Genomic DNA, 72,089 nt, shown 5'->3' on the forward strand with positions numbered 1-72,089 from the left:
CAAGCAGGAGGAAATGTGGAGAGAAGCTTAACTTCCTATGGCAGTGATAATACTTCTGTTAGGCTGGAAGAGATTAGTCCTACGTATCATCTGGAAACATAGAAAATGACTGGTGAGGGCAGGAGAGCATTGTGGTAAACAAACCAGAGAAGGTCTTCACATAACATTAAAGAATGGCAAGAACCTGCATTCAAACGAGCTAACTGTTGCCTTGCTTATTTTTGGTAGATGATGGAATAATTTTAATGAAAATTCTGTTTGTTGATTATGAAATGATACATTAAGTAATTGACCAATAATGCGTCACAGTACTTTAAAATGTCAGTCACTTAAATGTTGGGATAGCTGTGCCCACTTCTTAAGAGACGTGATCCACAAAGACCACCAAGAAAGGTTCAAGAGCAGACTGAAAATATTCTCAACTGATGTGCAACAATCATTAGGCAACAAGGGCGGTTTGTGCTCCTCTTACCTCATCAGTCTGGAAAGTCTAAAATTCATCACAGATGCATTTACTTGGTGACAGCCTACTCTCTTGAAAACTTGTTGCTACTTCTTTGGGTTTCATTCCCTTTTTTTAATAACCAGTATTATTTATGAAGCAAACTGGGCTATAGACTTTTATAGCAGAAACATGAATATTCCAAGGAGGATCATATTGAAACTACTTTAGAGTTGATGGCAGTTTGCTGAACTTGAAATATTCAAGGTCTCTATACTATATTGCATTACTGAATGTGATATGATGAGAACCCCAGACATCAGTTACTTCCTAGTTTACCCAGTGTACTTCTGTTCACAAACTTAGTGACCTTCACTTCTAATTTAGTCAGATGTTTTGCACCTAGTGTTCCAAATGAAGAACTCTTCCAAAGGCTGATTGTTCTATAGATGGCAGAACTTTTCATGCTCATGCTATTTTTATTTTCAGATATTAAATGAGACTATTTAGTTTCATTTCAATAATGGACTTTAGTGTAAATAGCTCATGTTTTTCCTTTGGATAAATTCTAAAATCGAAAGACACATAAATGCAAAATTTCCTGTTTATATCCATTTCAGAAGACATACTTGAACAGACACTAAAATAGCATTACAAAATGTTACTGAGAATGAACTTGTTAACTTTTAGCTTTTCAAATTAAAATTAGATCATGATGTGAATAGAGTCTTTTCTTTCCACATAAAGAAAATGGAATCAATGACTACTAAAAATGAAAAAAAAAGAAAAAAAGAAAAAAGAAAAAAAAAGAAAAAAAAAAAGAAAAAAAAACAAAAAAGGAATCTATCATAGGGCCTTCTAGATATGCATATAGATAGATGCATATCATCTATCATTGCCCTACCCACCCAGAATTGTCTTCACAGTCTGTTTTAAAAACTATGTTTCAGTACAAAGCTCAAAAGAAAAAAATGCAATACATGCTGTTAGAAGATGGGACAAAATTGCTTACTGACATGTCATACACAGGAGATAAGATCAATATTTTCCCAGTTATTCTTCTCCATGAATGCATAACTTGACATATGCTCAATGGAGCATACTTTCCTGTTTTTGAAAAGATGCATATAATTTCTATTTTTATATATATCCCATATATATGTGCTTTTTCTTTCAGATTTCTCACCTCTTCTTTTTGTGACTGTCCATTGTGGTTTCTTATGTTACAATATCTATATGGTTTTGTGACCTTGTGTTCTTTGTGGAAGAATATGTGCTACTCAGAAACTTCTAAGGAAGCCACTTACAGTTCTTTGTTGCAGATACTTTATGTTTTCTTCCATTCAAAGCGAAATCTAACTTAGCATGGACACCAGGAATCAGTTGATATCCATATCTTTTCCTGTTATTTTGATTTTTCTGGGGAAAGGTGCTGAATTTAACTTGTCCTCTTATAAGTTTAGAAGCTGCACTGTTGAACAAGAAGTTAGAGTCAGTCTCATTTAAGCAATAAATAGACATTCTTGAAATGGTTCAAGTATATTGTTGTGGTTTAACCCTGTCCAGCTTCTCACTAACTCTTTCCACATTAAGATAGGGGAGAGAATAAAAAGTGTAAAATTGAGAAAACCTAAAGGTTGAGATAAAGGCAGTTTAACAGGGAAAGAAAAAGACATGCACACAAACAAAGCAAAATATGGAGTTCATTCACTACTTCCCATAGGCTGGCAGGTGTTCATCCATCCCCAGGAAAGCGGGGCTCCATCACACATAATGGTTGCTCTGGAAGGCAAATGTGATCTCTCCTAATGTGTCCCCACCCTTCTTCTTTTTCCAGGTTTATACTGCTGAACACAGGGTGTGGAATACCCCTTTGGTCAGTTGATGTCATCTGTCCTAGCTGTGTCCCTTTCCAACTTCTTGTGCATCTCCAGCCTACTCACTGTTGGGGTAATATTATAGAAATAACTCTCTATTTAAATATTGCCATTATTTTGTCAAGAAGTGGAAAAACATGTGTAATTAAAACAAACAAACAAACAAACAAACCTTCAAAAAATAAACGAAAAAAATTCCCCAAAACCAACCCAAAAAGCTCCAACAAAAACCCATGAACAGCAAAAAGTAAAAAAGATTATTTATAAATGGTCATTTATTCAAAGATTTCATGAAGTAATTAAAGATAATAAATGTGACCAAAAGGATCTAGATTCAATCCTGGATTATTTGCAAACAAAAATGAAGCTCTTTTTTATAATATAATCTGAGCTGTTGCTGCCATCCTTAAACCATATTTACAATATAATTTGAAGCAAAATATTTTACAAGCCTAGTATAAGTATGTTACAAACTGCATTTTCTGCCTGAAATAGTCTATGTCTGAATGGTAACAAGTTTATTATTTCAATGACTAAGAACCTAATAGTTTCTCTTAGTTAAACTGGTGATTATTTTTTGAGATAGACCATTGTAGACCTACTGCCTTTTCAGTTTGTGCTGTCTCACAATTCAATTTGAAGTTATATCAAGGAAGTAGAAGTAAACTCAAAAAATAGAGAGCTATGCAACTCATTGCCTTTTCCAGACTTGACCACCTGATGTGACTTCTACGCATTTTATGGATCGCTTATTTATAGGTAACTCTGCAGATAACTCATGCCAGCTGTCAACCTTTGAAGAATATTAAGCAAAACTGCATGTTCTCATAGTTTCAAGGAGAAAAATGTGCAACGAGAGACAGCAAAATGCTTTCACTTTTCATCACATCATGCCTAAATGAAGACAGAAGTTATTTGAGGTGATGCAGCATGTGTCTACAAGGACAAAAGTGAGAGCCTTCATCAGGTTCTGTGTTATTACAACTGGACTGCTTCTGATACTTAAGCAAGACTAAATTTCTCTATTTTAGAGACCTATGCATACGTCTTTCTTACCATAGCTTATAGATAACTGTATCTCACATCTGTGTTCTCTATAAACAAAGAACAGTTAAACTCTTCCTCTATATAGATATACGCTGTCATTTTCTACTCCCAAAACTAAAATAAATGTATTCCTCAAAGCAATGTGAAATTATGAGCAAAAGTAATCAGAAATTGCAGTATGCTTTATATAAGATGTTTCTCCACAGTTGCAGTGTGTATCCATGCTCTCTGTAGGAGTATCTATGGCTAATAATGAGGTCATGCAGCAGCTCTGCAATCAACTTGACACATGAAGTCTTTCTTCTCTGCCCAGGTCTTATTTTCAGAAAAGAATCCAAACACCATAACTTTATTTGATACCTTTTTTTATCCAAAAATTTCATCAATTGAAAAAGTTACTGAAAGGGGCTGAGGCCAAAATTTCATACACCTCAGGCTATGTCTGCACAAATGTAGATGCAGGAGTACTGTGTTCTAGATCTGAGATCAAGTACCATAAACCTCCTATCCTATTTCTGTCTCCAGTGCAGCCCAGGCAGCATTAACATGGGTTATCTAATATACATTTCTTTCCCTTCTGCCTACATAACAAATTGTCGATAAATCTGCTGGACAGTCCCTTTAAAGTACAAGATATATCACACAAACAGATGGTTGCTAAATAAATAGCTTAGTAAAATAAGACTTAGAGTCAGAACAGTCTTTTCAAACAGGAGTGAAAGCGACAAGAAAAGTATCTTCCTTCACTGCCTACACACTGATCTCAGAGGGAGGAAAGACTGCTGCAGTGGAAGTGTTTTATCTCCCTATTTTAACCTACTGAAAGTGAAAACCTGCATGGTCACTACTATTTCCTGAACCGACTTGAATATCCAGAAATCATCATCAGAGGATGTTTCTGCTCTGGTTGACCATTTGAATCTTGAACTGTAAAGAGTGTTAAAATGAACGCTGTGTATTTTATTTCAAGACTTGAATCTTGAATACCATTTTTGTCAATTGGTTTTTGGGAAATTGATTTTGGCACTAGAGCAATATTCCATGCAAGTGAATTAAAACACAAAGTCAAAACCATTTTTGAGATTTCTGAAAGATGCTGAAGCTGTCCAGGACCTATAGTTACAAAGCCAAAGTTTTTTCCCATAAAACTTCTTATGAAAACAAAGTTTAAAAAAAAATCCATAATTTCTATACAAAAAATAATGAGTTTTCACGTATTTTATTTGGTGTACCAAAATGAGTATTGCCAGAAATTACAGTGTGTCCTGGTTTAGGAATGGTGTTCCCCAATTTAGTGTTCCCACTGAAACACACTAAACCATATGCTGCTCACTTAATTCCCTCTCCCCCTGTGGCAGGATGCACAGAAGAATTGGAGGCACAAAGGGTAAAGCTTACGTGTTGAAATCAGAACAATTTACTGGAAATGGCAATGAAATAGAGAAGAGGAAACTGAGAGGAGACCTCATCGCAGTCTACAATTTCCTTGTGGGGGGAAGAGGAGGGGCGGACACTGATCTCTGTGGTGACCTGTGACAGGATCTGACTGAATGACCTGAAGCTGCGTCAGAGGAGGTTTAAGTTGGATATTAGAAAGGGTTCTTCACTCAGAGGGTGGTTGGGCACTGGGATGGAGTCCCCAGAGAAGTGATCACAGCGCCAAGCCTGTCTGTGTTCAAGAAGCATTTGGATGATACTCTCGGGCACAGTGTGACTCTTGGGGATAGTCCTGTGCAGGGCCAGGAGTTGGACTTGATGATCCTTGTGGGTCCCTTCCAACTCAACATATTCTATTATTCTATGAATGGTAACAGCAACAATATTAATAAAGGAGTGTAGAAGAAAGGCTCACCATGTGGAAGGTGGTAATACACAAACCGCCACCACATGGAAGAGAATCCCTTCCCCCTGCCCCTGTCAGTGATGTGAGGGTGTATAGAGCAACCCCTGCTTCTGGCTACTGCAAAAATTAGCCCTGTCCTGGCTGGAACCTGGACACAATGTTGCCCTGAATCTTGTGAATCCAGCATTCTTCTTGAAGACCAACATTCTGGATGCTTCAAATGTGCAGACTATCTATTTCTGTGTTCTTAATCCTTATGAGATTAAAAAAAAAAATAGTGAGAAAAGTGAAAAAAAAAGTTAAGCTAGAAGCTAGAAGGAAAAATTCAAATGCAAAACTGTATTTGCAAATTATCCCTACTTTATCATTAATGGTTTATTATCAATTTTAACTTACAAGTAAGAATTATTTCTGATAATAGCTAGGAACAAAATAGACATGACAGAAACATTAATTTCATAAAGCAGGACATGTTTGTTTGTTTTTTTTAATTTATTTTATTGAAATGTTGTTCTTTCTTTTTCCTATACATTTTTCACTAAAAGTGTACTTCCCTAGCTGCCTGAAGTATCGAGAAAAGATAATAAAATACATCATCTGAAACAAACCTGTCACTTCTAGTTGAAAATATATTATCAGTTTCTGTAACACTTTTTGTTATTAAAAATAAATATTTTCCACGTCTCCCTGGTACATCTTTGTAAACTATTCTCAGTAAATCTTAATTCAGCACATTGCTGTTTACAAAGAATAAAGGAACAAATATATATATATACACACAACCTTGATATTTTGTTTAACAATTTATCTTACAGAAAAAGAGAACAAGAAAACTCCACTTTGCCAATTAGCTTCTCACAAACGTTTTCACTATATCTAGCTTGATTATTCAAGAGTAATAAATTATTTTTTATACCTCCCTGACTTATTTATTTCTGAATTCATGATCTCATTCCAAGATGGTAATAAGAGGACCTCTTGGGGAGTGGTGGGTTTTTTTGGCACCTATGAATTTTAGGAAAGTTTTCTGCTTAAGCAGGTACACAAGGACCTTTGTCGGTGTAATACTCATAGGGAATAATACCTTTCCTCTGTAAAGGTTCTTGGGGAATAAAAAGTTCCATTTGTTTCCAAAAACAAACAGAAACAACAGGTTTGTCCACAGCTTTCCCAGTCATGCACTTGAATGTCAAGTTATTATGGTGTGTCCTCAAGCTGTAAGCTAGCAGCAGCCAGTTGTTAATGTATTCTATGCTGCCATGTATTGACAAATGTTTTTTAATTGTCTCCTAGAGAATACAGGATTGTGTTTCCCCATCTATTTGTAAGTGTGCATATTCTCAATAATGACAAGGACCTGTCGCTTTTCATACAATGGTTGATAAATTCTTTTTAGTAAAAAATAAACATTTCTTTAAATGCTATAAATTTACATTAAACAGCAGAAGACCTTGGCCTATTATTCCTGAGGAATCTGAATTTACTTTGTATTCTTAAGAAGTAATCTGATGTTTAAGTGTACAAAGTAAATAGTTCCTCATAGGAGTTATACGGGCCTGATGTTGTTCTCAATGAGTTGAATTATAAACCTTGGAATAACTAAGGAAAATTATTAAAGTGAGGTTTCTCAGTGCTGTGAAGGCTATGGTATTTTTTGTGAAAATTGAAATCATACTGGTCTGTGAACTCTTATTTTAGCAAAATTGAAACTACCTTGAAGACAGTAAAAAGAAAAAGGTGTCTGGTAACTGTGGTTTCCCTTCAGAAAATCATTTTCTTTACTATTTTGTTCCTGTTGTCATTTCTGTTATTACTGCAATAAATTCATTAGGGAATAAAATGTAGTTCTTAATTTCAAAAAGAGAATTTTATCTTGTCCAATTATTTGGAGAGCTTGTTGAGCTTCTTGGGCTTTAATGATCCAAGAATGTAATTTTAGGACAGAGGTGGAAATCAGAAAATTAGAGCTCAATGAACTGTTTCAGAAAAACATGAGCTGATCTGAATAAGCCACAATTAATTCAGCTGAACAAAACTGAGGTGTCATTAATTTAGGTGTTCTGGTTTATACTCCTGAAATATTCATGCCACATGCTAGCTAATAAACAGTCAGTCTCATCTCTCAGCTACACAATGGCACCACAGGCTGCAGGATGGGTGGCATGGCTGTTTCCTCAGCTGCCGCAGCTCACAGTTTCACATCTTAAGCTAATGTGAAATAGGTGCAAGTGCAAGCTGATATTCACAGTTGTCATTTGTGTCTGCTCCAGTGGATGTTTCAAGTTTTTGGCTAAGATGGACAGCAGTCTGTTACAGAAGGTGGTCAGATGCGGAAATCTACTTCTTAGAAAGCCCTTGCAGGGATTGTCTGAGGTTGTGACTGGAAAACTTTAATGCAAGAACATGACATTTACATTATCACATCACAAGATCACCCAAGGAAGCTTTATTATCCTAAAAGCAGCCTGTTTATTTAGGGACGAAAACTGCTCCGGAAAATCAACACAGGCAGAATACTGTTGGTACCTCTGCTGAGCAAGCAGCGAGTCTCCTCTGTATGTAGTTCAGTCTCCAATTAGAACAGGAATCTGAAGATAATGTAATTGAGGTGTTTATTTACTTGTGAAATATATTGTAATCCCATCAACCCAAACTAGAAGCAATCAATAAATATTTAAAGATAATTATGTTAGTTTTGAAGTAAACTTAAAGCAAACTAAGGGTCAAAATTAAATGTATTTCATAGATTAGTACCCCTTTCATTCTTGCTCTTGTCTGCAGAAGTCAATGAAGCTAAGACAATCCCAGGGAGGCATAAAACTGGAATAGTTTATTTGGACTCAGAAGTTCATTTCTAAAGGGTTCAGGGTTTACAAATTTAAGAGGGGGTTTACATATTCCTGGTATTAAAATGGAGGGGTTTCACAAGGATGAGGTAAGGGAAAAACCTAGCTTAACACATTTTTGGGGTCTTAGGAATTACCTCATGGGAAAAACCCTACTTTATCTTGGGGATTTCACAGGGGGGATTAGGTATTGGGCAAGGGATACAGAGTATACGTGTGCAAAAGGAGGGAACACAATGGGTTTTATGCAGAGATCTGATGAGATTAGGATGTGGATTCTCTGGTTTGGGCAGGACATGTGATAACATCATGTAAGGAGTTTCTTTACATCCTGCTGAAGAAGGCAGGAAGAGTCCACAGATATGAGGTCAGTGAAAAGGGGCTTTTCAACTTTTGTTCCCCATGGCCTTCTGCAGAGACCATTCAAATTTCTTTCTGCAAATATCATATTTTGGAACCCAACACTTGTCTCTATATAGGTTTTACAACATGAAACTAACAAAGCCTATGTAACTAGTGACTTTATTTTAACAGTTGCTCATTCCATTTCAATCTGACATTTTGAAAATTGCAACAAGAGAAATACTCACAAATTGTCAGAAAATAGTGTAGAAAATACCTGTAGTGTAGAGGCAAAAGGATTAACCTTAACACCATGTTTGGGAGACTCCTTCATAAAATATGCTGATGTAAAATTCAACTTAAAAAGTAAATTTTAAATAGCTCATATTCAGTATGTAGAGCTGCCACTAAGAGGAGAGACCTTCAGCCTCATGCATTCACAAAGAAAGTCTCCAATGTTGCTGGAATGATACTGGAGCCTATGTTGTGTTCTTACATAGAGGTGCATCTTCTGCCATTTTGATATGTGTGGCTTCATGCCTATGGTATTACAGCATATTATCCTTCTTAAGTGGAGGTCCAAATGACCATTCAATAAAAAGGAATTTTCAGTAAATGGTGAATGTCTTCTTGGGATACTTGATTGTGATAGGAATGTAATTCCCAATTAACAAGAACGCAAACCCATCTCCATTAGCCATGACCCTTTAATTGAATTCATCCTTCAGAAGACCATTAGAGCAAGTATTAACCAGTAAAAAGTGATCCACATACAAGAGTCCTATCCTATTTGCCAAACACGGTACAGTATGTAATAAGTACCACTGATTCTGTGTTTCTAGAAACACATTTACTGAGATTAATTCATGCATCTCCCATGAGTTGAATACGCAAAAATTATCATTTATCATAGATTCATAACTTAAAACAATGCATTAAAATTTGGATATTAAAAAAAGAGATCATGTATATTCATGCTTCCATTGAATCAGCTTCCTAAGGAACATGTACATAAATATAGAGAAAAAATTGTATATAAAACATAGTTGTCCTCTTGACAGATGGTAAGTACAGATTTAATGTTTCTGCATTCTTAGGCTTATTTCTCATTCCAAACTGCATCGGAATAGCCTGTAAATGAAGAATAGTCTTTGGCCTTTGCAAAAGGTTTTTCTGTATCTATTGAAGCTCTAAGATGCACAGTTCAGCAGCAGCTACTGGGAAAGATGTTATGCTTTGCTCATACTTTTTGCTCATACTCATTGCTCCTTTTTGCCTGAGGAGTACAGATGCCTCTCAGACTGATGTCAACAGAATGGCTTTCAAGTTAATTGAAAAGTATAGTCAATCTACTTGGGATTTCTGTCACAGAGAAAAGGGAAGAATTGCATTTAACCAAGCCTTTGTAGTGTTTATGCATGATGTGTTCTAAGTGTCTTGTCAAGCCCTAGATGAAAAGTAAACAGAAAGGTAAACAAAAAGGAATTCAGTACAAATGGTGCAAAAACATTCTGATTAAAAGCTTTACCTTCAGGACCTTGGCAATGCATTGCTGAGATAAAGCCTTTTAGGGCTCCAGTTTAGCAAATTCAGGCATGCTTAGTTGACCTTGATGAAATTATTGTCATCCTCAGACACTTCTCTAGGTTGTTAGCTAAACAAACCCCAGTGAAGTCACTCATGGGATTCAAAAGTCTTACTGATCTGCATCAGTCTGAAAAAGTCATGCATGTTAGCATTTTAGGGTAACTTGGGACTGCTAATGTATGATTGCTGAGTTATTTTTTTCATATGCAATAAATATTTTGAATTGCAACAAGCAGGTCATCTGATGTGTAATTGTAGAGGTACAGTGTACCTCTGTCTAAAATCGTCTTATGAATAAGTATCCTTTCATGCTTCTTGGAAGATTACATGCTGTAGCTAGATGACCTAGAATGCAAATCTTCTGTTCTCTCTTTACCCTTTGTGTCTCCTAACTTACATAATCAAAATGATCAGTGTCTGTAGAGAAGCAAGATTCAGGATGGGAACAGTTCCAGGCATGGAGAAAAGCATACAGCAATTGGCAGGACTTTCATATGGACTTTACTGTTATTATGTGGTTTCATTGTATTCACACTACACAGTGCACAACTGCACATGCTCAGGCTTGTCATGAGTTTACCTGCTGCCTGCTTCCCCCACTCCTCCCCCTTTTGCCAGTGTCCCATTCTGGTTTGTCCCCCTGCTTGTCTCCGCCCTATGTTCTGGCCCTTTGGGCTCCCAAGCTGATAAAAAAGAGTGTGTGCACGCTTGAATAAAGAACTCTGCTTGCATCCTTCCTCGTGTCCTGTCCCTTCTTCGGACTGCGACAAGTGTCATACTAAATATTTTAGTTTGAAATATTTATTGTACAGTCTTCAAATTTTAAGATTTTTTTTTTCTTCTACTAAAGCATACTGTGAAAAACTTAATTTTACTGGATCAGATCAGAACTTATTTTCCTGAACTGCAATCAAAACTTCTTCTTTAGCTCTATATGTATTTACTTTTAATTCCTGTGTATCTCTTTTATAAGCAGAAATTGGGCTTTTTATGGATATGAACAGTCAGATTTCACCTCATTTACACCTGTGTGATTTAGCTCACTAAATCAGAATCTGTAAACAGGTAATTGAAATGGTCTTTGTGACAGCAACCAGTTTTACACATTTTTTAATGAGAGGCATATATGCAAAGAATTTAGCTTTTTCCTTTACTGTTATTAACAAAAGTATTTATTTCTTCCATAAAATTTTGAATACCCAGTGCATAATTGACTTGCCTTATCCTTCCCAGTCTGTTGCAGTGGATGCACTATTTCTGAATCCTAAGTGAAAAATAATTTTAGTTTAAGCATTTCTGAACAGTGCTATGTGAAATTTGTAAGATTTTTGCATTTGCCAACACACATTAGTATGAGAGGAAAAATTTGCTTAAATTACAAATATAACTATGATGATGTGCAAATATTATAAATAAAATAATGCATACAGGTCACAGATATATGACAACAGGAATATGCATGTACAATGATGAATGAAAAAAACTGACTCATGTATTTGTCCTCCCAAAACATGGTGGGTGACATCTACTATCCACATTTTATTTGAACTTGACAGCTGCAATAGAAAGTGTAGATCACTGCTGTTATCTTTCTAAGGGAAAAAAAGATTGTGTTCTGGCTGGCTTATACACTACAGTCAAGGCAACAAAGCAATGGGCTATGACATAGATCGATAGAGAACATTTTCTTGCACTCACCAATTGTCCTACAGTGCATAAAGCTTTATGCAAAACAGAGGTATTTATAAAATAATAAGTTTTAAAATACTGCTTTTGTGTACCTGTAAATAGTTTTATTTTTAATAAAATAAAATTATCATTTAAATAAAAATGAAACCAAGAATTGAGGTGATATTTCTTATTTTGTGCTGTTATTCACAACAGCTAGAGCAATTGGAAGTGCACTGTTTTGCTTTCATCAAATTGAGAAGTGGTACTGTCAAGGTAAAACATATATCATCCCATAGCAGAATTTTTACACATAACTCCTTAAGAAGTAGGTTTTAGACATTTTACTAACAATTTAGTCTTCTTAGAATGCTTTCAAAATCTGTGAGTAAGAATTTTATAAAAATAAAGCCTTAGAGACTGTTATAAAGCTTCCTTCATGTGCATGAGCAATGATAAATCAAAATAAAGAAGAAAAGTAAAGTAACTGTAAAGTAACCATTTAGATCTATATAAGTGTAAGTTTTTAAAATAAAACTAGCATACATCCTGTATGAGCTAAATGACAAACAGTGTTAATGTCATTAGGATTGCATAATGCATATGGTGTGTGGAATTCATACAGCTCTCAATGATACCTATTTTCAAAATATTATTCACCATCTCCAAATAAAGGATACTTCTGTCAGACAGAGATTATATCCATAGGTGCATAATATCACATATGTAAAAGACTTCATAGATTGCAGTCCTTACATATTGAGAGTAGTTAGCAGAACTCTAGCATGTTGCTCTTTAATCCACAAGGCTTAGATGCTTCTTGTAGTGCCTGAGTGAATGTGGCTTAAACACAATTGTAATGTTGAGTTTATTAAAAAAGTTTATACGGACATCACCATTCTTTGTGCCTTCATGGCAGCTTGAGTTGTCAATAGAAAACAAGTTCATGAGCAAGGCCAATTTCAAAACAGCTAGGAAAACTGCTACAGTCAAGGGAAGGAGAAACAGCAAGATGATGAATTTCACAGAATATTCTGAGTTGGAAGGGACCCACAGGGATCATCAAGTCCAACTCTTAAGTGAATGGCCCATACAGGGATTGAACGCACAACCTTGGTGTTATTAGCACCATGCTAAACCAACTGAGCTAATCTCAGGGAATTATGATGTACAATGATTCAAAATCTGTATTTGACCACATGTTCTTAGGAGAACGTGGGGTATTTCAGTTGGATTTCCTGTGCAACTGAGGAAAAAATCATAGTATTTGCATTCTCATAGTCAAATTTGAAAGGATAAATGAAAAAAAGCAACAGTGACATTTAATTTAAAAGATGCAAAGATATTACTGCAAAGGCAATTTATGTGCATGACTCCAGCATGTTAGAAACTTTGCTCTGTCAGAACTGGGATTATAAGAAAAAAAATGACACTTTCTAAATTATTTGATATAGGAGTGAAAGATAAAAAAGCAGTCAAATTCTGACAAGAAAAAGTGCTGATGAAGGAAAAGCTGATTCCTTAGAATCTAGAGGTTCTCTGTATATATGATACTGATAAGGTAGACAGGAATTTAATCTTTTCATTATTTTAACAATGAAATCAAGGATTGTCAAACTGAATTTCTGTGGAGGAAAGTTTCACTAGTGTGCATGTGCATGTGCGCGTGCACGTGTGTATTATTCCCCTGCTACCATGGTTAAGATTATAGTCAGTCAGTTTCCATTGGATTTGTTAGAAATACAGTTCTCGAAAACAACTAGTTTTCCAAAAATTCCTAGAAAAGTTTCTGTAAATTTATGAGTTGACAGAAAATCAAGTTGTTTATTCCAGTGTTCATGGACGTAGCTGCTTTGGAAATATATTTTTTTAAAATATATTGAATTGTATCTTCAACACTAAATCAACTTGGTAGAGATGTTTATAGGCATTGTATATAAAATTTGAAATCTAGACCCTGGTATGAGAAAGTGTAAATCACGTGAGCTACTCTGGTAGGGACTGAACTAAGTTTCTCAGTCTTGAGAAACTTAGGAGATACTAAGAACAGAGATGAACTTCACTTAGAAACCATGACTTCAGCTATCCTGGGCAAAATGAAGTGTCACAGGAAGGTTGTAGGATAGCAGAGAAAATTAATTAAGGTAGTTGCTCTGGACTAGTATTGTTCAGATAGTGAACAATGTCTACAATGTTTTGAAATTTATACCAATTTATTTTTACCAATAAATATAGCTTAATCCCTTTTCTAACGTGGTTAAGTTTTCCATGGTTACCGAGGTGATCAGCTCTGATGCAGGTGCATTCCACAAGCAGAGTATCACAATATACAGGGTGTGTTTCCTGAGTGGGCAGGAACCAGCAGTAATGGTGGGTGCCTCCCACACCAACAAAGGTCAGCCCTAGGGAGCATGAGCAACAAGGAGCACCATGACCAGGGCAGAAAAACAGGCCATGGCATGTCAGCCAAAGTGTGGTGCAGCAGTTTGGGTGGGAGGGTGTGCAGGGATGGCACCTTTTCAAAGGAGAGATATTCCACCAGCTGAGTGGAGCCACTTGAAGTCTCAGCAACCAGGCACCATTCTGTGATCATCTGCACAGCTCAAGGGCACTTATCCTACCTGACCCTCAAAGCAGAATGCTGCACACTTGTCTGAAAGCCAAGGCTCCCGCTCCGAATGGGGAGTCAGTACCATCTACACTGGCGGTGGCCAATTCCTGCACCCAGAAGGAACTGCAAAAGGGAGAGGCTGCAGTGCAGACCTCAGACTACAGGAAGTGCCAAGACATTTCTCCTGGGGCAGGGACAAGCAGCAGACCTGCCTGCAAAAGATGTGCCCAGGTGGCTGAGATGCAGGAGGTGTTGAGAAGAGTGCAGCATCAAGGAGGCTGAGGAGCTGGATAGCTGGTTCCAAGTGCGGTCTACAGTGGACTCACATCCTATGGCCAAACAGCCAAAACCTGCCCCAGTAGCACACATAGAGAAGGGAGGGGCCCGATAATGTAGAAGAATGGAAGGCTGCAAAAGCAAGGAGCTGCAGAAGGGCAGAACTTCTTCAGACTGAAGATGAAAGACCCATCACATCACGAGAGATGCTGGGGCTGAGTAAGGTAGCCCAATCCTCTCCCTGTGTAATAACCAGCACAACTAATGAAAGGTGACAGTTAAACAGAACTAGGCAACTGTCTTCTGAGGGGTACAAAAGCACCAATTTGCCGAACTGATGCACTTTCAGGAGAGACGTGCTGCTTACTGGGAGCTTGTATCAGGGACATCATGGAGAGACTGCCAAACCCACTACAGTCTGCTATTAGCCACTGCTATTGTTTTTTTATTTTACAGTTCTCTTCAAGATCCTTTTGTACTGCACTGTACTTTTGCCAAATGTAATATTACTGTCCTTTGCTTGTTAGGAGTGTTTCCTAGCACCTGAGGTGTCAAAATTCATATGCCAAAGGAAATATTATTCAGCAGACAATGTAGGTTATGGTGTTCTGAACATTTAGGAGGAAAAACTACAAAAGACAGCACTTCCCATTCTTTTACAAGTCAACTGTCCTTATATTCAGATGTAGTAGCAGCTGTCTTCCACACCTGAGCTGAAGGCAAAGTATATTTTTCTCAGTCATGCTGCATTTGTGCTGTGTCTTGTATCCAACCTAGTTAGATTTGATTGGCATCCACCTAATTGGAGGAAAAACCTACACTTAGTTTAAATTTGCTGCAGGGCAGGCCAGGTCAACTACAGACAATCCCAGAGACTTTCCATCTAAAAAAGTCACAGCAAGTCAAAACTGGAGCTTAAACTATTATTCTAAAAAAGTTGATGTACATCTTTGATGTTGGTAAGGAAGTGCTGGGTGTTGGCTTGTGGCAGTGGGCAAGATGGCTTATTCTTTGAACAACTGTGGAAAACAAACACAATTAAAAAGGAATTAAACTCAATTTACTGATATTTCTTTCATAACAGATTTTTTAACAATAATTTAGAGAATCATAGAAGGGCTTGGGTTGGAAGGGTCCTTAAAGATAATTTCTTTCCAGCACCCCTGCCGTGGGCAGGGAGACTTTCCACTAGACCGGGTTGCACAAAGCCCCATCCAACCCGGCCTTGAACACTTCCAGGCACGGGGAATACACAGCTTCTCTGGGCAGCCTCTTCCAGTGTCTCACCACCTTCACAGAGAAGAATTTCTTCTTTATATCTAATCCAAATCTATCCTCTTTCCACTTAAAACCATTGCCCCTAATCCTGACACTACACTTCCTGATAAAGGATCCCTCCCTATCTTTATTATAAGCCCCCTTTTAAGTACTGAAAGGCTGCAGTGAGGTGTCTGAGGAACCTTCTTTTCTCCAGGCTGAATTACCCCAACTCTCTTTACCTTTCTTCACAGAGAATGTGGTCCAGCCTCTGATCATTTTCTTGTCCTTTCTCTGGAATTGCTCAAGCAGTTCCATGTCTTTTCTAAGCTGGAAGCTCCAGAGCCTGGATGCAGTACTCCAGGTGGAGTTTCACAAGAGTGGAGAAGAAGGGGATATCCACTTTCCTCAACCTGCCTGCCATGCTTCATAGTCTTTGTCATGTCTTCAACAAATAAAGAATCCAAACTTCTTATGTTTTCCCATATTCTGTCTTGGAAGTAATTTGTGTCATTACATTATAATATTCCCATACTGACTTCTAATTCTTCCTGCTTTTGTAGCCTAATCTGAAAAATGAAAAATTCATTAAGGACAGAAAAACTTTGCAAAGCTCATCAGAAAAACACCAATTTTCAGCATAAATCAAATGAAGGAGTGCAAAGTTGGAATTTCATGTCTGTTTAGTCGTTCTTTAAAGTGTATATATACTCCCATTTAGGTGTGTTCTATGATTTAAACAGCAGTATATGGAAGAATCATGATAAAATTCTATTGAAAAAGTGATTTTTAATTCTTCTTGTCTACCTCTTAAGCTTTATTGAAATAACAATCAGAAAATATGTGATGTCAAAGACAAATTTCTGGAGGAAATGGAGGCAGAACTAAGCAGTGTAAACTTATAGGTAAAGCCAAAACATTTCTGAATTTTGCAAACTTGGTCCTAGCTTCTTCCTCCTTAATGCAGACAGTCTTTACACATTTAACCAGTTCAAAAGAACAATATTATATTTTGTCTTTAATATGTTCTTCTTTAGACTACATTTAATGGACATAAAAATGTATTTTAAGGCAAACTCCTCAAACTAAAGACAGCAACATATAGAATAAAAACATATATATTTATATCTCTAATTTTGTCTGTATGGAATCCTCTGCTAGAGAGATAGGAAAACTTATTTTCATTTTTACTTTTCAATTGGACTTTTTCAATTATTGTTTGTAGATTCATGTCTCCAACTTTTTTTTTTTTAGGTTTTACCTCTTTGTAAGGGTCTTCCCTTGTTATGGAGAAAAAAAATTATCTTCACTATATCCCCCATTAAAATTGTATTTTTTAATCGCGAAAGGTTCTTGCAATACTGTATATTAAGACAGATATAAAATAAGGTTTTTTTCAACATGATGTGAAGGAGAGCTATGTCAATCTTTAATAGTGATTTCTATCATGAATTTCTTTTCAGCAACCTCTTGTAGCAAACAACCTACAAAGTATGGGCAACAGAACCTTCTGTTCAGGTTCATGTCACAGCACTAAAACAAAATAAAAGGAAATGGCACAGTAAACAGTCAAGAAATTTACTTTAAAACAAAAACATACAAACAAGAAACGACAAAACCAAACCCAGACAAAACAAAGCACAAATAAAAGAAACCATAACATAATGCAAAACATCTCAGTAGAGCAAAAAGTCTGTTTTCAATTTTCAGGCAGGCAAGCGTTGATGTTTTTGCAATATGTTTATTGACTTATATGGAAATGATAAGACTGATATTCATGACAAAAGAGAAGTACTTAGATTCACATAATATGAATTCTTTTAAGAACTAAAAGACAAGAAGACAAATAAAAATATATTTCTTACAAGATGTGGAATACAGATACTTCTGCATTCATTCTGTACTACTGGTTGTGATTTTCTAGATATTTCAAAATGACTCTAAGAGAATAAGGATTAAAACCAATACCCTAAAGCTCTCTTAAAATGGAGACTTCAATTTTTCATTGCACAGGATTGTGTTGCAGTTTGCCTTTAAAGAAAAAGGATTATTTGCCTGGGGATTCTTGAAGACATCAAAATATTAAAAGTGTCAAATCTCTTGCCTGCAATAAGATTTGTTATAATTGGTATGAAGTGAAAGGCATCATTCACTTTAGCTATATATGGTGGTTCCACCAGTATTCCACTGAAATATTTTTTGTTTAACTAATCCATTAACTTTCCTTGAAATCAATTGACATTAAGATATTCTTATTTGTTAATGAACATGCTAATGTGTAATCATTCCTTTAGATATTTAAAGTGTTGCTGTGTAGATAAAGAAGTTTATTAATCCTCAGTAATGTAATTAAATTCTATATGAAGTTATAATGCCATATTAACAACATAAATAATTTAATTTCTGTATTTTTATCTTAGTTTTGAAACTAAGTTTTGAAAAGTGTTAATGGGGTAAAATATGCACTAGAATATAAGGTCATAATTCTGCAAACTCTTTCAGATATAAAGTAAGTCATCATTGAAGTATATGGCATAAATTATCTTTTTTTTTTAATGAAGTAGAATGAATGAGGCTTATCTTGATGATCAAATCCTGAAAGTTTCAACTGACAAGACTACGCATCCTATAAATGTTACAATTAGGGAACAAAAGAATAAATGAATGAATAAATAGATAATGAGACCAAGAAAGCTCCATTAAAAAAAAACCCAACACAGTTCCTATATAAATAAACTGTCATTCTACATATCTAGGAAAAAGTACTCTCATCATATAAATTGTGGAACTCTAATGCAAATTCTGTCAGCTACTCTGTATGCAAAATGACTACAGAATATGCAGCACAATTTCCCAGTGTAGATAGGATATCTGCAATGCAGATCAGAGGAAGGAAATTCTGCCTACGTTTACTATATATATATATGTTGAGGCATGTTTATGTATTATTTACAAGCCTCTTTGCAAAGAGAGCATCTTCCACATAAATACAGTATTTTTTAGTTTTATCTATGCTTATAAAAATAAAAATTGTTATTACTTTGGCACATGCCCGCTACTATAAAAACTCTGCTAATAATTCCTAATAAAGGAAGAGAAGTAGAAACAATGTGGGTCCTTCTATAAAGCCTACTCTTTGAGGGGACACATAGTCTTTCACAGCTTCCCTTCTTCACTAGCTATTTTAGTGATAGACACCTCTCTCTCTTTCCATTTAACTATCTGTTTTAGTTCTCACATATTCAGGGGTAGTATATTTAAAACCATTCCTTATCACAAGGTTTCAAAACTAAGGTATCAGACAGTGATTTAAGTTTCTTCAATACAAGGCAAAATTAAAGGCACCAAATAGTAGATTGAGTTTTAGGATAAATCCAAGTCAAAGTCTGCTTTACAATCAATTTCAATGGTTTTCATTAAAACAGTGGCCTGAAAAATAAAAACAAAACAACAATAAAACCCCAAAGAAAAAACCCCCCTCAATTCATTAGCTTATCTTTCTCCCTACAGATTTTCTATTCTCTCATAGCAAATTAAGAAATAAGTGATACTTCCTGAAGCATTAGAACCACTCAAAAAAGAGAAAAAGCAAATTTTAGTTTAGATTGCATCCAAAGTAAAAGCCAGAAAGAGGTTCAGCAATATATCAAGGTTGCTGTGTCAGGCTGCATTTTTTCATTCTCAAATTGGAGATTGAAGATGCTGCCTCTCAGAGGAAAAGGATCCAAGTATCTTAATTGCTCTACTTTGTCTCTGGGTGAGGCAGAAGCTCCCTGGGTTTTTTTGCTGAGTTTGGACCTCCTGGAGATCAAGAAAAACAACTATTTCTCACAGATACTACTGCCAGATATTATGCTACAGTGATGGTCCTTCTGCTCTTCATTTAAAAATCTGCCTCAGACAAATCCCTTTGGCACCTTGCCTGCCTGTCAGCAGCCCCTGCTATGTTAGCTGCTTGAAAACTTTCTCACCTTTATATTTAAAGGCATTCAAACAATGAACTTTGTATTAGCACCTATCTCTTGTCATTACCATTTTCTGAACTACTGATGCTATTATTATGACATGGCTAAGTAAAGGGAGATGTTGTAAGAAAAGCAGAGATAATGAAATTCAAATTTTTATTTAGTAGAGTTCTATATTTTCTGTTAACTAATTTCTCCAGTTCCCTCATTCGCTGTCACATCCTTAAAGCCCTCTCTTTTCTCCCTCGCACAAGATCCCTTCCAATTTTTCCTTATATTTAGTAGAAAAAATGCTGGGTTCAAGGTTGCAAGTATATTGATTAGGTAACTATTTACTTTATTCTGGAAGAAATATAGGCCAGATTTACATTTGCTTTTTCTTCATTAATGTCTCTCTACTTACGTTGAGGTACTCAATGACTTTTTTGCCTCAGTCTTCACCACTGAGTGCTCCAACCACACTGCGCAAGTCACAGAAGGAAAAGACAGGGTCTGGGAGATTGAAGAACTGCTCATTGCAGGAGAAGATAATATTTCAGACCATTCAAGGAACCTGAAGGTCCACAATTCCATGGGACCTGATGAGATAAATCCACAGGTCCTGAGGTAATTGTTGAAGGAAGTGGATAAGCCGCTATCCATCATATTTGGGAAGTTGTGGCATTCTGGTAAAGCTTCCACTGACTGGAAAAGAGGAAACATAACTCCTATTTTTAAAAAGGGAAAAAAGGAAGACGCGGGGAACCACAGGTCAGTCAGTCTCATCTTGTGCTTGGCATGATCATGAAGCAGATCCTCCTGAAAACTGTGCTAAGGCAAATGGAAAATAAGGTATTGATTGCTGACAGCTAATATGGTTTCACTAAGGACAAATTTTGCCTGGCAAATTTATTGACCTTCTATGATGGGGTTACAGCAGTGATGGATGAGGGAAGAGTGACTGATGTCATCTAACTGGACTTGTGCAAAGCGTTTGATGCTGTCCTGCACAACATTCTTGTCTCTAAACTGGAGAGACTTGGATTTCACTGATGAAAATTTGGTGGATAAGGAATTGACTGGATGGTCACACTCAGAGAGTTGTGGTTGACAGCTCAATGGCCAAGTGTAAGGCAGTGACAAGTGGCATTCATCAGGAATTGGTATTGGGACCGACGTTTTAAACATCTTTCTCGGTGACATGGACAGTGGTATCGAGTGCACCCTCAGCAAGTTTGCTGACATCACCAAGCTGTGTGGTGCAGCTGATATGCTGGAGGGAAGGAATGCCATCCAGAGGGGCCTTGACAGGCTTGAGAGGTGGGCCTGTGCAAACCTCATGAAGTTCAATAAATCCAAGTGTAAGGTCCTGTATATGGGTCAGGGCAATCCCAAGCACAAAATACAGGCTGAGAAGAGAATGGAGAAGAAAGACTCTTCCTGAGGAGAAGGACTTGGTGTTGCTGATGGATGAGAAGTTTGACATGACCTGGCAGTGCATATTCACAGCCCAGAAAGCCAACTGTGTCCTGGGCGGCCAGGAGGTTGAGGGAGGTGATTCTCCCCCTCTACTCTACTCTCAGGAGACTCCATCTGGAGCACTGCATCCAACTCTGGAATGCCCAGAACAGAAAGGACATGGACCTGTTGGAGTGGGTCCAGAGCAGGGCCATCAAGATGATGAGAAGGCTGGAGCACCTCTCTTTTTTAAGACAGGCTATGCAAGCTGGAGCTGTTTAGCCTGGAGAAAAGAAAGCTGCTAGAAAAAAGAACCATCTAGAAGCCTTCCAGTACCTAAAGGGACCATACAAGAGAGCTAGGGAGGGACATTTTACAAAGGGCAATACTTTCAAAATGAAAGAGAACAGATCTAAATTAGATATAAGGGAAAATATTCTTTACTATGTGTATAGTGAGATGCTGGAAGAGGTTGCCAAGAGAAGTTGTGGATGCCCCCTACCTGGAAGTGTTCAAGGCCAGGTAGGATAAGTCTTCAAGCAGGTTGGTCCAGTGGAAAGTGTCCCTGCCCATGGTAGAGGGATTGGAACTAGATAATCATTAAGGTTCCTTCCAACCCAAACCATTCTATGTTTCTATTAGTGTTGTCACCATAAAGAGCTGAAAGTTGGTTTTCATACCCTGCATTGAGAGTATACCAATGATCCTTTAATGGTTTCTCACAAAAGAGTGGAAATTTATTTTTAAATATAGCGCATACATGATATGAAAGTTTCCAAGTTGCTTCTCAAATAATTCTTTGTTTATCACAACATTTGGATATGGAATTTTAAACAACAGATTTCAACTATTCAACAAGGGATTTTCATCTGCTATTTAGTTCTTTCACATAGTCTCAACTCACCTTGTTGAAGGCATGGGGAATCTTGTTCCAGTCTCTCTATATAAAGACTCTGTCAATTTTGTATTAATAATCATCACTTTTAGCACTCATTTGATAAATGGACTCTGTTCAGGCATCAGGAACCTAAACCATGTAAGACCACTCAGGAACAGAGCCCAGTGTTTCTGCCAGTGTAATCAACTTTTCCTCTTATAATAAATATGAAACGTTAATAGATACAGATATATATTGGTGAAGTCAATGAGAGATTTTCCATGGTAAAATAGGCTTGACTGCTGAATCCCATGATCTTACCTCAACACTGCACTGATTGAAATCCAGAATAAAATTAAATCCTAAACCAAAATTGAAATCCCAGAAACTGATTCGTCATGCTCCACCAGAACATAAAGAAGTTTTATATGTGGCTCACCACAGCCATACAACCTTACAAAGATGTATTGTTCAGCCAGCATCACAGGATTTTGATCAATCATTTATTTTTTGTGAATTAATTATTTTACTTTTGTCTAGATAAAAGGGTTTTTTTATTAAAAAGAGTAAAAAATTTCTTTTTTATGACTTATCCTATGAGATTTAAGCTCTGAATGTTTTTAGTAAAGATTGTAACTTCTAGAAGCTTTTACAAATTGCACAAAGATATAAAACAAATTAATTAGTTTATAACAGAAGTAACTTCTGAATGATTAATATAAATTTTCCTCCAGTGTTACGACATCCTAAGAACACTGTCTGCAAGACATTTAATCAGCTTTAAGTTGAAATGAAACATAACTTTGTGCCTATTAATTATTCATGTATACCACTTATTTGTATTTGCTTATTTAATTACTTTAGAAAGGCATCTATTAATGTGGTAAATGGGAACCTTCTGTTCAATTTCAGAACTTATTTTCCTACTGAGAATGCATCTGGTAGATGGAGAAGTTTGTAATCTAGTGGAATAGAATAAATTGATTTTCCAGCATAGGACTGCACTAAGCATAGGATTTAAGAGAAAAAGAAGGGAAAGGGAAATGTCATAAACTAGTTTGCCATAAATCCATCTCCTGAAAACTGGTACTGTGACTGAGAGAAATGGTATCCTGCAGCAGGAAAATAAATTTTCAATTTCTTTCAAAAATTTGTGTGTCAGTGCAACAGTTTGCTACAATTTGACTATGAAACTTTTTTTAAATCCAAAAAGCAAAGGTATATTTAAACACACAGTTTTGCACTGTGCTCTAAATGATACGTATAAGCTCTCTCAGTCATTCAGACAAAGCAGGTCCTATAGGAAAGATGGTCTTTTAGATAAATCCTAGATGAATATTCTCTCTATTTTGCCATTTCTAGGAATTCAGCCGTCAATTAATGTAGTTAGTTGCTAGTCAATCTACTGCATGAACACTTTCATCTAACAAGAAACTTGATTAGAAATTATTCATGTTCTAACTAACTCTCTCCCTCCCAAAATTTATTTGAATTACAGGAAATCTAGTGGGCGTTACAACTCATTGCCCAGCATATTGCATAGCATTTCCACAAGGGAAGAGGAGTTGCCAAGTGGATGAAAAAAACGTCATCCAGTTTGACACTGTGTTATATGTTTTTCTGAAGTCTAAACAATTATAGTTGCAACATAGCAGATGAGAATGTTTTTCACCATTTCTAGAAAAGTAGTTTCCAGAATCAGATGACACAAATGCCAACCAGCCACTAAAATACAGGAAATCACTTTGTTTACAAAGGAAAATGAAAAGGAAACTGATTTATTCAAGACCATTGGGAAGTGGCTAGAAATGTATGTAACCCACCAAATAACTAGAAAAACCTCCACAGAATATTGCATCATGTGGATTTTAGCCACCCTTCTAACAATACAAAATTCTTACAAGCAAATTCAGGAAGTGATAAAGTATATGCCAATGGTCCAGAAAACCTGTTGAAGAAGATGAAACAATTTATTTCTTTTTCAAGACAGTAGCTGGAAAAGTAATGAACTTGAAAATTGTATTGGAATCTGGCCTTAAACCAGAAGATAATATTTAAAATATTTCTAGTAGCTGAAGACCTTTATTTTACTTTTACTTAATATTGGCCTGTTATCACAGTAATTTCTTAAGCTTTCCATTAGAGTTTTAACTTCATTTGTGTCACCATTTATTAAGAGCATAGAAAGACCTAGGGAGAAAATAAAATTCTCTCATTTAAGAGTAATTTCTAAGTAACCTTGGGGTAGTTATCTTTCAAAAATACTTTTGCACAAACCAAAGAAAATTGTACAGAGATTTTGTTAACTACTTCAAGCAGCATATATAAATACCCTCTAGACACAAGTGTAGACTTCAATGTCTATTATCATTACTACAGATGCCCAAGAGTTCTGTGTTTGTAAGAGTTTTGGTCTCACACAGATTACACATTGGGGATTCCTTCTGTGGATCTCTGTAAGCAAAGTAAGAGAGAACTTTGTAGTTTGGATCAAATATACAAACAGAGAAACAAGTCAATTTTTCATGTCATATTGAAATCTCCCTGTGGCACACAGAGAAAAAGCTCTGTATTGTACATGTGATATACTTATCTGTAAGCAGCAATTAATACATAAAGAGAAATGTTCCACAATTTCCATAACTTCACAGTGCCAGCATGCTTTTCTCTGGCAATTAACAACAAGAAATGATACCTCAAAAAGTGTCAAGGGGAAACAGAAACTTTGATAAAGCCCAAGTTGTTTTTAAATGAGATTGACACTATTCAAATAAGCCTTTCTTTTTTCCCAGTTTCAATACCATTATATTTTAGCACCTTTTTGGTGTGCAACTGTGTCCTGTCACCTTCAAAAAGCTAAATAAACCTATTATATGGTAAATATCACAATTCAAAGCTAAAAATATTTTCATCAGAAAAAAAATCAGTTATCGCATTTCCCTAACACCAGGAATGTGCCACAAGAAGGAAATTTAACTCTTTCTTAAATGTTACCTAGAGCCAGAAAAACTTTTACTCTTCTCCCTGTATTTCAGGAAAAAGCTGCTTAATAATCAACGACATTTCAAAAGCAGTGATTAGCTCAGAGAAGTTTCTCACTATGACTATTTACCACAAATATCTTCCAGATTCCAAAATGTTTATTCTGGGCCTATTTCTTCAATTGTTTCTCCAACAAGAGTGCTATCTATATGTGGAAGTTAGAACTGATGTAAGAACTGTAAATATAAGTAAAATTAATTTTCTACTCAATCCTAACACCATCACAATCACTATATACTCTCTAAGAGTCAACTGTGTAAGATGAGGATAATATAAGACGACTAATCACATATATCCTATGGGCATAAGCCATCATAATTAATCACTTTCAAAATCACAGAGTTGCTCTATCGACTCACTGCTATGTACCTCTGTAACTATAGACCTCTTGACTTCACCGCATAGTAAAAAGAAGAATAAATCTGTACGTATATTCAGGGAGGTTAAGTTAGAAAGGAAAAGAAGGGGAAAAAAGGCAAGTTAAAGGGCAAGACAAGGATGTGAAAACTATGTTTCCTATCACAGACTAGACGTGAATCACAAGACTTCAGGAAGACAGGAGAAGGCCAGAATATGTTACCTACCAGAATAGCTTGTTCAGCTTGCAAACCTGTTTGGAGGTCATGAGGCACTAGGGATAATCAACATCTAAGTGCATTCTTTAAGGAGGAAGTATCTAGTGTTCACACCCCACATAGGGCATCCTACCATATAAAATAAAAAACAAATATAAAAAAGGAGAAGGCAAATTTTAAAGAAAAGTTTATAATACAGTGTCCCATTCAAGTTGTTATGGAACTTGCAATCAAGTTCTAATGTATCTGTGCCCTAATGAATCCATATTAGAATGCATACATATTCTAATGTATCTATGGCCCTTCAGCACAAAAGGTCTGAAGCTTGCAGCACATATTTCACAGTATGTTTAGTCTGACTGTGTAACTGTTAAACTGAGTACAGCATTTAAGGGTATTTTATAGAAAAGTCTGTAATTTTCCAACCATCCTATGTTCTGAACATCTTCATTCTTCGCTGTTTATAAAGAATGTTTCAGCCCTTCACAAGAATGAGTAGACTAAAACATATTGTAAAGTTTTATTGACAACGTATATGTTCCTTTTTCACTTCTAAACACAGAAACAAAAATTATGCTGGGGTTATTTTATTCATCATCTGTTTGTTTGCTCTATGTTTTTTAATAAGAATAGTTCCAATTAATGTAATGAAGAACTTAAGAAAGAAATAAATCAGTATGTCGACTTTTTCCATTGGATTTTAAAGATAGATTGGAATAATGATGTGCATCACTTATCAGTGATAATATTCAATCATCTCTTTATGGGTGCAAATGAAAGACTTTTGAAAGAAAAGCATAAAGATTTTTTTAAATGTTTTTCTTGTTGAATAAATCATGGTTTCACGAATGCCTTCAATGTAAACTTACATTTTTCATTAGAAAGCTGTACACTTTGTTTCTTTTATGCTTAATGATATATGTAGATTACCAAGGTGTGGGAACAAGTTAAGCCAGCAGCAACTGCACTCAGTTAATTAGAATCAAAAAGGAGTGTTTTGGCCTTGACTGGTGTTTTTGATAAAGAGAGTGTTGTTTCTCAAAGTGGAAAACCACTTTGAATGGTCTGCATGATAGCCCGTGTTTTTCTCTCTTGGTTGAACACAACCACCCTATGATGTGAGGTGAATGTATGGGATCAAGACACTGGTTTAGGACAATTCTGGGAATTTCAGTTAACTACAAGACAAACAGCAGGTGCTGTTTACAAAAGAACCCTAATAAAAGGAGAATGCCAGAAAGATCGACAGACAAGTCCCAAAATCAAACTCTCTGTGTGCAGCCTCATTTTCTGCTTCAGTGTCCATACCAAGGAATAAGAGTAGAAGTTATAAACATGACTTTAAAAATAGGAAAAGGATATTCAGAAGATATTTTTTCCTGGGTGTTACAGGGAAGAAAGTTGAAAAAAAAGGAAAACAGAAACTATTCATATTGATAGGGATGAACAACAGCAACAGGCTACATGCTTGCTGACGAAAAAACTTGTTAAGTTATGGCACATCTCTCTAAAGAGAAAGAAAAATAAAAAGAAAAAGGGAAAAAAAGAATGAAAACTAACCGGTTTTGATTTCGGTTTGTCAGTGAAGCAGACAATGTCAATGGAACAACAAAATCAAGCCACAGGGGAATAAATCTATTTGAATTTAGATACTTAAAGTCTAACTAAACAACATCTATGGGCCAGCCTCGTTGCCAAAATACTATAGGAATACTACAAAGAAACAATAATGGATTACCATGCTAAACTACAAGTGTATATGGGAAGGGAGGATCTATTTAACTTCTTCACATAACTGCATAAATTTATATAAAAAGAAAATGGATAACAAGGCAAGTGTAATCATTTCTTGGTCTGTACACCAGCCAAGACTGATTCTAATATTAGAATGGTTAAAAAATTCTGCAGTTGAGAAAAAAATTTCTTGGTATTTTTATTCAGTGTGCTGCTCAGTTTACAGAAGGATTGAGAGTCACAGCACAGTCAAATATAATTTTACCATTTCTCCATGTAGGAAGATAAGAAACTAAGTCATAGTATTCCTATACAAGTGATTTTGAAATCTCGCAGCATGAAAACATTTTCTGATTTTGCAGCCATTGGCTCTGTGGGATCTGTTTTCTAGTTTTTAAATCTTCCATCCATAAATCTTGATGCATTTCAGATGAAAATTTTCCAGCATTCATGAGTTGAGGATATCACATCTTTCATGTGTACACTGTGGGAAGCACAATTTATGAGGGTTCCTCTCATGCACACTGCCACTAAACCATTAAACTCAGGATTTCTTACAGATTATTTCTTTTCACTAGCTATAGTGTCCCACTCTGCTTTCTCTTGGGAGTTGCTGAGAACTCCCTCTAAACCAATTCTTTAGCATCCTTTATGATTTGTTTTTTTTCCTTCATTGCACATTAAGAAGTTTGGTCATAATGAAGGAATGGGGTGTACATACAGGATTCAAGAAGGAAATTGATATTCCTCTGGGTCTCCAATTTGCTTCTGTACTCTTCTCCTTTCCAGAAGTTAGTAGAAGTTATGTCTTTGGCTCCTCTCACCTCTTCTTCACTTCTGCCAGACACTCTGGAGCACTGTAGCCTGACAAAGAGCTTCTTCATCATAGCATCTGTGAAAAAATTTGTGAGCTTCTTCTTCCCAGAACACTTTTAAGTGCAACCTGCACCTTTCAAAGAACCATCCTAAAAAGCAGGAAGCTATGACTCTTCTATATACATTTTTTTGGATATAACTGTGGCATGCAAGAAATACAAGCATTAATGCACCAGACGGTCCGGTTAACTTGTATCTTCCAAGCAGTTGGGTTTTAAAGTCCGTAGTCTTGGTATGTCAGTGCCAGAAATCGTAAAAAAAATGGAGCAGAAGTGTCTTTGTTTTCCAATGAATTGGAAAACTTTGTTTTCCAATGAACTGTTACAGTACTTTTTAAATAATTTCATGTTTCAGATCCAAAAGTACAACTGCAGTGTCATCAAATACAAGGATTTTATTGTGCATTTTTAATGATTCATAGCTGCTTGCTACATATGGAAACATGGTTAAAGACAGGCTGTGTGAAAATTTTCTCTGATTAAAAAATATATTCTGGGTGTTTTAAAGGTAACAATGCCCACAAGTAAAATAATTGCCAGTTTACAGTGTAATGTGATAGGTAGAAAACCATGAAAGGAACATGAGAGACATATGCAGAACAAGCAGGTGCAAAAAACAGTGGTAGGATGGAATGCAGAATATGCAGTGAATTATATGTGAAAATCAATATAGATAGAGATGTAGTGCATAAGAAGCGTTCACCTATTCAAACTTGGGAAACAATTCATTTTTTCAAACCTGGATTTGGTCTGCCGTGTCCAGTTTTGAGTGAATAACTTGCTTTCAGAAATTTTTGGAGGTAAAAATAAGATTTTGGCATTCATTTTAATTTCAGAACAGTTTGAGGAAAATCATGGAATTTTTGGAGATTCAATTTGAGACTCCAGAATGTGTCGGGTTCATGTTCATCTGCCAGAATGCTAGAAAATGTCAAAATTTAGGGCAAAATAGATTTTACCATTTCTGTATAGGAAGGACTAAAATGTCTTCCCAGTTGTCTTTTTCAGAGTACCTTTGTAGTTTCTAATCTTATTTTCATTTTCTATACAAAAGTAGATATTCTCCGTTCTTTCCAACCAAGCCCTATAAGTAAACACAAGGGGTATGTGAGACCACAGAAAATATGCCTCATGGTAAGACAAAATGTGTATGGAGTGAATATTACCTGATAGAGAAGTAACAGCTTTCTGAGAGTTTGAACTGTGTGACCATGAAAACTAATTACCTTGATAATTTCCAGAAACAAGAAAAGTATCTGGAATACAAAGCCTGTGTAAGAGGGAGTGGTTCACCCCTCCCCTCTACCCTTACATTCACATACCTCAGTAAAACCCAAATCTATTTTTGTCAAACTTTTTAAGCACTTCACCTCTGGAATGAGCACCAGACTGAGAAATTTTCTTCCAGGAGTTAAAGGCTTGGAAAGATATAAGCAGCAGAAATGAGGCACTTAAAATGGAAAGAACATCTTAACCATGACTATTATGCTTGTACTTCTGTCACCTCAAGCTGTGAGTTCAGGTCTCAAAAGATAAGTGACAACGGGCTGAGTCATTGCTCAGATGAGAACCCTTTAGGGAACACTCAAGTAGAAATTCAGCAGATAGCAGCATTCCCACTGAGCTGCTAATGAAATAGTACCCATGCCAGGTGTTTTAGTCTATCCAAGACAAGACATAGAATTATTGTCTTATCTGTCTAGTGACATAATTACTCTAGCAGTTAAGATGTGAAGCCTAATGTCCTGGTCCAAGGCCAATTTGCATAGTTTCTATAAACCCTCAACCTCATTTGGGTATGTGGTTCTCTACTTCTTGCTCGGGAAGAGTCACAGTTTAGCCATCAGGGGACAGACATTCAGTGGTTTTCACTATCATTTTGCAGCTATGCAGTAGGAGGTTGCTAATCACTGAAGGTACTTCTCAACTCCTGTTTGTGTCCCTGGACAAGCCATATCAAAATGAGTTTTTAGTCTGGTATGCATAAAGTAGGTTTTTAAACAAAAAAAAAATTGTCCTAATTATATGATCTGTTTGACTGAAACACAGAGGCAGATCTATCTCCTTTTACGACTTCTTTGTTTAATGAGTTAAATTTGTATGCCAGTAAGTAAATGGTAGTGCTGAGCTTGAGTCAATCTGTCTAATATCCTTCAACCATTTAAGATGACAAAAATATTTTCCAATTTCAAATGAACATTTTGATTTAATATCTGTACACATCTTTGAAGGTGTCAGATTGCAAGAATTATTATATATGTTGCAGAAGTAGAAAAGCAGTTAAAATATTGTAAAGCAGTTAAAATTTTGGGATTTATTTGCATGAGTTTATTTTGCAAATGAGAATATGTCATTCTAGTAAACGGAAAGGCTAAAGGGTGTTCATAAAATCTGATTTCCCTAAAACAAAACTTCATCTGAAGTTAGTGATTTCTCTCTGAAAATTCAAGCTTTGACTCTGTTGTTCTACTGGTCCAAAGCAGTCATTAGCAAATTCAGTGTAAGTTCAGGTGGGAACCTTTATACTCTTCTGTAGTGGTTTTAATCTTGTTTTCCCCCAGAGGCTAAGAAAAATGGTAAAACCCCAAGGGGTGGAAACCCCTGGAAGTTTTGAAGTTTGGTCCAATGGGCGCTCCTGCAAAAATGTAAACATATCACAAGCTCACCGGAAGAGATGAGTTGTAGTTTAGTTGTTGTTGAAGTGGTGGCCATGTTGTAGAGTCACGAGGAAGGGGCTCGGAGCCCCTTGGGGCCTCTGGGCCCCCCCCCAGCCCCGATTGGGGGACTGCAGAGACTTGGAACAGTGTTAAGCTGGACTAAGTGGCTGTAACTGAGCCTGGAGATGTTTTCTTCACTATGAGCGGCAGCAGCCGGCACTGACCAGAGAAACGGTGGCACAGAGCCAGGACAGATAAGACCTGAACCGGAGAAGCAGCAGAAATGGCATGTATCGCAGAAAGGACTCTTGGAAAGAGAGAGAGAGAGAGAGAGCCAGCAGCAGAGCTACAGAGTTCTGGGGGTAAGAACTGATACCACACCCCCCCAAACTCCTTTGAGACCTCCGGGAAAGGAGGACATGGACTCCTATTATGGAGAAGAGTTTTGGACATGCAGCACCGGAGAGAGAGAGGAGCTGAGAAGCTCAGTGGTCCTGAGAGCTGAGCCAGGATGGTGTGGGACGTTGACCTTGGAGCCCTCCCTTGCTGCAAGCTACAAAGAAGCTCGCAGCCATCTGAGACAGGGCACAGAGGCCCTGCAAGGAGCTTGAATCTCCTGAAGATACCAGACTGTCACGAAGCCCCCTGTGCTCGTGATATGACATGGTGAAACGACCTGTGTCTGGGGTGACGTAGTCCACGGAAGACCCCTTGGGTTGTGTCGAGGGGCCGAGGGAGCTTGGATACCTCCCTCGTGAGTGCTGGCAGAAATCCAGCCACAGCTGCTGCATGCATGAGATGAGGAGAACCGGCTGCCTTAGAAGATGCTGCTTTGAGACTGGAAGGGATCTGTCCTTCTTTCCCTCCTGGACTTTTATTTGGAGGGAGAAGAGATCTGATCCATTGTAAATACTATATGTCATGGTAGAGATAGTTGTGATGGTGTGTATAATGTGTTATAATATGTATTTGTACAGTCATTGTAATATATTCCCTTTCCCCTGTTTGGAGTCTGGTGTGTTTTGTCTGGAAAAACCCATATCACATTAGGTTGAGATGTGGGAGGGGGCTTAGACTAGGAATTTAGATTTTGGAGATCTCAAATCATGACGTCTTCCCACAGACCTTGTCATTTTTTCCAACACTGAGTTTTTTCTTATTTTTTTTCTATATGTTTTCTCTATATGTCCCCTGGGTGATACTAGTTCAGAATAACAGAAAGAAATTTAATGGCCCTTGTCAAGTAGTTTATTCTATGCATGCATGTATGTTCTTAACATGAACAAATATTCATCCTTCCAAAACTATCGGTTAATATACCCCTTAAATATCTACAGACATTCTTTTACTTTGGTTTTCTAAAAAAAAATTAGTCTTAGGCATTTGCATGGTTTATTCATCCATCTATCTTCACCTTATCCATGATGCCTACTCTTTGTTTAATTTATTGATCAGAGTCAACCAAACTTGGCAACTGGAAAAGCCATTTCAAATATAAATAGAATTCTGAGCCTATAAACATTAGTCAGAGAGTAGAGCAGCAGTTACTGCAGGGAGAGATGAAATCACCATTTTCCTCTTCTGCTAGAGAGAATATGGAATGCAATTTACATACCCCACAATGTGCATATCCTACCTTGACCTTCTATGGGTCCAGCAGTTGGAGGGAGACTGGGTTCACCAGGCCAATAATAATATATATAGGATGGAAAGGTGCATGTACTTAATTTGAACCTATCCTTTTTACAGCATTTTCACTTTTATTCCAAGGGAATTCTGGGTCATCAGGCAAATTAAAAGTTCCTTTTCACCATTCAGAAAGCAGAGAAATGTCGGGGGGGGGGTGTTTCCATGCCATTTAGAATGCTGATAAGTGTTATTTTGTGTGTCTGTCATTTGTTAATGAAAAATTTGTGTAATGAAGATCTATTGCTTAACATATTTATTAGTAGTTCAAATATCACCTGTATAATATCATAGAGATCATACCCATAGAATGCATAGAACATGGGTGGGAGCAGACAGAGCTCAGGTTATAGTGTGTCGCAGGAACAGCATTTTTTCAAAGGTCAGGTGTAGGTGCAGCCACCCCATTTAATAGAAAAAATAAGACCTGTAAGGATGTGGGCACAAATTTTGATGTGCTTCCTGGTGTCATGATCACAGAACAGTTCTTGACATCTTTTTATAAAGAGAGAAACAGCTTAGGAACTAGAATTTATTTCCTAAGTATTTAAGAATTAATGCAACATGCGTTTAGGCAGTTGAGTTTTTTCATTTTGTTTGGTTTGGTTTAGGGTTTTTTTTGTTTGTTTTGTTTTGGTTTTGTTTTGGTTTTGGTTTTGTTTTGTTTTATTTTTTAAAGTATTCTTTAAGTCTCTGGACACAATCATAAAATAAAAGTCAGATGAGTAGGGATATTTTACATATTTGCCAGCTGGAAACTTATCAATTGATTTAACATTTTGTTATGATGTTATATTGTCATGATGATTTGTTATGATACAAGCACTGGACAACGAAAAATTATTATCTTGTCATTATACTGGAAAATATGTTCTTTTGCATGGCATATGAAGTCATTCATATACCATTACAGTAACTACAAAAAACATGGGCATTGTTCAGAATACTGAGACTGTAATAGTTTTGGAATATCTTAATTTAGAAATAAATTGTATTATTCTAGTAAATTTTAATGATTATTGATGTAATCATCTTAATTTTAATAATGGAGAGCATATTTCCTTGATGTGTATATGCATAATTTGTTTTTTCTCTATTCCAAATATTAAAATATAGTTCAGTCACAGAATGGAATTTTGTTAATACTGAACATATGGACAAAATAATTATTCCTTTTCTCAACAATGTTAAAGAAACAAATTATTAATTGATTAAAAGGAAAAATACTGCAGTGCAATAACTTTCAGCAATATTCATCCTCTTCAGCTTCTTACTTTGTTGTTTTGATATATTTATACAATGCATACAATAAGGATCAAATCCTCAGGGGTGAAATTCTACATAGTTTTATTGAAAATAAATCCATATTGTCTCTGAGGCTCAGCCAATTTGTGTACCTATGCAAGAAAAACAGTTAAATATTACTGAGAAGTTTCCATTCCACAATGTAAACCAAGCTATCTTTCCATATGAAAACAGGGACAGTCCCTTTGGACTACATAATGATCCACTGAAACTGTCTTATGGTCCCCTTTAAGGTGTAGTTCTATAGCCTAAAAAGCCCCGAATAAATGCCTGTAAGAGGCTGGATCTGAACTAGCATCCTTGACTCAAAGTGTAAGCTTGGAGATACATGTATGTGATGGGTTGAAATTGGCTGGATGCCAGGTGCCCACCAAGCCACTCAACCATGTCCCTTCCCATCTGGACAGGGGAGAGAAAATAAGATGGGAAATGACTCATAGGATGAGATAAGGCAGTTTACTAAAAAAAACCCAAAAGTTTGCATGCACAAAAGCAAAGGGAAAAAAATTAGGTTTATTCGCTACTTCCCATCAGCAAGCAATGTTTGGCTACTTCCCAGGAAGCTGGGCTTCAGCACACATGGCAGTTGCTCTGGAAAACAAACTTTGCAAAAAGGAATGCTCCCGCTTCCTTCTCCTTTTCTTAGCTTTTATATCTGAACTGATGTCATATGGTATGGAATATCCCTTTGGATAGTTTGCGTCAGGTGACCTGGTTGTGTCCATTCCCAGGATCTTGCCCACCCTTGCTGTGGGGAAGGGATTGTTGAGAGACAACGCTGATGCTGTGCCAGCACTGCTCAGCAGTAGTCAAAACTCTGATGTGTTATCAACACCTTTCCAGCTACCAATGCAAAGCACAGGACTGTGAGGGCTGCTATGGGGAAATGAACTCCATCTCAGCCAGAACCAATACACTTGGGACATTAGCCTCCCAATTCCAAAAACTGGGGACTGCAATGTAAGAAATCAACTCTAAATAGCTCTACATTTCTTCCTACCTCCTGACAAAGCAAGTTACATTCTGCACTGCTATGTCCCTGTCCGTATTTTGCTCACCATCTTCACTATATTTCTACTTCTAAGCAGAACCGCACAGTGCTAAATAACATCTGGGACCAGGGTGAACTTTGCCCTATGTACATGAAAACTGTATAGGGAAACATACACTAAGACTTTAATGTCCCACAGAGGTTACATCTCTGATCGATACTAACAGGGTAACCATTAGTAACCAACCATGACTCCTCCCATTACATAAAGGATGGAGAATGAGTTTTGATGTACCTTATTATGCGTGCCACTTAAGCAAGGATAGTATGTGGGAAATTTGAAGAGCCAAAAGCAGGACTATTACTCACATCTGGAATTCACAGTCACACTTCTCTTACCAGGTAAGCTCTTATAGCAATAATGGTATGTGTTCACCCATTTTTCATAGCAGGCTGAAACCCACATCTAAACTTCCCAAATTATTTGGGAAGCTGATTCAAAGCACTGTGGTGCACAACCTGCATGTCAGAGCCCTATGACTTATTTTTATGTGTTCTGAGGAAAAAAGTAGCATAGGATTCAAACTGCAGAGCTGTTGTTACCGGGATTTTATCTCACCAAGTGGTTTCAGCATTTCAATTCCATCTTCTAAAACCTGAAGTGGAATTTGAAAAAATGCCAAATTGATTTTAAAATTGCCTTTATGACTTATGAAAGCATTGCTCAATTTGGGATCTTCTGCTTATATTTATGTTCAGTCCCATCTCTGCACTCAAATTCTGTGCTGCTGTTTGAGAATAGTTGGCAATTTAAATTAAAGGAGCACACACTTGTCTTTGCAGTGTATACTGACAAAGCACTGATTTTGGCTTCAGGCTGAAATGCCTCCTAAAACACAAATATAATCCTATTAAATTTTTTATGTTAGTTATATTGCAATTATAGCAGGAATTTCTTGGGTTTGTATTTAACTTTGCTAATGATCTAAATGCTGTGGAAAAGCATTTCATTGCATATGTTCAAAAAATAAGGTTATATAGTGAAAGAACAAGAAAGGACGAGGGTGAGGCAGGAAGGAAGGATAGAAGGAAGGAAGGAAGGAGAAAAAAAAAGAAAGAAAGGGAAAATTTTTTTCACAAGTCCTTCAGCTCCCACGGAAGTTGGTGACATTGACGTAGTACAAGGAAAATTATGACAACATAAAATCCTTGTGAAAATGTCTCTCAAAGAAAATAGAGTTCCAGGACCATCCCAGATAGTACTAGCAAACTTTCAGAGATATTCCAAGTTAACAAAAAACTACAAGAAATTTGATTTGCACAGGACTGGTTTGGACTGTTATGGTAACGGTCCATTACATCCTTGCTATTCAGAGATATTTTTCATATTGATAGTGAGGTTCATGATAATTATAATTTACTCTTGAAATCTCAGCATTTTCAAAAGATCTTCCTGAAAGCAGGCATACCAGATGGAGAAAAGAAAGTCATGTGCAAACATCATAGTCTTAATTTGTAAAGTGCAGTCTATGCAGCAATAAAGTTAATTTAACAGTGTTCCTCCAAGAATATTAAACAAAAACCTCAGTCTGTATCCCAAGTTATTATTTTTTTTTTGAATACTTGAGTCAAATGAGTAAAATTCAAGGTATTCTCAGAAGAAACCATAAGGTAGTTAGAAAGCATTGGAAATAACCACATAGGTACCAAAAGTCAAAATTCTTGCAAGTAAAATAGGATTCGCAGAATGCTAAAAACATTACAAAAAATTGTCAACATCAGAAACATACTTTTTAAGGCATAGGGATTTGCACATATCTTGGAGCAAGACTAAATGATGGAATATGAAATATTATCTAAATTACTTTCTCACAAATGCTCCCCAGAGTTTTTCACCCCTTGTTAGTTATGTTACTATAGAGGTTCCACCAGCTTTGCTGATGGGCTCATCTTTGGCTACCAGCAGGTTCATTTTGAAGCCAGGTGGAACTATCTCTGTACAGCAACACCGGGGCATCTCTCTCTTGCCACACAATCCACCTCCACAGCCACTCCCTACTAAAAGCTTCCCACATAAACCCAAGAAAAATATCATTGAGGTCTGAAATAATGTTCTCTGACACCATGTACCAAAAGACCCTTGACAATATCTTGTGTCAAGAAAGGAAACATTTCACAGACTTCTAGAAATGGAAACATAACCTCATTTTCTTGTAAGGAACCTACATAGAGTAGGAGGAGAGTCAACTGTTGCATTGCATCTGCAAAGTCCCTCAAGACTGAGAAGACATCAAAGAACAGCAATAAAGAGAAGTATTTATTCAGCTTGGTAGTTCTGCCTTCCAGTCTCCTGGGAGGCCAAGGTGACTAGATACAGTTCTTCCCTTTACATGGCTATACCAAGTTTCCCGGAGATGTGGAAGACTCTGTAGGTTACATGATAACATCTTAATTTATTTACTGTTTCAAAATTCAGAGGACAAAATATTCATCAGTTCTTCTCACTAAGGTTGACTGCATACTGCTTAAATCATATTGGCTAGAAGATGAAAGCAATTGTGAAAGGGGCTATGATTTTTGGTCTAATAAAATGAAAGCAGTGCAATTCATATAGCTGAACTCTTATACAGAGTTAGACTTTGCTAGCTGTTAGGGCAGTTATATAGTAGACTGCCTACACAGCTTTCATTATAACTAATTGTAATAACAGGCCTCAAAAAGATATCATGCACATCTATTTTTACAGATGTGAAGGATGATTATGAAAAATAAGTCAGAAATAGAACAATGTGTGATCATGTGAAATGTTAAAAAACAGGGTGTTTGCTGAGATGGCTTAAATCCAACAACAATACACAGTTTCAAGTTATTCTTAATACTATATGATGCTATTTAGCACATTTAAAAATAGATGTACATTATCTTCAACATTAAGAAAGCAATACAGATTTAGATAATGCAAAATTTACTACATTAAAACATCTGTTCGGTGTTTCATATTATTCTCATAAAGTCAGTTATAAGTCCATGAAATTCTCATACTTTTCCTAGCACCTGAAAATCTGCTTTATCAGAAAACAAGGGCCCAGATTTCACATTGTTGAAGCAAATATAAAAATGCTTATTGACTTTCAGAGCATTGGTATGAATATTTCAGAATAGTGTTTTGAAGTTCCAGAAGTTCAACTCCTTTTTGAATGACACCAATATTAGTGTTAATAAATTTTATCTCAGAGGAAGGGGCTATTATTGGATTAGCCTTGAAGAACAGGAATATTTATGATCTCTTACAATTGTGCATGCCTCATTGTTGTTAATTAACTCAGTATTTATATTTTTAAAACTCAGATTCTGTTTTGCTCTTTTGATGTAAGCCTGATGATTGATTCTGGGTAGACTAAGAAACCTTTTTGGTACTGCTCATCCACAATTCTCAGTTAAATATCATTGCCTAAATATGATGTATTTTTATTATTCTATTAATGTATTTGGAATAGAGGATGGAGTCATACTTAGAAAAGCATTGAGGATTTCTTGAACGAGAGTCCATTGTGTTTTAAAATATACATCAATATTTCATATCTGATGGTAGTCCTGGTAGTGAAGATAAGTATAATACAAATTCACAGTACTATTTGCAATGTCAGTTCCATTTTCAGTGGTGGAGGAAGTGGAGGGAAAGGGAGAAAGAAGAGCTGTGTAACTGCGTAATTTTACTTTTGCCACGCAATGCAATAACAGTGCAAGAAGTAAGATTGCCATTGTTTCCTTAATATAATTCACCCTACCATTCGTTTTCACTTCCAGCAAATCAATCTTACTAAGTTACATTATAAGTGCTAGGCTTTTTACACAATTAGAAAGGACAGTGATTGTCTCAGAGAATTTACTTCCTAGTGTGTTTATTTCCACTAAAGTTAAAACAAAATTGATTGAAAGAAATTAAAACTGGGATAACAGAAGAAGGAAATGGAAACTTGAATACCAAGCAAAAAAAAACCAAAAAACTTTGAAAGTCAATAAGCTAATGTGGTGAAAGAAAATAAAAGTGTAAAAGAAGTAATCTCCATGTAAAGAATAATTATAGTACTGTCCCTAGTGACCACAAATGAGACAAATCAATTTGTATCTCAGAAGTTGTTCTAATAAGAGAGGAGACTGGAGAGCTGTTGTGGAAGCAGTGTCCTCTATTCTAGCTTCTGTTCTGAGTAAGTGCTGTTGTGACTTCACCTCGTTGGTATTTTCTCCAACACTACATGGACAAGTTACATCTCCCATAGCAGCTGGTTCCTTTACAGTGTTATATGTATCTATTTTCACAAGGGAATCTCACTGTCTTGCATGTAGGAAATAAACTAAAAAAAAGCCACTGGTTATAGCATCAAAAAATTTGAGCAATTTTACCATTGAGAGTGGCCGTTCTCGTAATTTAGGTTCAGAAGAACCAGTAGGGAAATATACTTTGAGATGGTTACCCAGGTATCTTCTAGACAGAGTGAAGAGAGTGAGGTGAAACAAAGAATACCAAGCACAAAGAATATGTTGGCATCAGGTTGTACAGTAAAGCTCAGCTCTTTCTATTAGCTGTCCTCCTAATGCTCACATGGGTGTCTTGTGCTGAATTGAAGATTCCTGGGTTTTGGATTGATAGTGAAAATAGATCAAGGGCACACCTTTGTTTTTAACTCAGAGCGGAATTTTTGTGCAGTGCTTTGCTTTCTTGAAGCAATAATCAGAGAAGATATCCGAATTTCTAACAATGCAGATTACTGAGGGTAATTTGAATTGGTAGCTTTTGGGACTGAGGTAGAGTCCCTTCTGTTGGGGCAGAACGAGAAAACAATGGTTGTGTGAGGTACGTTTCACTCAGTTTTTATGATTTAGCCTAGAAAAGATAAATAAAATTATATAAATTATAAATCTCAGGAAAGCTAGAAAAGCAAACTATCTCCCTGTAATTCTCCAGCTCTTTCGTTATGAACTGCTATTGTGCTAAGAAGAGATTCTGCGCAATAAGCCACAAAGCAATAACAGTTTCATTTCCCTCTTCCAAATTCTTGCCTCTTTGGCAATAGAAGTTATTTCTGAACAACAAAATCCATTCTGTGATCTTAATAACATATGCTTCTATACCAACATGAAATTATGAAAATTACTTTCAGTTTCAGTAGGGAAAATATCCTTCTCTGAAAATCCATCCGTTTTTTAACTTTAAAAGGAGAAACAAAATGCCCACTGCTGAGTTATTGCAAACCAAATATATAGCAGTTAATTAATTAGAAATCTATATTAATTAAAGTACAAAACTAGAGTTCCTCTGTGCTATAAAAAAACCCAGTCAAATTCACCTTATTTTCACCATGTAAGAACAGTAATGTGGGTTAAAAACTCTATTATGGGTGAGATTTATATTTGGAATTGATAGCCCCCCCTTTTAATACACTAGTCATAGAGGAGCATCACAGGAGGAAAATGACTAGTATTTTTGTTTTAGGGAGAAGACAAAGACTAAGGTCTACCTAATAAGACTTATCTATTTTCAGTGGAGATGAGATATTCATTATACAGTCACCTTAGAACATCATTCAGAGTATAAAGGTTATGATTTTAAGTTGTCAGCAGAAACACATGCTCCCAAGAAAGATTAAGAGCACATGTTAGAAGCCTGAAGTTGACTCTATGAGTACATGTTGACTTCCCACACACTCTTCAGCCTCATCCAGTTTCCAAGGAAGAAGCAACCAAAAAGCTAAAACAATTTATCTGCAATGGGAGCATTTTGGTCATACTTATTTGATGCTGTATAATTCAGACTATTCATCCAAATGTGTCCTGAAATATTTGAAATATCCACCTAAAGGTCTCCTGATATACCTATATGATTGCTGGAAACTGTGTCTTTAAAGGTTACAGCACTGCCATGCAGTGCAAAAACTGTTGTGCTACACAGTGCCAATCAAATAGAAATCCTTTGTTAATGTTAACAAAAGGGTACTCTGTCATCATCTGGCTATGGAGTTATTTCAGATAATTCCAGCATGTTTTGAACTAAAAAGCTTAAAAATACAGGCAAGCTACAGATCCATTCCAATCTAAGATTTCCATAGCTCAGTCACACAACAGGGTTTCAGTCTTAATTGTAGCTTAGAAAAGCACATATTGCCCTAACAGGCTCAAAAAATAACTGCCCTGGTCACTGATATATATGGTTACTAGCTCAGCAAACAGCCAGGCCTGAAAAATCAAAAGCAATTGTTTGGTCCCTTTAAATCCAGAAATAAAGTCAAGTTGTAATAGCCCACATTGTGTTTCTGCTTAAATAACATTTATTTTGCCTCCAGGGACAAAATTAATGTTGAAAAAAGTAATTATAGCTTTTAGGAAAGAGAATAGTCCAGTCTCTGAATCTTATCCTCATTTTCAGCACTCAAGCACTAATTCAATATTGCTTTAATACTTGAGCAATATTTTCTTTGAATATATTTTCACAATTTTCTTAGATTTGTCTGGCAAGATTTTAGTAGTCAGTGGCAGGGGCTACAGGGGTGGCTTCTGTGAGAAGCTGCTAAAAGCTTCCTCCATGTCCAACAGGCAGGCCCAATGCCAGTCTTCTCTAAGACTGGTCAAGGCTGAGGCCGTCAGCCACAGTGATAGTGCCTCTGGGACATATTTGAGTAGAGAAAAAAACAGCTGTGCAACTTCAGAAGGACCTTGAAAGGCTGGAGTGATGGGCAGAGAAGATCTGTCTGAAATTAAGCAAAGACAAATACAGGGGCCTGGACCCAGGGAAGAATAACCCCCTGCACCAGGACAGGCTGGGGTCTGACCTGCTGGAAAGTAGCTCTCCAGAGAAGGACCTGGGTGTCCTGGTGGACAAGAAGTTGTCCATGAGCCAGCAGTGTGTCCCTGTGACCAAGAAGGCAAATGATATCTTGGGGTGCCAGGAGGCGAAAGGAAAGGATTCTGCACCTCTACTCAGCCGTGGTGAGGCCACATCTGGAGTGCTGTGTCCAATTCTGGGCTCCTCAGCACAAGAGAGACATGGAGCTCCTAGAGTGGGTCTAGCAGAGGGTGACAAAGATGATTAAGGGACAGAAGCATCTCTCTTCTGAGAATAGGCTGGGAGAGTTGGGCCTATTCAACCTCTTGAAGAGACAGCTGAGGGGGAACCTCAACAATATCTGTAAGTATCCAAAGGGAAGGTGTTAAGAGGATGGTGCCAGGCTCTTCTTGGAAGTGCCAAGCAACAGGACAATAGGCAATGGGAAGAAACTGATGCACAGGAAGTTCTACCTGAATAAGAGGAAAAAGTTCTTTACTGTGGGGATGACCATGCACTGAAACAGATTGCCCAGAGAGGTTATGGAATCTCCCTAACTGAAATTACAAAGTATTTTGTTTGTTTGTTTGACTTGATCTGTACAAATACTATCAGATTTCTTCCAAGTAAATATAAAATACTCGTATGGCTTTCTAATTTCAGTTAGAGATTGACAAATATTTTAAATAATTATTTTCTAATGATAATATTTTGCAGGAATTCTCTTGACAATCTCATTTTCCCTTTTTTGGTAAAGTTCTATGTTTAAAACATCTGGAATGGTTGTGAAAGGTTAATTTTAAAGTTTTGGTAAACATCCGATTTCAAACACAGTAAAAAAATCTAATACTTGTTCCATATGGTATAAAAATCAGTAATGTGATGATTTCAGTAGGTCAGTGATGACTAACTCTTAATTCTTAAATAGCTGCAATAAGTATTTAAACAGCATTTCAGTTATCTGTAGTACATGGAAATCTTCCATAGAATTGGAAAGATATATACTGATATACAGATATGTAATGATTTTCATTATTAATTCCTTGTTAATTTATCTGTGTTAAATAAACATTACCAACTGTCCTGGTTCTGGCCAGGACAGGGTTAATTTTTGCAGTAGCCAGGAGGCAGAAATGTTCGTTTTCTTATTTCATTACTGTTTCCAGTAAATTATTCTTATCTCAACCCATGATGTTTATTTTTTGTGTCCCCACTTCTCCTCTCCAGCCCACTGCATGGGGGAGGGAGAGAGGGAGGGGGAAGTGAGCTTGCAGTGCATGGTTTGGAAGGTTACAGTGGGAACACTAAATTTGGGAATACCATTCCTGAACCATGACACTAATAAAAAAATATCTTCATATAAAATATTTTTTTGGGAGAGAGAGGGGGAGATGGGAGGGTGCTGAAGATTTCTGCTGGTATAGGAATGTGCTTGTTTTTCCAGTAGACTGAGGGAGGTAATTTTCTGTCCTACAGACAGCAACCCTCATTAAGAGTTAACACAGCTGTTGATCTGCTAAGACAATTAAAGGAAATGAACAACTAATGCAAACTGTCTAGTAAATTATTAGGATTAATATTTAAATTGCATTTAAGGATTAAATGGTAGCAAAGTGTACCAAAAACATGTTTCAATAAAAGACTAAAAAACTAAACTGAATCAGAAATAAAACCAACTCAACACACCACTTGACAAAAATCAAACATTATATAGCTTATTTCTGCACTACACTAAAGTTAATTGGTAGAAATTATTCTGATTTCAACACATTTGTAAACATAGAAGCTTTTGTAAACATTTGTAACCTTACAAGCAGTAAGGTTAATGCTAATCTAGAGCACCATAATATTATTTTATAAAACACAGAGAGTTATTTGAAAAGCTGATGACCAAAAGCAGAAATGTTGCATTTCAGTAATATATTTATATGGGGTTTTTTAACACACAAATTTTAAAGAGACACCTGCCATCTATTACAAGAGAAATGAAACTAAATTTTCACCAGTCTCAAAGTTTTTTTGATGGTTTTCTAATTCATAACCATCCTGTAAAATGCCCTCAATAGTCAAAGAGGTGTGCTCAGAACCATGCCTTGACAATTATCAGATCTGAGCTATTCCAAGTGTGGGGTGAAGGTCTATACCAGGAATTTTTCAGAAATCATTACATTGCCTGCCTGCTTCTAAAAAAGAGAGTTGTTTAGCTTGTATGCCCCATGTGCTATGTCAACAGCATCATGATGCCAGGTTTCCACCAGTTTGGAAAAGAAATGTAAACTACACTAGTTACAATCATCCTGGAAGTTTGAGCAAACATTTTGGTGATGAAATGGATTGCACACATGAAGTGCATTTGCACCGATGCATGCAGTATGGGTAGCAAACAGGATGAGCTGTAAGCCACAAAAGCTATGATATAGTCATCACGTAAACACGGTGGGATGATTCGCATGACTGGAGTGCTGCAGGGGGTGGCTATAAGCTCTTCAGAAGGAACAATCGAGTTAGGAAAGGCAGTGGGGTGTCTGTACATTAGGGAGTGTTTTGACAGTATAGAGCTCAAGGACAGTGATGACAAGGTTGAGTGCCTATGGAAGTAGTCAGTGACCTGCTATACAACTTAGACACTCATGGGTTTATGAGATTAGATGGGATTCACTTGAGAGTATTGAGAGAGCTGCCGGAAGAGCTCGTTAAGCCACTCTCCATCATTTATCCTAGTCCTTAGGGGTTGATCCCTTCTTGCGGGCAACTAGTGACAGGACAAAAGAATACAGCCTCAAATTGCACCATTAGAGGTTCAGGTTGGACATCAGAAATAATTTTTTCACTGAAAAGGTTGTTAAGTGTTGGAATGGGCTGTCTAGGGGGGTGGTTGGAATCACCATCCCTGAAAGTGTTCAAGAAATTACTGGACTCGGCACCCAGTACTATGTGGTTAGTGTCATGGTTTAGTGGGCATGGTGGTGTTCAGTCAAAGGTTGGACTTGTTGATCTTGGAGGTTTTTTTCCAACCTTAATAATTCTATGATTCTATGGTGATGTATTAAAGAAGTAACTTATGGCCTTAAAAAAAATGATTGCTAAATCAGACATCATTAGCTGCTTTAGTTATAGGTCCATCTTTTGTGTGTTTTCACAGCATGAAGGGGAAGAGAGAGAAAAAAAAGGTAAAGAGGCATAAACGCAAATCACAGTTTTACTTTGTTTGTATATCTACTTATCTGCTTTCGGGGAAAGTAAGGAAAAGGAGAACGAATGATGACAGGAAGAGCAGGTGCCGTTACTCCAGGCTGAGAACACTGTCAATTCCAGGAATCAGTGTGTTTGGTCACCAAAATGCCCAAACAATCCTGGCAATCCTTGCATAATCTAAATTATCAAAATATAGCACTGTATAACTTCTATAATTCTGGTGTTAAAATGCTCTGGTTTAGACTCCAAAAAAATAAGGTAAATATCACTAGCCTACAAATGACAATGGAAATATAGATTATAAAAATTATTCACTTTATAACTTACACAGATTAAATATTTCCTGACCTTACATGACATTTAAGGTGATTAGCACTATATTTAAATGCAGTAATTCCATGATAAAGAGAAAATATTCTACTTCAATATCACAGTGAAAACTAACTCTGTCCTGAGTTTGACTTTCAACTTAAAATGGCAGTTTAGTAATGCCATATCATCTATATTACTCTGCTCCCTGCTTTTTTAGTTTTTCAGATATTCAGACATGATCCAGAACCTGAATGGCTTCATGTTTCACTATAGTCAAGGTAATTATATTGTACATTATTACTAGTGTTTGATCAAAATGAAGAAAATGCAATGTGGACATGTACTTTCTAAAAGAAAGAAGGGGAGAGCCTTGTCCTATTATAAAATTATTCACAATTAGGTAAGAAAATTTAGAAAAAACAAATTCTCATCATTTATAACATGTAAATTACAATAAGTTGAATATAATAACAGAAAAAATAAACCACCTTCTGCTTATGTCAGCACTAAAAAGAAAGATTTGTCTCAGCTAAATTTAATAAAGCTGTCTTGGGTCCTGCTAAGAATTCAGACAAAGGAGTATTAGAGTATTGCACAGCTTCCTGAGGGTTTATACAGGACATTGGACAGATTTTACATATTACTTGGAATCCCATACTGTTAAGAACTATTCTTAAAATTCCTTCCTGCAGTTAGCTTAACATTAAATCCCACATATCTATACAAGCTTCAGTTATGCCTTTGGATTTCACTGTATTCACATTTAAAGTATAATTATTTTAGACATTTCTAGTATTTCCCAGAAGAGCTTTCACAGAGCTATCTCATTCCAAGTATATATATTTCATCACATATCTGTTCTTAGCCTGAGCGTTTACCACTGCTTAATAACCTTGTGGGCTACTACTGATCTGCAAAAATAAGCTTCAATCAGGTGTGTTCCTCCCCTTGGGTGGCACACACCAGACTAAGCCATAAAACAGTGATCCATCCTTGTTGCCACCTCCCAAATGAAGATAGCACAAACTCTTATCCAGCAGTGACCCAGTGCAGAGCCCTCAAGCTGTTAAAGGTCATCCACTTGACTAAGCTCTGAAACACAAATATTCAGATAATCAATACCAGCCCTTATAGAAGTTGTAGCTACCTACACCCTTTTTCAGCTTTCAAGCCTGACTCTCATCTCACACCTTGTCCTGCGAGAGCTTGAGATGTTGTCAGGAGTACTAGGGCAGAAGTCAAGGTTAAACTTTTGTATGCATAACGAATCTGGCCTCGAGTTCTACTTCATGCAAGAGCATGCCTACCAATATAAACCTAGATGTTCTTTAATATATGTAATAGTTTCATGTCAGATATTTCATTGCTTATTTATGCTACAGTTTGACTACCAGGACTTCTGTGTTGCAGAATAGGTTAAAGAGGGCCAGCAAATGTAAGTCCCTCCAGTTTCATAACACTGTTTTTATATGCACTTAGACATACAAAGATTTTCTTTTTAGGGATTAGGGTAGAAATTCAGCCAGCCATAAGAAAGTTATTTTTCAGTTTTTTCCTTCCTTTACAGTGAAATATTAAACACATTCTCACTGTTTCCTACCTGTTGTCTGGCATTAATGAATCTAGCAGTACCATGATCTTCATGCTCTGGTTTCAAAACAGAGACAGTAATCACGTGCCTTGAGTTGACTCACAGTTCCTTCTCAGATTAATGCTATAGTACTTTCAACATATTCGTTAAAAGCAGTAAAAATCAAGTAGCTCTTTCTCTTAGCTTCAAACGAGTTCTAACAAAATTTCAGTACAAAACCTCAGCCTCATTTACTAGGGTTCCAGTATATTGTTGAAAATCTCACTTATGACTCCTGTTCAATGCAGATTTTTTCATGAGTCAGTGACCTTTCAAGAACACAGAATCAAATGCAATCCTTTTAACACATAATCATCATCAAAAACATTGGCAAATCACAACTTTGCAAGGCTTACACATGAAACAAAAAGAACACTATTGTTTAGATGTTTGTTCTGCCTGTAAGCATATGATTATATTCCAATAAAAGCAGAATTCTCGGTTTACAAATTCATGTAGATCAAAACTGACAAAGGATTTGCATGGACTCTTATGATGTAGGACTGCAGGATTTTGCATATCAAATTCATAGGGTATCACAATGTGACTCATCAGGGTTATGTGAAGACAACAGGCTTCCTCAACTGCTGCAGCAGCTCTGTAGAATTGATAGCCTGAGTGAGTCATGAAAGCTACTGAAACCATAGCCTACTAGAAAATAACTGGCAGAGTGAGTTGTTTGGGTGTTTTTGTTATGTGGAGTGCACTGTCTCCTTACCTAAACCAAAGATGCTCTACTGCTTTCCTTTCTTTGGGGCTTTTGACAGAAGAGCCCCTAGTTTGAATCAGAAAGGCAGTTGGAACTCAAGCAAAAACCTATTTTGAACTTTCTACCTGGACTAATATCTGAACCTAAAACATTATTTTGAACTTAAACCGCCTAATCACAGTCTTGTACCTTCTACAAGAAAAACCCCTTGTCTGAAGATAAGAATAATTTACTTTTAACAAAAGCAATACTTTTCTATATTGCAGCATTGGCTAAGTAGGATGGGACATATTTGAAGAATTCATCATTGCCAGAAAATCATAGTAATTATATGGAAACCTGACATCTTACCCCCCTGGAAGAGACCATATCCACGAGGGGACTCCTACTGTGTCTACATTGTAAAGTAGTATGGAAGAATAAATGTGCATCTGTGACCTGAGCAGCTAGGAATGAGGAATTGACATTGACACTGCACATGCTTTAAATGATTAAAACCAACTTCAGATCAACCTAGATCTGAGGATAAAATGTCCCATAGAAGTAGGAGTGTACTAGTTGCATTCCCGGAATTCGTCTGTTGGTTTATTTTCCCCAGAAGGGAATCAAGTCCATGTTCATGAAGTCTATTTCATTATTTTGCCCAAAGCATAGTTCACAGGGGTTACTAGGATATTTACTTCTCCCAGTCCTAACTCTAGAACTACTGTAACTGCACCCACTACTTACAAAGGTGATTCAGTGTTTCAGCTGTTCTCTCTGTTTTTCTTTGGCCCATGATCCGCTGGCATTTCCACACCACTACCATGAATAGTCACTTCTGAAACAAAAAGCGTCACAGATCTCAGACGAGATGTAAATATTCAGTAAGGGGTCATTGTACCTACCTGAAACAAACTCAAATTAAATTTCCTTTAAGAAATGGAGAATAGGGGGGAGATAGCAGCTACATCTTTAATTCTGACTATTCTGTGTTGGAAAAAACAGTGTTGTTGCTGGTCCCTGGGTCTTGAAAGCAACCTTTAAAATCATTAGTGTGTTCTGCCTTGGCTGGCCACTGGTAGACTGTACAGTAAATAAAGGTCTGTGTGTGCATTTCTGCTCCTTCTTTTCTGCTCCTTCTTTTGTGTGCATAAAATTTGGCTGATGGGATTTAGTGTAACCTCCCTGTTCACTGAAATCTTCTCCTTTCAGTCTCAAAGCAGAATTTTAGCTCCTATGTTCCTTTGTGTCACTTGCCTTGGAGAACTAAAAAAAAGTGAAAGTGGTGAGGCAGACACATAAGTAAAGGCACTGCTCCTACAGAAAAGCAGGAAAAGAGGCTACAGTCTTCTTGTAACTGTAGCTCCAGGCAGATGCACCTTTCCCTTCCTTAACACTCTATTTTCAAATATAAATCACATACTGCATTGGATGTGGCAAAAGAAATAGATTTGGATTTTAATTCTTTCTCAGACATGTTGGTATGTACTTGACAGCCATGCAGCTGAGTGAAACAATTTGCTAAATGAGGTAGATAGAAATATCATAATATGTTTAATATTCAGCAGAGTGCTTCTTAAAGCACAAAATAATAGCACAAAATAAACTGTGATGACATGCAAGTAATTTGTCTGCCTGCAGGCAGTTAATGCAATAAATAAAGTAATTCAATTTTTATTAAGGCCTTAAACTTACAGCGAGTTTTTGGTTAATTTAATTAATACTTAACAAATAGCCTACAGTTAGGTAAATCACATCACAGAGAAGCAATACCAATTGGCAATTATTAATCTATTTGCTGATGCTTACTTAACATCTTTAAAATTATTTTGATAAAAAAATACAGTAAACATGACCATCTCTTGTGGCTATTCCGATTTGTCAGTGTCCTGGTTTCGGCCAAGGAGAGGGTTAATTTTTCACAATAGCCACGAGGGAACAGATCCTGGAGCAGAGTTGGGGCATATCTAGGTTGTTATTCTATGCCACCCATGTCATTCCTGGAGGGTGGAAGTAAGGGATTCTCACTTTGGAGAAGGGGGTGATTTGCTGTTGGGAATAAAAAGGTGGCACACAGAAGGTCCAGCACCATTTTGTTCTTTGTCTTAGGGCCCACACAGCACTGGGTGAGTCAGTGAGCATTTTCTGCATATAAATCACCCTCTTTTTGTATGTTTTTTTTTTAATTAGTATTGTTGCTGTAACTGTTCATTTTCTTATCTCGTTGTTTCTAGTAAATTGTTCTTATCTCTGCCTTGTTTGTCTCTCATGGGAAGTGGCTCATAGTTTTCATTTTAGTGGGAACACTAAATTAGGGTATAGCATTCCTAAACCATAACAATCAGAAATTTCAATACAGTGGTCCTACACGAGTCCTTCTTTCAATGGCATGTCTTGCTATTGGAAACTTCACAGAATATCACAGAATATTCTGAGTTGCAAGGGACCTACAGGGATCATTGAGTCCATTGCTTGAGTGAATGGTCCATACAGGGATCAAAACCACAACCTTGGTGTTATTAGCACCATGTTCTAACCAACCCCCGAGCTAATCTCAGGGTAATTTCTTGATTCTGCTCTTATATGTGGCCACTGCTAGGTTTGGTATCAGCTAAACAAAGTTATAGGAATCCTTGAAAATTTTGTATCAGATATGTTACATTTATATGATTATTAAACTAGTTTTCAGTTGCCCAACAATTCTTAAAGAATAGGGAGCTTGATTGGCTTCTGGTTTACATTATTTTCCTCTAAGAAAATAACCCCAAAATTATAAAAAACTAATTTTTTTTTTTGCTGTTCTTAACATCATTTTCCTGTAATGAATTAATACTTAACCATATATTTACATGTTGCAACCAACTATCTCCTCTCTCTTTCACAGGTATCACAATTTCCTGCAGCATCTTGGTTAGCAAGACACACTTATGACCAAGAAATTACACTGCCACAGATGATGAAATCCTGCAAGAAGGAGCAGCTAGTGCCTGTACTACAAAACTTGCTCTAGTTTAAAAAAACCTTTTCTATGTTTTTTCTACTTAAAATAAAAGCAAGTTCAGCATTTCAGCAGGACGGTTTTTCCTTTTTTTTTTTTTTTCCTTAAATGATGTACAGCTTATCTTCACTGAGATAAGAGATGAAAAAAGTGTGTGCTTGACTCAGCATATACACGGAGGAAGAGTGAAATATATTTGGTAGATTTCCTTCCTTCAGCCTATCCCTTGCTGTCACAAGTAGTGTGTTGCATTAAAATGATTCAATAAGGAAATTATGGTCTGGATTTTGAGCCAGTGTACCCAAAGTACAGTGCAATGCCAATGTACAGAAATTGAAATTTGGGGACCATACCTGTTCCATAGGCTGAATATTTAAATAGATCAAATCTTTTTGAATATGATATTGATATCTGTCTCCAAATACCACCAAAGTTCTACATATTTCCACTAGAAAGAGTCCCGTCAGTTGAAGTAAGAAACTTTGTGCTTTCATACACTACTTGTATGTACATCTTTATGTCTATCTCCACAGGAATTCAAGGACTGAAACACTTGGCAGAAAACACTGAGAGCATAATTCAAGAATACAGTGTGTCCTGGGTATAAAAAAAAGTACAATTCTACCAACATATAAATTAAAAATGTGATTTGCTGTGAAGAATCATTACAAACAAAATTTTTAATATTTTGCATTTTTCATTTATTTGCTAAGATGATTGACTATATGCCTACACCATATAGAACCCTTGTTTCTGTCATCGGGGTTTGTGACATCACTTCACTAGGCGCTTGCAGTCTAACACTGCAGCCATTTGACCCTGTATCCAGTCTTAAAAGTTATGCTTGATAGTTACACTGTTTGATAGATCATCAAGGATAGCAGTCCCTGTTCTAATTTCTATGCATGCCTGCAAAATCCTCCTATTTAAACAGAAAACAACAACTACCAGAGATGAAAATTATCCTGAAATTGAACTGTCCTACAAATATTTTTCAGAAGTAAATTAGGAATATATTGGAATTCTTCAGGCTCACTACTCCACATGCTTCACTTGATTAGACTATTAGTAAGGATAAGCAGCCACCTTCAAGAAATAAAGGGTTTGTTAAGAGTGGTCTTGGGAAACCTTATTTTTCCTCATTTATTTATGTAACCTTGTTGATTTGGGAAATGCTATTGACAGAGAATTGACATTCGTTGTTATCCATAAATGTAAAAAAAATGGTCAAAAAATATCTTCGATTTTTCTTGGTTTGTTTTCTTTTCATGTAAACAAATAAAATAAAAGCATCTAAGGAATACTCTTGGCTAAAAAGACACGTGATTTTGAAATGTCTTCTTTCCCTTTTGTTGCCATGGAAATCTTTCTTTTCAAAGTACAGTTTTGCTGCTTGACTTTAAAGACAAGCATGCATGAAAAAAGTCATCAGAGTTGCTCTGGTCTTTACATGACATGTAATAAATTATCTCTACATTTCAAAAAATTAATGGCAATACATTAAAATACTAAAAGTTCAAACCATAGATCCTTTATATGTTCTGCATGCATAATAAGACATACATGCCAAAATGATGGTCAGGTTCACCAAGATGCTACTTCAGTTACTTTAATTCATATTAATGATACACAATAGCCATAAAATTGAATATTTCAAACCAGAAAGAAACTAAGTACCCGGAACACATCTAAAACTCTCTCATTGCAGGGATGAAAATGGAGAAAGAAACATACTGTCATTATTTATTTTTTTGGAAATAGAAATGTTAATTGTGAGTTATGTAAGAGGCACAGAGTGGAACAGATATCCAACCGGTTGGTTGTATTCTTAGGAGAAGCTGAAGAGAATATACTTAATTTCTACATCTTGAGTGAAGGAGGATGGGAAGAAAGAAGCACTGCACATATTATACCTGTGGTTAATGAATGGAATTCAGTAGAGGTCTTGGAGAGCTTTTGTGAAAGTTCAGCAGATTGAACTGAGAGCACTTGGAACAAGTTATATCATCAGATACTCTAACTAGATATTTGATCAATGAAGTGGAAATTTCAGAAAAATTGTAAGTGAAAAGGGGATAAGATTTCCTGTTGTTTCATTGCCTCCATGCTGGCTTTTAAATATAACATTTACTGTAAGAATCCAGCAAAGAAAACACACACACACACAAAAAAAAAAAAAGAATTGAAAGAGAGACATCAGATACTGCAATCTAATAAGAAGGAGTATGTCTTAGAAAAGGAGCAATAAGGTGAAAAGCAATGGAGAATAAAACAGACAGAAAAAATGTACCAAGCTTATTTTCAATGTTATATATTTTTAATGGTAACCTGAGTTTTCAACTAAACAAGATTCTCATGAAATATCCACCTTCTGATAAAAGTTTAGCTTTCTCAGTGCAAAATCAACTCTTTTTAATTGAAAATACTCCTAGAATATCTTATGGTTGTAGTTTATCATCTCAGAATCCACAAAACACTGTATGTCATGACTACCATAATAAACTCTTTTTCCTATCAAAGGAGAAGATGCTGCTGCTTCTGTGTGATTTCAAGAAAACCTCAATCCAGAGAAGAAAAGTGGGAGCATATCTGCTTGAAAATTCCTTTAAGGTATCAAGGCAGGACTTACAAATCATAACATTCAATTTTCCTGCTGAGGTTTTAGTGAAAAGAACTTGGCTCTGAGAGAAGAAAATTTTTCCAAATAAGACTATTTGTTTTAAGTGTGAGATTATCAAGAAGGGATGCTCAAGTTAGGAAATGCTGTAAGTAGGACTACAGTTCTCTTTAATCATCTTTTAGTACTTTTTTTTTTTTTTTTACATAATTGGCTACAATGAACTACTATCACAATGACAAGGAAGGTGTACTAAAGACAGAATGTTTTACCCTTACAGGTGATTGTGCTATAGACCTTTACCAAAGAAAGGAAGATGTCTCTGTGAAAGATGGGAAGCAAAGAAGGAGAATCAGAATATACTTTGAAAGGGCAAATCTGGAAGAATTTTAATATAAAGACCCATTCTTGTGCACCAGGACAATATTGGAATTATTTCAAAGAAAGAAATTTCAGGACTTTGTAACATGATACATTATCAGAGATATTTTTGTTGAAAGACTAATAAAATCTGGATAGCATTGTTATAGCAACTGAAATTTTAGGCAGTAAGAAGCATCTAGAAACACTAGCAAGGTGAAAGCTTGAAAAGCAAAATGTTTGTTTCTTAGAATGTTGATAGAAACATACTAGGATTTATAATCTGAATTTCATGCTAAACTCCAAAAATTGTTTCATAAAATAAAAGTACTTTTCTGCAATATTTTGTAAAAAAAGAGTACATTACTGGCTACAGGTTCTGAGCATTCTCATTGTAAAGAGACAGTTTGCACAATGATGCTGAGCAGACAATGCATTAATTGCCACTCCTGTTGTAATGTGTGGATGATTACTGTTTACAAAGGACCTCCATCTCCTTCTTCCATCTCATCTGCACAAAGATGTTCTGAAAGTCTAACTCTCCAGACTGCAGTGCCCACGTGTGTGAAGGAATGACTGACTAACTGAGCATTAAAGCTACAAGTTCTGCTTCACCTACAGTGCTATCAGAAAACTGTATGACTGCAAGGGTTCTTAACCCAGGTCACTGCCTCTCACCCCTCACAGCTTTTCATAACAGGAAGTCTGAATGGCTCATGAAGCAGCCTCTGCATCATCACTGTTTTCTTGTAGATTATAAGATTCAAATAAGGATCCATTAATGATAGTGTACCAGGCTAAAAACTGTATTCATTCAGGAACTATTACAGGTTTTCCTTGGTCCATGCCACAAAGAAGAGAAGAAAGTATATATGAGCGGCAGCTATTTAAACAGGCTGATTTTTATTCTGCACTGCATATGTATAAGAGCTACTTCAATAAGTATTTCCAGTGACTTCATAGGCACAAGTTTATGTACCTCGCTGTCATATCAGCCTACTTAGCCACCTGTAAACAGGCTGACAATTTTGCTTATACCTTTCAGATGATTTACTGACTGCAACTACTTAGTGTGTTTTTAGAAATAAATGTCATTCTACTCTGTTGGTATTTCTGAGTTTGCTATGAATACCAAAAGATCTTTTTCCTCCACTGTATGATACTACTGTGTTTTTGTGCATGGTTTCAAGTGGAATAGAGAAAACAGAACTGAAAAGGAGCATATGAACTGGGTAGAGAACTAAGGTTAAAATAGGGACATCAGGGCAAAATTTTTCTGTCTGCCTTTAGTACATGGGAAAGTCAGGTTTAAAAGTGCTTGCTAACAGCTCCAGGAAAATATATGATTAATATTTCATATTGAATATTATTTATCAAATGCATTCAAGTTCAACATCATATGCTTTGTCAGCACTCTATTTGGTTTTCTACAACTACTAAGTTTATAAAAATTAGGACTTGATTGATATTAAGGTTTGATGTAATACTTTCAAATACTATAAATCAATTGGAAAAAAAGATATGCAACACAATTTAGCTGAAGCTCCAGCCATGTGTCATTGGAGCAAACTATATGACCTTTAGAAAAAAAAATAAAAAATTATAGTTTTGATATTACTTTCTCCAACATTAATAGCTTAATTCCAACTTGCCTTCTGTTGACACAGATAGGATTGATCAATTGCTAGTGCTTCCAGTTGTCATCATCTCATATATACATCAGTGCTTATGAGAAATTACATCTGCAATAGGAAAAGATTTTCTTATTTCCTGCAAATATGCAAGGCAAAAAAAAGAAAGAGGTGTTTTTTGTTGTTGTTTTTTTTTTTTTACCAGTAATTAACATAAGTTGACAACACACTTAGTACTTTTATTTTAACCCCAAGGAAGATTGTTGTTTATGCGACTAGAAAATCCTCCTCAGAGTACTTGGGTTCAGATTTCAGTATAACAAAGGTCTTCTTCAAAGAGTTTTATTGTTAGTTCAAAGTTTGTCACAAAAGTATTTTAAAATTATGCAAATATTAGCAGTTTGAAATCATCAGTTCTATAGTTGAATGAATGACCCTGCTAGGGACGATACAACAGGTCCTGCCTGGCAAGGCCTCTGTTCTGCTCTCAGGGGATACCTTGGGGCTACCGGCCCTTGCAGCACCCTGACACTGAATCAAAGAACTACTGTTATATTAATTTCTACAGGGGGGGTTATCCTCTACTGATATTATAAAATTCATCATTATTTTCCAGTACAATTTAGTAGTAGTCCAACATAATTTCCTTGTTCTTTTTAAGGAAACTGGACAGTGGTCTCAGAAACTTGTCACTAAATTCTTGGCATCTTCTTGAGCAGTCGGACATAAGAGCTAAAAGGTAACATTCAAAGATGTTTAAAAAAATTTAGATGAGCAGTTACTACTGGTTTTATCTGTTCTGAGTTCTGAACATTTGTCCTTATTAATATTTAGGTTATGTTTTATTCTAAGAGCTCCCAGGGTAAATGTCTACATAAACTTTCTGTGAGAAGGCCGTACTCCATTCATTTCATCAGACATAATTGGATAAGTAGTGTGCATATTTGGAAATGGGATATGTTTTGTAAATTTGCAACAGAACTGGAATAATGTGTAACAGTGGTATCAATATTGACATAGACTAATATGTTGTATTTTCATTAAGGAGTGGATCTTCAAATTTCTGAGAATATTACATTATTTTTCTCATCTGTTTTTCAAAATCCCGAGTCAGCATCGGCTCAGCCCACAAAAGTTTATCTGTACTCTGAAGAAACCAAACCACTGCCAATAAAGCAGATAGAATTTTCCTGGCCAAGAAAAATTATTATATTAGCAATTCTTCCTCTTAATTTTTATATTAAGGAAACTTCCCTGTGTGACCATCCAGGAGCCTCTCTAGCAGTCACACTCGCACTACCTGAGCTGGGATTGAGGCTCCTTCGCAGCTACATGCCCACACTCTCAAACCAGGTTTCCTCACAAGCTGGACCCCAGTTTTCCCATAGCAGAGTCTCAGATGTCCAGATCCTTCAAATAATTTAATCATGATGTAGTAACAAGAAAATAGATCGAGCTGGTGCCTCCAAGGAGGGACCCAGAACAAAGGAATCCCTGGACTTTTATACTCTTAGTCTAAGCACGAGAAAGTCTGGGGGTCTCAGCTCCTGCCATGTCCCTCAGTGTCCGGTCCCCTGGCTGATGTTCCTCAGTGTCCGGTCCCCTGGCTGGGCCACAGGTTCCCGGTCCCTTTGTTATGCAAAGGGTCAGCCTCTTGCCCAGGGTTTTCGACACCCAGAGCTCAACTGCAGCTCTCACTGCAGTTGCATACCTGCATTATATGTATTCCTCAACACTTGTTTGTATAGGAATTGAGTAGTTAATAATTAATTCTGCTCTTTCTAAAACAAACTCTTTCAGAATCTTAGGTACTAGGGTGACAGGTTTAGAAGAATAGGTCTAAACCCACAGAACTGGTTATGTTACAGAGTGTAGAGTTGTCAGAGAAAAGCAGTTAAGTCGGCATTATTCTGCACTGTGAATAGAAATGAAGTTATTTAAAATTTTTTAAGCAATTAACACTATGTTAATCACCAAAAGAAACATACAGGAGCAGCATGATAAAATTTAAAGCAAATATTTGAAGTCAGAGCAGGTGAAGTAAATCAGTGGTCTTCAGAGGTAGCTATCTCTGCTTTATAAAGCAAGTAGTTACCCAAAATTCAGAGCACCATGGATTACTTTTCTGCAGAGAAAATGAAAGAATCTGGCATACCTGATATAATCCCACTTTCCAAGAAGAGAATATCTAAAATTCTAGAACCTAGGAAAAGGAAACTCTATCTTTGTTACCAAGTCCAAGCTCCTTTCAAATTGCACTTGACAGGTTTTTCATGTCTAGAATTTTTCCATTCTCAGTCATGCTGGCTATTCAGGCATTTCCCTGATGCATTCCAAGGCGCTTTGTCTTTCAATTTTATTGAATAATTACATAAATATGGGCCAACAAAAGTATTGTCACTTTTTTTCTTTTAAATTCATTGTTAGATGGTGACCTGCACTTCTATCTGGAAAAGGGTCATCAGGCTCTGTTAGTTCTTTACAGCTGTCATATATGGAGAGCAACAATCCCCCTTAATCCATAAGCAATCTCCTTAAATCAAAAACATTTTCATATGCCACTAAGAACAATAACTTACAATAAAGAAAAGAAAGGATGTTGGTGGTGTTTTCTCAGACTAAATTTTTGAAAAATCTTCAAAAAAAAATTTTGAAAAAACCGACTTTTATAGTGATTTTCCCTCAAAATGCACCTACATCTCACAGTTTGCTCTTCTCTTGGCTGGTTGCATGCACACTGTGCATGTGTAATCACTTGACATGACAGAGACTCTGACACAGCATTGGCCTTACAAACACTGTATAAATTATTCAATAAGAATACAGGCAGAAATATTTTACCTGACTTACTGGTGTTGTGGAGTCCTACAAGGAGATTGTGAAGAGGAAGAGAAAAGCCATAGATCAATGTACAGAAGTGAAGATAGCACTGATTAATACCAGATTAATTCAGTAGGAAACAAAGGCAAGCTCTGTGTACAAGAATATAGAAAGAGTATATTAATTTTATCTTCACAATTATTTTGTGCCTTACCATCAGAGCATCTTAGTGACTCAGACACTAATGCATTTATCCTCACAAAACCCCAGAGACAGGTAGACAATGCTTTGAAAATCATACCTCAGGTAGCTATAAATATAATGCAGAAAGTTTATGGAAAAAGCAGAACAGAACTGACATCATAGTGATTTCCTTAAAACAACCTCCTCTCCCCATTCCTGTCTACTTCCACGTATGTATTAAAATACACAGAACTGATTATTTGTTTCATAACCGATGGACATTAAACTCATAATTATTTTTCCTTGTACAACAAGTATAGGGAACTTGTTGTCCCTTTTATATTAGACTTGTTTACTTATGTATGAGTATATAAGTAAACACATGAGCAAGAGAAATAACTTTGAATTCTGGAAAACTTTTATTTTTTCCTCTATGCTTTTAGAGACAACTATGACAGCTATTATATAAAAACCTTTGTACAGATTTTTTTTTCTAAGAAAACACTTTAAGTGATAAATCTGATGTGTTCTTCTAGCCTTGAGAAAATAAAGAACTGCAAATCTTCATGGGCACCAACTTCACTGTCAGACTTACTGGCAAAAAGAACATTCGAATAGCCTTGCAATGTGGAATGATTTGTTTCTTCCTTGTGAAAATGTTCATCACTGACAAACTTTTCACAGTTCCTGCTTCTCAACTGCTGCAGCTGGATCAGTTAGTCAACGGTGTCCAGATTGCAAACGTTCTCATTCTTCCACTAGTCATCAAGTCCAAGGTACTCTTATACCTATGGAGTTAAACACTATGGAGAAAAAATACACCTGTTGTTTCTAACAGAGACTTGCTTCACAGGACCAGGACCAGCAATGGCTATGTGTCTGCAAACTGAATGAATGCAAGACATCATCACATAATCCTTTAAGTATTCTAAACACCCCCCCCACATTCATGAGCACCAATGATTGTATGAACAGCTCTATAAGGAATACAGTAATAAGTTAATTGGTAGATGTCATGTTCATAGAACACCTATATCATGTGCAATGACAATGGTGGAAAAACAAGGAATATCTAGGAAGCTACTTGTTAATGGAAAATTTTTAGAGAAAAATACTATTAAATAAAATCAAGAAAATCCTATAACCTGTTTACTACATTCTTCCTTCTTAAACATCTAAAATTAAGTAACCGTCGGGGGTGTTTGCTCCACAGTGGAAAGAAAAGAAAAAAGAAAAAAAAAGTCATAGAAACAACAAATCCATATTTACTTTGCTATCCCTAAAAACAAGTAAACCAGCAAATTGACCCCTCCCAGCAGTGTCTTGTGTTCAAAATGTCTTTGGTTTGGAATGAACATGAACAAGAAGAAACACCAAAGATCTCGTAATCAGAAAAAAGGCACCATCTGAAACCAGATCAGCTGTTCAGTCACTTCATATATCAGTTTGAATTTGCAACTGTATGTAGTGTGAATTCAGACCATCTTTACAAATATTTGCTAAGGCATGTCATGCTGAAGTGTTTGCCTTGCCCATTGTATGAGCTTCTCAGTCTAAGAGTTTCACACATTAAAAGGTGTACGGTTTTATTATCCTTGTGATGAATAATGCTTTCTCTTTGAGGTAAGACATTTTGTTCTATTTCCAAATAAGGAATAGATAAAGACCATAGTCAGAAAAAGCTCTCAAGAATGTGCTCCCTTTTTGCTCAAGGCACCAGCACCAGAGGTTCCCAGGGCTCGTGATGGCAGGGCCTGGCAGGCAGGACCTGTCCCACCCCTGGTCGGGAACAGGGCAACCAGGAGACACCAGGGAAGCTCCAGCCCTGGGAATCAAGCACCTGCCTGAGGATGTGTGGCCATGGGTGAGCCGACCTTGGTAGGGCCCATGGCTGGGCAGGGCAAGGCTGTGGGGAGCTGTAGACCAGCCGTGCTGTGGAGTCACTGCGCTGATGGGCTCGGGGGTCTGACTTGGGTCCCAGGGATGCAGGGTTAAGGGTTTTACTCTATGACCTTTGTGTGTCCTTTCCAACTCAGCATATTCTGTGATTCTATAAATGGACAGGGTGGGGGAAACCCCTTGGGCTGGGCAGGGACAGTTACAGCTGGCAGAGCCCTTAGGGTCATGACTTTCACCTAAGCAGTAACCTTAATTTATGTACACATCTTGCATACACTAAAAGTCACATTTAAAAATTCAGTAACCCCACAGGTACAGTGCTGACCTACATCCAAGTGTGGATGCCTGGAAGTCTTTGAGTAGAGGTAGCTCTCTAAGAGGGGCTCAATAAAGGACTTACTTGTTCAGAGTTTGTTTACAACCAGCAACTAGGCCACTGCCAAGATGAGTGTTGTACAAAATGACTGCTTCCAGGGCAGAACCTGTAAATCCAGCATGACCTGACAGCATTAGGCACAAACTGTTGACCTGGAAAATGATTAATATGATGCCCTGTGCCTGCGACACAACCATGTTACTGGACATCCACAGCAAACCTCTTTTGGTAAAAGGCCTTGGCAACTCACAACTTAGAGTTCCCTCAACACGTGGATGAATACTCAGATTCCTTAACTGCTGAAGGAAAGGTCTTTCTAATTGACTTACAAGAAATGATACTGCAATCCCACTTTATTCAATATGCACATTAAGCATGATATGCTAACTTCAGTTCCAGTTTAAAATACTAATACATAGAAGAAGATCTTTTGGATGACTTCTAATTTCATAGTTCTTTGTACCTTCACATAGCCAGATAAAGGCTGCTGTTTTACAGGAATTCTGATATAACGTTGAGGTTTGCATATAGAAATATATGTGGTTGTAAATTAGCCACAGTATTGTAATTAATTTCTGTTTTCAAGTAGAAAATCTAATTTCAGTACCACGCATATCCACCCAATAAAAGCTAAATCTTAGTTTCAAATATTAGCATAGCAGGCCTTATAGGCCAGGATTATTTACTGTAATTTTTTTTCAGAAATAAACCCCATATCTACAAGAAAGAAAACTATGACAAGAGTTAAACCCAGGCAAATTACACAAAGAGCAATTAAATTAAAATTATAAGTGTATCATTTTTTTTTAATTTTTCATTTCAGAGTGACTAAGATGTGATGACATCTGCTTATCAGATTTATTGACATGATAGTTATTAATATATGATATCATTCAGAACTAGAAAAAGCACAAATCCAGGACAGTAAATCTAAATAATCAAAAATTTAGGAGGAGGTTAAATTCAAATTTCTCAATACAAAACCTTTTTGTGCTTTTAGTTCTGTGACAGAGCTAAAATCAGAAATCCAAATGTCATACAAATTGAAATGTCAATGCTTCAGTTCCTCTCTACTTACAACAGAATAAATGAATTTGGTATTAAAAGATACTAAATGCTTTAAATATCATATTTCACATCAATTTGCACTCCTTACATTTACATCAAAATGTACTTTTCACTCATTTATGAATCAGTCGAAATATAGTTAATTCACAGAATAGAAACAGAAAAAAAACCACAAATGACAAAAAACATCTGGAGAAAAAAAAAACCAAACAATAGAGATCATCAGCTGTCAACTGAGAATTTTATCAGCAATCCCAATTTTTGCTTTGACTCACTCACTTATCCCACCAAAATAATTTGATCAAGACTCTACATGACTTTGAAAAGACCATTTTTCCTTGAGCTTATTCAAGAAAACAGGAAGAAAATTAAATCAAAATTATTTTCTAGTCCTGGATGTTCATGCATAGGGTTAGATTTAACAAAGTTTTAATGTCATGAAAGCAAGTAGTGAATCTCATTCAGTAAGTACAATGATGATCACTGGGCTAGACAGGAGCTTCTGCATTTCTTCATACTTCTTGTGAGGTACTTACTTTTGTGAACATTCTTTCTGTCATGAATCTTGAAAAATCAAATGATAGTAATGCTATATCAGATAAAACTGAAGTGATTCAATGTATTTGGACATCTAAAAGACAAAAATACTTCAAAAGCAGTGAAAGTAAATTTTATATATCTTGCATTAGAACTACGCTTTTGGTATATTTTATGCACAGACAAATTATATGTGCATAAGAAAACATGATAATTGGGACTATGGAGCTCATATTGACTGCTTAATTTCTGAAAAGTCCTATTTATAGACCTATAATTTCTCTCCAAAGAGTCTGAAGCATTTGAATCCAAAGATTTCTATAACCTTTCTTCTTCATAAGAATAATTGAAAGGATAGAATTGCTCGTTATCTATAACTCCATTGGTTAAGAAGGACATTGTGTGGTTTCAGTGACTCTGAGAGAAGTAGAAGTAGACAAGATTATAAGTCCACATTCAGACACATAAATTTTATAGGCATCCATATATATTTTTATATATAGTATTCATATGTATATATATGAATTCAGAGATGAAAATTACATTTGCTTTCTAATGCTGAATAAATTCCATCTCACCTTCCCCAAGAGACCTCTGTTCCTTTATAGTATCTATCATGGAATGGTCTTTTTTCAGTTGAACACCAGGAGGAAGTGTTCCATACCAGAGAGAAAAGTTCAGAGGACAAGATATAACACAACCAAAAAAATCACCAGCTTCCACAAACTCAACCACTGTTCTCTGTTCATTCAAGGCAGACTCTAGTGTCAACATTTTGACTTGCTACCACCAGAAATTGTCAAATTGATTTTTCCCTGAGGCAGTCCCAAATTACCTTGTTTTCCTTTACACTTTCAATATCTGAATGTGATACTAAGAAGAGCAGGACAGTGCTTAAGATTCACGGAAATCCTTCATATTTGTCTGACTACTGTGGATATCATATAAGCTATCATACAATTAAAATGGACCACTGAAAATTAAATTAATAATAGAGGCCAAAAAAAGCACATTTGAAAACTGTATTTGAATTTTGCCACACAGATAATGTTTGATCAAAAGATTCACAGACTATTTAACTAATTCATAAACTCTGTAAGTAAAAAATAACAAAAGCCCATTTGAAAGAAATCACAAAACAAATCAAAGGAATTATTTTACCAGCTTTAATCCTAACATCCTATAAGTTGAGAATATTTTGAAGAAAATCAGTCAGTTCATATCTGTTATGTGGTTTAGGGGATTACTGATCTGAAAGGTTATGAAGTGAATGCCTGTCTCTTTTACCTCATTCTCCTAGGAGTTCTGCATTTCCCTCTTCATGTTTAAGCCTTCGGTACATCTGGTGTAAAGATGAATAGAGAAAGTTGTGATAATGGTAGTCAGAGGATTAAATACCTCTTACTAGATTTAGTCTTGATTAGTATTTTCTAATTAATATTTTCCTATCCCTGTTGGCATTATAAACATCTGCCCTTTCCACTCCTTGGCTAAATGGTTTCTGATTCTCCTGTTTCTAGAAGAAATCAGCACAATTAAACAAGAGAAGTTGCTTTTAAATTAGACATGTAAGTTGCAGGTAGGAACAACCTGACAGATGGAGCAAATGACTCACTGAGAGTCGCTGCCCCAGTTTTCTCAGTAAGACAAAGTTCAGTGTTTCTCTCTGAATTTCTCAACCCATTTTTGTCCCAAACGCAATTTAACTTTCCAGTTTCTACGAAATAACTTTCAAAATCTCCTTCAGTCTCCCCAGTAGCTCAGTACATACTCACAGCACATAATAATGTAGCCTATTAGGGGACGGAAACTTTTCCTATTTATAAGCAATTGAGAAAAATTTCTGAGGAACTCCAGTCATGCCCCCTATCTAGAAAAGGCCAGATGCTCACAGTAGGTGCTGGATGATTATATTGTTTCAGACCTAACCTCTGTGCAGACTTTCCTGGACTTTTGCAATAGGACATAGTAATACCCAGGTTGACAAGTACTTTCTGTTTGCGTAGTCATTAACAAGTTTTCTCACAAGTTTTATTCTTTCCTTGTAATTTCCATACTTCACCTGGAGAATCTTGTTTTTAAAATGTAAAGTCACAAATATATAGCCGCATCAATGCCTTTTGCTTCGGAGATGATACTGGAGTAACAAAAAAAGACAGTACTCTCCCCCTTTTAAAGTTTTATGTTTGAATTTCTTTTTTTTTTTAGTCTACTGTGGTGAAATTTATATTGGAAAAAAGAGATGTAATCAAAGGTTGCTGCTTAACATTGCAAAGTAAATTTGATTCATTGATTTTATTTTCTTTTTGTTTATTTGATATAAAACAAAATAAATAATTTAAAATAAAGAGACAGTTTCCACTTGCCAGGAATCAATTATTTAATTTTTAGTCTCTAATATTCTTTTACATAAAACAGTAGAATTTTAAGTGTAATGGTATAGATCTGCTTTTTAGACTAAATATCTTTTATACAGAACTTATGAACATAAAACACAAATAGGACAAGCATTTAATGAAAAGACAAGCAAAATTATTTTCAGTTAGCAAGAGCTAGACTATTTGACGCAACAAACCACTAATTAAGTAAAAAAAATCAATTTAACAAATGTAGGAGACTATTTTATGTCACTGTGCTCTAAGTTACAGCACAGGATGACCTAGATAAGGAAGCAGGTTATTAGAAAAACTGATGCTGTTTGACATATGGGTTCAATTGTCTGCAAAGACAGCGCTCGTCAGCAGGTGTTTATATCCATATTTTTTGTCTTAATATTTATTTTAATATTTTTAAGGTTGTACTTACAAACTGGTCATGTAAAATATCTTTAAATTCTGCAATTATTTGGAATTTTTTACTTCACAATTACTCTCTTTGGATCCTAAGCATCAAGTTAACTAAATCACATCACATTATTTTCAAAGTGTAATTTAATCCAAGCACTTCTTCCATTTAATAACAAAATACCATTTCTACCTGCTCAACAAGTTAATGTCTCCAGTCCCATTTTTCTATTTAGATTAGACATTAGGAAGAAATTCATTACTGTGAGGGTGCTGAGGTCCTGGAACAGGTTGCCCAGAGATGTTGTGCTCTGTCTCTAGAAGTGTTCAAGGCCAGGCTGGATGGACCTTTGAGCTACTTAGTCTGGTGGAAGGTGTCCCTACGCACAGAAGGAGGGTTGGAACTAGATGATCTTTAAGGTCCCTTCTAATATGATTCTATGATTCTATGTAAATGGACTGGATTTGGACCAAGGGTTGGACTCGATGATCTCGGAGGTCTTTTCCAACCCAATCGATTCTATGATTCTATGATTCTAATACAAACTATTCTATGATTCTATCTGTTATTGATGATAGCAATCTGTTGTATCTATGAATCACCCCAAAGAGGTGATTGCTCTGATTTGTTACAGTTATGAATTATGTCCAATAAAAGAAGAAAGTAGTCACAAAATATTTTGAAGTAGTTTTAGTGACTTGTGGAAATCAGTATGATGTAGCTGATCTAAAAGCTTCAAGGTTATTTTAATTTTTAAAAAATGACTGCCTAGAGATATATGGGACTCTGCCTAAAGTGATTCAAAAAAAATTCAGAAGAATTGGCAGCTCAAACTAGTGCTAGCTCCCAAGATGCTTGCTAAAAAAGGCATTTGTTAAAGTAAATTCTCATGCTGCTCTCCTACTTTTGTTCTGCTTGGCAGGTCCTCCTTTCAAGATGATCCCACAACAGGATGTTTCTGACCTGATCCTGCTCGCAGGACAGATCCCAATGAGTGGACCTTCAAGTTTTCATTTAACAAAATGTCCTTGCAGGTAACTACAAAGCAAGGTTTTAATTTCGTAATTAATAGATGTTTCTTAGTTAAGTCCATTAAGTTCATGACGATTTTATTTATTTTTTAATGTGATCCACTGACATCAGTTAAAAATGCTGTATGAAGATAATTTTTCAGGTTTCTAAATATACATCATCAAGATTAACTTTATACTTCCATGTCAAAAAATTTTCGCCAGCTCTAAAAAGAAAATTTTTGCCTTGGTTAACACTTTACTAGTGAATTGAAGTAAAAGAAAAAGTCTCTTAAGTAAAGAACAAGCTCATTATTGAGGAAGTGGTTAGGGACAGAAGAGTTCAGATTAATTAGGGAACAAAAGCAGTTGAAAGAACATAGAAATTACAAAATTCAGAAAAGCTGACATAAAATTATGTCTCTGTAGTGCCTTAAAAGTCACCTCCTCCTTTTTTTTTGAAAGAAAGTAACAGTAGTGATAATTTGAAACATGAGTCAAATAGAGTCAATTTATGTGTCTAGTGCAAATGGAGTAATTTGCACTCGACTTTGTAAAAAAAAGCTTTTTTTAGAATTCCCAAAAATCTCCAAAATTGGCCGCTCACATCTGGAAATCTTACAATGGGGATTTAAACCTCTTAATTATTTTTGCAGCAAAAGGAATATAAAACCTTTGTAACTATCTGAATACATTCACCTAAGTTAACAGAAGAAGTGGTAGAGGTGCATAAAATATGCCATATACTTTTTATTATTATGATCATTAGTGTTCCAAGCTTAATGCATACTCCATTATCTAGAAATTCATGGCATTTGCGTTTTAATAGGATTTTATCTGAGTTTGCCAAATTCTTTTTTTTTCTATAATATTCAACAGTTAAAGCAAGATAGTGAATTTCAGAATTCAAATACATTCACTTAAGCAATTCAGATTTCTTACTTCTTATTAGATAAAACATATTCTGACACACCATACCAACAATGCCATGATACTGAAATAGGCAATTGTTTCATCTGTGAACTAATGTTACTAATTTACAGGAAATTCTTGTCATTTATATTATTGATTGAAAATTTGTCCTTTTGAGAATACCCTCTACAGAAATGAAATTTCATATTTTTATTAGTACACTAGCTGCATACAGAGAGTACACAGCTATCACACATTGTCTTAAGCATTTGGTATATTTTTCATTGGACCTCGAGTATGCCATTAAATGCATTCATTAATATCTACTTTGTAAAACTGTGATATAGAGCAACCTTGCATTTTTTAGAGTCAATATTCACATTTCTGTTGAGAAGAAATCTATTTGAAAGAAATTAATGCTTTAAACAGAACTTTGTTATTCTGTACTCTGATCCATTACAAGATATTTCCTTTAACTCTTAAACCAATATTTATTCTTCTATAACTTCTAAATCCACAACAGTCATTCCTGATAATATCAGTAAACTGAGTTACAAAAGAAATCCAAAATCTCCACTTGATACCTCTGGGCAAATTCTGTAATTACAAGAGCTATCTCTGTATATGATTATTCTTTATCTTAAAAATAATCTGTACACTGCTATATCAAAAATATGTTTTATTAATAAAAGAGAGATCTTATCTTAAAAGTATCATCTCCATTTTAATCTGATATCTTCTCTAAAATTATACAGTGGCCCTCATTATAGATATAACTTCATAAAAATGTTGAAGATGGATTTGAATAGGGCCAATATGTCTGTCACAACTGTTAAAAATTTATGGTCTTTCTTATCTAGCTATGGTTTTCATGATAAAGAGGCATCAAGGATCACCTATCAGGTAATTGAAAATTAAGAAATATACAAAAGATAGTTTATTGTTTTCTATGTTTTTTTTTCTACCTATGTTGAGCAAAGGATTTTTCACATTACTCTTACATCAAAACAATGTTTTGACAACAGTTCACATATTTCCTGGTTGGTCCTCCAACATTTTTCCCCTTCCTTAAAGAAGCGCATTAGTTTCTAATGTATGAAATGAAAGCATATATTTGGGTGAATAATTTGAAAGTAAAGCAATATCTTCCTTCTCCAAGTAACTTTCAATCTTGTGTCAGCTTCCCACCTACTTTGGAAATCTCTTTTTTAATCAGATAGAATATTACATAAAGACAGCATCTTTGTCATTCTGTAAAACTAATGATCTTCCTGTAGTCAGTGTTAACACATTAGGAACCTCTAAAATAGTGAACAAAACACAAGTCATGAAAAAATAAAGAAGGGGTAATGCAATACATTTCAGACTGTTCTCTGTGTAACACCTCTAGACTGTTTTCCTAATACATATGCTTCTAGGTTTTCTAGCTCAAACTACTCTTAACATATAGAGAAAAAGTTATAAAAAGCTATAAAATTTTTTTGCAAATAAACTGTACATGGACACAGTTTGTCTATTCTGTTTTTAAAATGCAAGTTATTATAAATTATTTAAGGTTTATATTTTTATACCTTGGCACAGGATGTAGACATTTTCTCTGTTTACTTTCCTCGTTTCATAGTCAGCATGATAGCAATACTACCTCCATTCTAAAGCCCCAATACTTTATAATTGGTATTCAAATCTGTATTATTAGCAGTTACTCAGTACTAACGAAAGTTTTAATATTTTTCTTTTGGGACCTGGACAGAACATGAAAGGGATGCTTTTGAGTTACTGCATAACAGCAAAAGAGATTCCTGATTTTAAAGATAATTATTATTGTTAATCACAATTATTACAGTATCAGAAATTTTAAAAGCAGTGCAACAAGGAGTAGATAAAGCATCTCTTTTATCTAAATATTAGCCTTTGTTGGAGCACACCACAAAATATATCAGGTTATTACCCTTTTTCAAAAGAACATTTGTCTAAAAATCAATTCATTCACCTGATGGAAAATACTAGAAATAGCTTATTTGCAAACATTTTGAATAATAGAATGACCTTTATTCTAAACTGTTCTGAGATAAAATTTGTAAAACTTAAGACTTTTAATAATACTAGGATCCAATAACATTCTATTAATTTTGAAGTGAGTTTTGAATTTTACCCACTCTCTCTAGACAGTTTTCAATGGCAGAACTCCTCATTGGAGAAACCAAAAATAGGAATGAAGAAAAATCATATAGAAAACAAGGCATGTTGGACAAGATCATGGGGGATTTTTGGCAGTCACTTCTAATTGAAATGCTAAATTTTGAAAGTTATTATTGTACTTTTTGACAGCAGTGAGCATCATTAGAACAATCCATAACATTCAACCTGTTACTTTCAGAAAATAATTACTTGAGAAAGCTCAGTTTGACAACACATGCCGCATGGTGTTTTTTGCCAAAGTTTGTTCTTCACAGCACTTAAAAGTGAAGAATAATGCCAGAAAACTCAGAAGTACTTTCTGAAGCTCACAGATAACAGGATTAAAACATCTTCCTTAATACGTATATTTAATAAGAAGTAAGTAGCATGACTGTTCTGAGGAACATTCTATTTGTGCAATAAATATTCTATTTAGGAAACATGTAGTACTTGGATCCTCATTTTTTTTTCAAGTTGTAATATGAAAATCTTATCCATGGGCAAGTCTAAATGTGTTTACTTAAGTTTAAGCCTGAACTTTAAACATGATCTCCCTATATTCCATAATAACATTTTTTACTGTTTAACTTATGATACACAAATTCATTTACGTATATGCTTCTGTTTAATAATGATTCTGAGCTCTGTACCTCAGCACTGATGAGATATGACTTGAAAAGAAACTGACTGTACTGCAATGTCTGACTTTGGGAATTTACCTTATCTGTCTATACTCTCATAGCATTTGCTTTTAAAAATGGCATTGGCAATTTAAAAGCAAATAAAAACATAGACAATGGGATAAACCATATGCAAAGTTTTACAAATGAAAGTTTTCCAGAAATTTAGATGGAAATAGTCAGATTAATAAAAAGCGTTTTCAACCAACAGCCAAAGTACACCACTTAAAAGTAGTTAATGCAGGACAGTCAACTCATTACAATGCTCTATGATACCAGTTCTCCTGTCTCCAGAGTTGCAAAGCCTGATCTTTCAAGGTAGGTTAAGAAAACAATAAGATTCCTTCCAGACTGAAAGAACAGTTGAAAATTACAACTGTGGATTGCTTTGCTTTCCTGGAACCTCATTCAGATTTTATGGTTCCCTTGCTCTCTTAGTTGCTTTCTTTTCCTGTTGATTGAAACTGCAGTTGGTATGTCAAAGAAACAATGCATGAGAACATATGCTGTGTGCATGAACCAAACCTGTGCAGAGCCCCACACCCTACTTCAGCTCCTTGTCACCCCCCTGTGTGTCTGAGGCAGGGGGAACATTGACCTATGCAGACAGCTGTAGTTACAGAGAACAGCTCCAACGTGGCCGAGTGGCAGCTGTGGAAGTCATTCTGAGATGGGGACAGGGGAGCACCACTGAGCAGCATAACACTTGGGAGCCTTCTCTGTGACAACTGGATTTTCAGCTGCCTGACCCATCTTCACACCTACTGCTTGTGAAACAAAAAGCCTTTCTGTTTAAATGTTATCAATAAAAAAAAGATTTCTTTCTGGACTCGAGTTTCTTCTTGCCACCTTTTTCACCACTTCATAAGCATGGTTTCTTTTCACTCTTGTATGTTTTTCCCTTTTCTCTTTGAGGCGTGCAATCAAAGTAACAGGTCTGTATTTTCTTTTGCAGGGACAAGGAAAGCCTCAGTCTCTAACTGTGCACACTCCCTTAAGATTTGTGACCCACAGGTTCAGAACACAGATTTAAATCTTGATCTTTCTATAATAAGAAAGTACCCTGAAAATAAGACAGTCAATACTACAGTTATACTGGGGGGGGGGGTATTTTGTATTGCAGGGACAAGGAAAGCCTCAGTCTCTAACTGTGCACACTCCCTTAAGATTTGTGACCCACAGGTTCAGAACACAGATTTAAATCTTGATCTTTCTATAATAAGAAAGTACCCTGAAAATAAGACAGTCAATACTACAGTTATACTGGGGGGGGGGTTATTTGTATTTGTTTTTTCTTGTGGTTTTTCTCAACGGCAAGAGAAATTGACTGCTTACAATTGATAGTCACTTAGGTTTATAAACTCACACAGTGTTGCCAAGATACATTTATTCAACTATAATTTTACTTTTCTGTTTCTAAGAGCAGTCTTTCCAGAGGCATAGATCTAGAAGTTGTAGGTCAACGGAAAGCATGATTTATCTTTATTTTTTGAAAGGGCATATATGCTGAATAATTAAATACAAAACTGATTAAAGTCAAATTCCTACAGTTACATGCAGAAATCCAACACATGAGCAAAATGAGATGCAGTGTTTACAGTTAATAAAATTTGATTATCATTGTTTGTAGAAAGAAAAGAATATCCTACCAGAAATTAAATGCATGCCAGAAAGCACGCCTTTGAATTCTAAATACAACTCACTTAGTAAGAATTTCAGTAGGTGTAGTGCAGCTAATAATTGATCAGATTTTTTAGGAAAATTTGCCTGAAGGACTAGAAATATAATCCTTTTATATTCCTTAGATATTTCTTATATATTCCTTATATACTTCCTTCTGTGCTATTCAAATAGTAAATTTAAGGTGTCTTGACAGCAACTCTAAAGGCTTGAATTTTGCAAATACTCTGATATCTGATAAAAGTTCAGAAATTGTTAAAGAGAAAACAAAGCTTTCTCTTGAGTTTACCTGATTCTTTCAATCTTTATCTATCCCATGGGAAAGCTAAGAATATGCAGAAGAGCTAAGGTTTACCAACAAAACCATTAAGAATCATGTGTATGATTTCTCCTCTGTTTGATTCCTATGCTTTGATATAAAGAGATGATGCACATAATTTGGGCTGTACACATATCTATGAGAATCAGATTTTTTGAATTCTTTTTCTACTTATTTTTGGAGATATCCTTATGTGAACTTAAGCTTTTAAAAGAGATATGTTTCTACCAATACTTCTCTCTAAAGATGATAACATTTCAGTCTCATTATAAAATACTACCATAGCAATTTACCACATTTAATGGTCTTTATGATCAGCAAGAGGGGATGAATGATGCAGTATTGACTTGGTCTTTTTGAATGATCTCAGCAGAGTCAAAAGTTCACAGAAGCATCTAGCAATCTTTACAAAATCAAGCACCTATCAGTAAGCAGTAATATATTTAGCC

General features: G+C 36.0%; 1 long non-coding RNA gene across 1 annotated transcript; it reads left to right on the forward strand.

The window, feature by feature from the left end:
• The first annotated feature begins 41,781 nt into the window (after window positions 1–41,781).
• Window positions 41,782–50,563, forward strand: LOC108494624. Its single transcript, XR_001873922.1, has 3 exons — window positions 41,782–42,123; window positions 45,485–45,545; window positions 50,473–50,563. It is a non-coding gene; the product is annotated as an uncharacterized LOC108494624 (long non-coding RNA).
• The last annotated feature ends 21,526 nt before the right edge of the window (window positions 50,564–72,089 follow it).

This window comes from Lepidothrix coronata, unplaced genomic scaffold (genome assembly GCF_001604755.1).
Source record: "Lepidothrix coronata isolate B3197 unplaced genomic scaffold, Lepidothrix_coronata-1.0 Scaffold26, whole genome shotgun sequence".
Lineage (NCBI taxonomy): Eukaryota > Metazoa > Chordata > Aves > Passeriformes > Pipridae > Lepidothrix > Lepidothrix coronata.